The sequence below is a fragment of the Panulirus ornatus genome, chromosome 11 (genome assembly GCF_036320965.1).
Source record: "Panulirus ornatus isolate Po-2019 chromosome 11, ASM3632096v1, whole genome shotgun sequence".
Taxonomy (NCBI): domain Eukaryota; kingdom Metazoa; phylum Arthropoda; class Malacostraca; order Decapoda; family Palinuridae; genus Panulirus; species Panulirus ornatus.
Window position 1 is genome coordinate 16,142,000 of NC_092234.1, and position 72,089 is coordinate 16,214,088.

Below are 72,089 nucleotides of genomic sequence, written 5' to 3' on the forward strand. Positions count from 1 at the left end.
CCACATGGGAGGATCAGCTGTTTGGATGAACCATACGGTTGGATCAGCTGTTATGGATGCACCACACGGGAGGATCGGCTGTTTGGATGAACCATACGGTTGGATCAGGCTGTAATGGATGCACCACACGGGGGCATTGGCTTTTTGGATGAACCATACGGTTGGATCAGCTGTTATGGATGCACCACACGGGAGGATCAGCTGTTTGGATGAACCATACGGTAGGATCAGCTGTTGTGGATGCACCACACGGGAGGATCGGCTTTTTGGATGAACCATACGGTTGGATCAGCTGTAATGGATGCACCACACGGGAGGATCAGGTGTTGTGGATGCACCGCACGGGAGGATCAGCTGTTTGGATGAACCATACGGTTGGATCAGCTGTTTTGGATGCACCACACGGGAGGATCAGCTGTTGTTGATGCACCACGGGAGGATCAGCTGTTGTGGAAGCACCACACGGGAGGATCAGCTGTTTGGATGAACCATACGGGAGGATCAGCTGTTGTGGATGCACCACACGGGAGGATCGGCTTTTTGGATGCACCACACGGGAGGATCAGCTGTTTGGATGAACCATACGGTTGGATCAGCTGTAATGGATGCACCACACGGGAGGATCGGCTTTTTGGATGAACCATACGGTTGGATCAGCTGTAATGGATGCACCGGGCTAAGTGTCAGCTAGGTTGCAGTTGTGGATGCACCACACGGGAGGATCAGTTGTTGTGGATGCACTACACGGGAGGATCAGCTGTTGTTGATGCACCACACGGGAGGATCAGCTGTTGTGGATGCACCACACGGGAGGATCAGTTGTTGTGGATGCACCACACGGGAGGATCAGTTGTTGTGGATGCACCACACGGGAGGATCAGCTGTTGTGGATCAGTTGGTGGCTAAGTGTCAGCTGGGTTGCAGTTATGGATGCACCACACGGGAGGATCAGCTGTTGTTGATGCACCACACGGGAGGATCAGCTGTTGTGGATGCACCACACGGGAGGATCAGCTGTTGTGGATGCACCACACGGGAGGATCAGTTGTGGATGCATCACACGGGAGGATCAGCTGTTGTGGATCAGCTGGTGGCTAAGTGTCAGCTGGGTTGCAGTTATGGATGCACCACACGGGAGGATCAGCTGTTGTGGATGCACCACACGGGAGGATCAGCTGTTGTGGATGCACCACACGGGAGGATCAGCTGTTGTGGATCAGCTGGTGGCTAAGTGTCAGCTGGGTTGCAGGGTTACCAGGTAAAAGCTAGTTCAACAGGTTTGTCTTCACAACTTTTTTTTTTCTTCTCGCTCGTGCCGTTCGCACTCTTGTTTTTCTTTGGGGTAAATTCATATATTTCCTCCGTCAAATGTTCGTGGTTTGGTAAATCGTAGTATATTTCATCTATTTTATTTTGTAGTGGCTTTTTTTTTGTTATTTTTTTTAACGTCTTTTGTCCAGTTTTTCCGTGGTATTTTTCTTTTTATGTCTTTTGTCCACAAGTGGACCACTTATGATATTCATCCAGTTTTTTTTTGTCTCAATTTTTCATTGTCTAATATTCTAAGTTCCTCCGGTTTTCTTTATTGTCTATCTCCCAGTTTTCTATGATTTTTCTAGTTTTCCTTAATGATTCCGTGATCTACTTTTTTTTTTCTGCGTATTATTGATATCGTGGCGTGCATGGAATAGAGTGAATTGGAACGATGTGGTATACCGGGGTCAACGTGCTGTCATTGCATTGAACCAGGGCATGTGAAGCGTCTGGGGTAAACTATAGAAAGTTGTGTGGGGCCTGGATGTGGAAAGGGAGCTGTGGTTTCGGTGTATTGTACATGACAGCTAGAGAGTGAGTGTGAACGAATGTGGCCTTTGTTGTCTTTTCCTAGCGATACCTCGCGCACATGCGGGGGGAGGGGGTTGTTATTTCATGTGTGGCGAGGTGGCGACGAGAATGAATAAGGGCAGACAGTATGAATTATGTACATGTGTGTGTGTATATATATATATATATATATATATATATATATATATATATATATATATATATATATATATATATATATGTCTGTGTGTGTATATATATATGTATGCGTTAAGATGTATAGATATGTATATGTGCTGTGTGTGGACGTGTATGTATATACATGTGTATGTGGGAGGATCGGGCTATTCTTTCGCGTGTTTCCTTGCGCTACCTCGCTAACGCGGGAGACAGCGACAAAGTATATAGATAAATAAAAAATTATTGATCTCCGAGATATCGTATTCTCGTACGACTTGTATACATATATGGCAAAATGATTTATCGACATAATCACCTGAGCAGGGCGGTACGACCCTTGGATATAACGACCTGGCAGTTTGACCTGTCCCTTGAGGGTCAGGTCACGGGGTCAAGCCATTATATTCAGGGGTTGTAACAAAACTGAGCTTGAGGGGGTACTATTTACGGAAATCCCCCTGGTGTCCTCTTTACCGTAAGTGTTTTTGTAAAAACATTTGGTGAGGATTTCAAGGATTTTTTAAAAATTTTCCCCGCCGCCTGAGGGATTTTGTTCCTCAGAGATTTTTGGATAAAATTTGTAGTCGCCTTTGATATCTCCAAGCATTGGACACGGTGAGGAAAAAATGGATTTCTCTCTCTCTCTCTCTCTCTCTCTCTCTCTCTCTCTCTCTCTCTCTCTCTCTCTCTCTCTCTCTCTCTCTCTCTCTCAGTAACTGATCTAATACTTATAACCCTATTCCCACTTATGATGATGGTTCCACTTTATGTCCTTCGATATTATTTCCTTCCCTCCCTCCCCCATCCCTCCTTGTGCTCTTTCTCATACTGAACCTATTTCCAATCTCCATGTGCAGCATCTCGGACTGGGGCAAACAGTCACCTAGTGAGATTGAACAATGGTAGAACAACTGGTAGAACACAGTTTCTCATTACATCTCTACCAATCATTACGTTTCCCTCTGTTCACTTTTACCACGCCACAGTCCACCCCTGTAACAACATACACATGTTAGACATAACCTTCACTCTACCCTGGAAACCCCACATAACCAACATCATAAAGTCTGCGTTGCTGAAGCTGACTGTGTTGTGTTGGTGCCGTAATTCTTCTTGTCGTGACCAGGTGTGTCATATGTACTGGGGTCATTATATTGGGCCAGGTATGGAGTACTGCTCAGACGTCACACATCCGGGCTGGGTGGCTCATCCTCCACCTCTCTACTAACTAACACTGGAATCAAAGACCTTCCGTCTCACTACGCCTCCTGGCATCACCTCTCTCTTCGTCCCTTCCCTTTACGTACGCCGCAGTGTTGATGTTAACTCTCTCTCTCTCTCTCTCTCTCTCTCTCTCTCTCTCTCTCTCTCTCTCTCTCTCTCTCTCTCTCTCTCTCTCTCTCCTTACAGCTGTAATGTTGGACGTTGTTCTCGTGAGGTGAGGTGTCTGCATGTGTCCTCGCCACCCAGAGCTTGGGTCTGAGACACACGACTAGGCTGCTGTTTCCCGTAGTTTCTACGTGGAGACCGGCCATTCGAGGATTGTCTGTTATTATAGCTCCTTCTTCCCTCGAACAGTTGGTGTTTCTCTCTTCGTATAACCTCCTGCCTCTCAGAGTTAAGTTTACAAACACCTCCGGAACCCTGATTCATTTCTGGGTTTTCTCACCCGAGATGACTTCAGATTAAGGCATGTTGTTTCCCAAGGCGTGTGTCGGTCACTATACAGTAAGTAGAAAATGGTTCAGGTGACTTACGGGCCGCCATACTGTGGACTAGGGGGAGGGGGGTCGGCCCCCCTTGTGGGTGGGAGGAGTGGGGTAGGTGGGGGGGGGGGGGGGTGGCTGCAGATAAGGTCGAGATCTCGTTAAACTGGTTCGAGGGAACACTAAACTCGCCGTCTGGCACACCGACCCCCTTTCCTACTGTGTGTGTGTGTGTGTGGTGTGTGTGTGTGTGTGTGTGTGTGTGTGGTGTGTGTGTGTGTGTGTGTGTGTGTGTGTGTGTAGTTACACATTTAGGTGTTACGGGGAGAGAGAGTTCCATAAGCTGCTTGTAGCGTAAAGTCTCTTAAATTACTTTAACTATCGTCCCCTTCTTCACCATTAATATGGTCTGAGTTCATTGCATTTCCACGTACCATTCATGCACCAACCTTGCTGCCGGAGAACCGTCTTCGCCTCGTATTTCCCAACATATGACCACAGCGTTATGGCCTGACCTCTCGTTGATGTGTCTTACCTGATTTCAGAGAACTGGTGACCCTCAGTGTTGTACACCAGACGCAGAAACCTGAGAGATGGCTTCATCTGCCGGCAGGCACTGCACCAGGATTTGACGGTACCATTCGTCTTTCCTTTGATCACCTTCTCTGTCATATCTTGTGATTCCTTCACGTAAGGTGATGACTACCGTCATATCCTGTGACAAGTATTTCCCCCGTCATGCCTGTGTTTTCCCCCGGGTGGCTCTCGCACGGCAATGTCTTGTCATTTCCTTGGAGCAACACCATACGTCACGCCGGGGTCTCACTTCCTCGTCGTATCTTCGTGGCGTTTGTTGGCATGTGTTGGCTGTATCGCCAGACTGCTGCCCCTTGTCTAGGGCAGAGTTAACCTTGCCTCTCACCATTCAAGTATGATGGAGGTTATTTCCCCAATTCAGGAAACAGTAGCTGCTCCAAGACCTGTCCTTTAGGAACTCCACTACTACTAGTAACTCGTACCGAATTTGAACAGCGACACATGACATGCATAGTTTGGTCGATACAGTTTAGTCATCCATTGGAGTCTTGTTCATATATTACTTATAATCCTTTATGTTTTTGATCAACTTGCAGTAGGAGAGCTTCGAATGCTTCAAAGACAAGCGAAAAATTCAGTCCAACTCAACAAGTCATTTTCCCTTTGGTTCAATTATTTTTTATATAACTCCTTTTCTTAAAATCAGGCACAGTTGGTAATTTTTCCTCTCATAGTTCTGGTTTCTTTTCTGTTTAGCCTCAAACATCTTGAGTAGAGTACTAGCGAGACTGAATCGGTTCATGCATCTTAAATGTATGAAGATTCTTCTGTAATGGATTTAGATTTTATGTTTAGAGAAGTGTCTAGCCATCCATGGTCTCTGGCCACCTCAGGAGTGTCTGTCCTTCCATGGTCTCTGGCCACCTCAGGAGTGTCTGTCCTTCCATGGTCTCTGGCCACCTCAGGAGTGTCTGTCCTTCCATGGTCTTTGGCCACCTCAGGAGTGTCTGTCCTTACCATGGTCTCCGGCCACCTCAGGAGTGTCTGTCCTTCCATGGTCTTTGGCCACCTCAGGAGTGTCTGTCCTTACCATGGTCTCTGGCCACCTCAGGAGTGTCTGTCCTTCCATGGTCTCTGGCCACCTCAGGTGTGTCTGTCCTTACCATGGTCTCTGGCCACCTCAGGAGTGTCTGTTCCTTACATGGTCTCTGGCCACCTCAAATGTGTCTGTTCTTACCATGGTCTCTGGCCCACCTCAGCCAGGTAATGTCACGGTAAGTTTACCTTCGGTCGTCAGTATAGTTTAGAAATGGTCATTCACCTTCCATACATGTATCTTCCTTCCCTTCTTATTATTATTATCTTATTATCATTTGTATTTCCATTGATAATTAACTATTTGTTCTTTGGTAAATCTGTGCAAGTCTCCTATCAGCGTTTGCTATATCAAGTGTATTTTCTTTTCTAAATTGGAAGTGAACTCTCTCTCTCTCTCTCTCTCTCTCTCTCTCTCTCTCTCTCTCTCTCTCTCTCTCTCTCTCTCTCTCTCTCTCTCTCTCTCTCTCTCTCTCTCTCTCTCCTTCCTCTTCTACTGTTTTCAGTGGTGATGAAGGCCTAGTGCTGTGGGAGAGCCAGTTCCTGTGGCAGGTGGTACCAGGCGCTGCCCCACGCCAGCCCAACACACGTCTCCCACCAACCCACCCACCAGACGCTCTGTTCTACCCTCACCGCCTCCACACGACACACACACACACACACACACACACACACACACACACACACACACACACACACACACACACACCTTAAATACCGTGCTTCACAACTGCAGACTCGAGCGAAATTAACGAATTACCTTTACTTCACTCGATGTTTGAATTATACACGACATGAACTTGCTAACCCATTATGAGTCCAGAGATCTCCCAGGTACGAGAATGCAAGTTCATGCCCTGGGATTCGAACATTCAATGAAGGGGGAAGGTAATAAAGTTATAATCTTATATCTTCGAGTCCTGAACTTCTGAGTGGAGCCCCGGATGTATGCCTCTTTCTATTCCGTTATCTGATGTAACAGCATCCGTATGCTGCTCCCGTGCGATAAGACTTATCTCTTACCGTCATCACGTGGAAAAAAAAAACCAGTGATGGGTCATGCCACCCCGGAAGCCCGACATAGTTGCAGTGTTATAGTGTTGGTCAGACATTATCTGCTATGGCTTGTATGTATCTCGTTTTCATTCGTGTAAAAAAGAATGATAATATATACATGTGTCGGTGGGTGGGTTGGGCCATTCTTTCGTCTGTTTCCTTGTGCTACCTCGCTAACGCGGGAGACGGCGATTAAGTATGATAAGATAAGAATAATGAATACATATATATTCATTTATTTATTTATGATACTTAACCGCCGTCTCCCGCGTTAGCGAGGTAGCGTAAGGAAACAGATGAATGGCCCAACCTACCCACCTACACATGTATATATATATATATATATATATATATATATATATATATATATATATATATATATATATATTATATATATATGTATGTATATATATATATATATATATATATATATATATATATATATATATATATATATATATATATATATATGTATGTATATATATATATATATATATATATATATATATATATATATATATATATATATATATATATATATATATATTTTCTTTTCATACATATTCGCTACTTCCCGCGCTAGCGAGGCAGCATTAAGAATATATATATGTTGTTCGCTGATGATACAGCGCTGGTGGCTGATTCAAGTGAGAAACTGCAGAAACTGGTGACTGAGTTTGGTAAAGTGTGTGAAAGAAGAAAGTTGAGAGTAAATGTGAATAAGAGCAAGGTTATTAGGTACAGTAGGGTTGAGGGTCAAGTCAATTGGGAGGTAAGTTTGAATGGAGAAAAACTGGAGGAAGTAAAGTGTTTCAGATATCTGGGAGTGGATGTGGCAGCGGATGGAACCATGGAAGCGGAAGTGAATCATAGGGTGGGGGAGGGGGCGAAAATTCTGGGAGCCTTGAAGAATGTTCGGAAGTCGAGAACGTTATCTCGGAAAGCAAAAATGGGTATGTTTGAAGGAATAGTGGTTCCAACAATGTTGTATGGTTGCGAGGCGTGGGCTATGGATAGAGTTGTGCGCAGGAGGGTGGATGTGCTGGAAATGAGATGTTTGAGGACAATATGTGGTGTGAGGTGGTTTGATCGAGTAAGTAATGTAAAGGTAAGAGAGATGTGTGGAAATAAAAAGAGTGTGGTTGAGAGAGAAGAAGAGGGTGTTTTGAAATGGTTTGGTCACATGGAGAGAATGAGTGAGGAAAGATTGACCAAGAGTATATATGTGTCAGAGGTGGAGGGAACGAGAAGTGGGAGACCAAATTGGAGGTGGAAAGATAGAGTGAAAAAGATTTTGAGTGATCGGGGCCTGAACATGCAGGAGGGTGAAAGGCGTGCAAGGAATAGAGTGAATTGGAACGATGTGGTATACCGGGGTCGACGTGCTGTCAATGGATTGAACCAGGGCATGTGAAGCGTCTGGGGTAAACCATGGAAAGTTCTGTGGGGGATGGATGTGGAAAGGGAGCTGTGGTTTCGGTGCATTATTACATGACAGCTAGAGACTGAGTGTGAACGAATGGGGCCTTTGTTGTCTTTTCCTAGCGCTACCTCGCACACATGAGGGGGGAGGGGGTTGTTATTCCATGTGTGGCGGGGTGGCGATGGGAATGAATAAAGGCAGACAGTATGAATTATGTACATGTGTATATATGTATATGTCTGTGTGTGTATATATATGTATACATTGAGATGTATAGGTATGTATATTTGCATGTGTGGACATGTATGTATATACATGTGTATGTGGGTGGGTTGAGCCATTCTTTCGTCTGTTTCCTTGCGCTACCTCGCTAACGCGGGAGACAGCGACAAAGCAAAATATATATATATATATATATATATATATATATATATATATATATATATATATATATATATATATATATATATATATTCTGTGTTTACTCTTATCATGTAAATGATGGACGCCTTTGAGTAAGGGTCTCAGGAAGTCATACTCCTTTTCGTCCATTGACGCTGGTCACTTTCCCCACTCGGTGCATATCCACGTGCAGGTGGAGTCCGGTAACACTGACACATCTGTTGTGTACTGAAGTTGATGAAGAAAACGGGAAATACTTTGAGGCCAGACATATGTCATAGTGGCCCACTTGGGTCTTGGCTACGTGTAGTGGTGGCCCGCCCTGGTTGTGGCCACATGGAGTGGTGGCCCGGTCAATCTGTGGCCACGGGTATTGGTAGCCAGTCCGAGTGTGGCCACGTGTATTGATGGTCCGCCCATGCTCTGGCCATGTGTTGTAGTGGCCAGACTAAGCTGTAGTCACAGGTAGTGGTGGCCCGTCTGAGTGTGGCCACGTGTAGTAGTGGCGCGCTTGGGCAGTGGCCACGCGTACTGGTGGCCCGGTGAAGCTCTGGCCACGGGTAGTGGTGGCCGGCCCTGGCTGTGGCCACCGCGCAATGTACACAGACAAAACATTTGGACGACAGCTTGGGTGACGGGTACATGGCCAGGAGATGGTGGGCGGGGGTGGGTGAGTCTGGGTACAATACAGTGACGTGGGAGGGTGACAGGTGTGGCCCAGTGTGGGCTCCCTCTTTTCCCTCACTCTGAACCTCCCAATGGTCACTCCTCACCCCTGTTGTGATCACGTCTCACTCACTGTTGTCACTCCTCGCTCACTGTTGTCACTTCTTACCCATTGTTGTCACTCCTAACCCCTGTTGTCACTTCTGAACCATTGTTGTCAATCTTTACCCATTGTTGTTACCACACATTGTTGTCCTTCACCTTTTGTTGTCACTCCTCACCTCTGTTGTCACTTCTCACCCATTGTTGTCACTCCTCACCCCTGTTGTCACTTCTCACCCATTGTTGTCAGTCTTTGCCCATTGTTGTCCTTCACCTTTTGTTGTCACTCATCACCCCTGTTGTTACTTGTTGTCAGTCCTCACCTCTGTTGTCCTTCACCTTGTTGTACTCATCACCCCGTGTTGTTTTTTCACGTGGTTTGTCAATTGAACCCATTGGTAAGATTACCTATATATACTTCTTTCGATCGCAACGAAGCAAATTGTCAGCTGAACAGCATATGTGCAAAAACACTTACGATGGGGTCCTGACATGCAGGAGGGCTGGAGCGTCAAGTATCCAATGACACATTGGTATACCGGGGTCGACGTGCTGTCAATGGATTGAACCAGGGCATGTGGGAAACTCTGGGTAACCATGGAAGTTCTGTGGGATGGATGTGGAAAGGGAGCTGTGGTATCGGTCATTTACTATTACAGACTGGTAGACTGTGACGAATGGGGGCCTTTGTTGCTCTGTTTCCTACACCCCTCGCACACATGAGGCGGGAGGGTGGTTGTTATTCCCCTGTGTGGCGGGGTAGCGATGGGAATGAATAAGGCCAGACAGTATGAATATGTACATGTTCTCACCCATTGTTGTCACTCCTCACCCCTGTTGTCACTTCTCACCCATTGTTGTCAGTCCTCACCTCTGTTGTCCTTCACCTTTTGTTGTCACTCATCACCCCTGTTGTTACTTCTCACCCGTTGTTGTCAATCTTCACCCATTGTTGTCACTCTTCACCCCTCTTCTCACTCCCCACTCATTGTTGTCACTCACCCATTGTTGTCACTCCTTACCCATTGTTGTCACTCCTCACTCCCCCTGGGATTACTTCTTACTCCCTATGACCACTTCTTATTCCCTATGGTCACTCCTCACCCCCTGGAGTTACTCCTCACTCCCTGGAGTCACTCCTCACTCCCTAGGGGTCACTTCTTACTCCTCGTGGTCACTCCTCACTCCCTGGAATCACTCCTCATCCTTACTTCTTACTCCCTGTGGTCACTCCTCACCCCCTGGGGCCATTCTTCACCCACGGGAGTCTCTCCCCACCCCCCTGTGGTCTCTCCCCACCCCCCTGTGGTCACTCCTCACCCTCCTGTGGTCACTTCTCACCCCCTGTGGTCACTCCTCACCCCCCTGTGGTCACTCCTCACCCCCCTGTGGTCACTCCTCACCCCCTGTGGTCACTCCTCACCCCCCTGTGGTCACTCCTCACCCCCCTGTGGTCACTCCTCACCCCCCTGTGGTCACTCCTCACCCTCCTGTGGTCACTTCTCACCCCCCTGTGGTCACTCCTCACCCCCCTGTGGTCTCTCCCCACCCCCCTGTGGTCACTCCTCACCCCCTGTGGTCACTCCTCACCCCCCTGTGGTCACTCCTCACCCCCTGTTGTCACTTCTCACCCATTGTTGTCACTCCTCACCACTGTTGTCACTTCTCACCCATTGTTGTCACTCCTCACCCCCCCCGGGGCTCATTTGTCACTCCTCGATCCCCCTGATCACTCCCCTCCCTCCAGGTCACTCTTCGTGCCACTGATAAGCTCCCGGCTTTTCTGGGACCTCCTCCCCTCCATATTTTTTGTGGTAGGATGGTCTGGGGAGAGGCAGACGGGGTGGGACAGGGGAAGGGACGGTGTGGAATGGAAGAGACTGCGGTCTCTTCACATGTCCGCTGGAAGTTATTCTATTTAATTTTTTTTTTCCCTACTACGTTCCTCTTGCCTCTCCGCGCCCGCCTCCTGTTTACTCCCCACTTTTTCTTCCCTACCCATTTTCCTGTTCACTCCCTCCCTGATTATACTCCCCACCCGTCACTCACCCGTCCTTCCCCGCCTCCCCTTGTTCACCACTGGCATCCTGGTCACTCCCCTTATTGTTACTTCCCCCCCTAGGTCACTCCCCGCGCCCCTGGTCACTCCCGCCCCTTGGTCACTCCACGCCCCCTGGGAGCTACTCGCCCCATGGTCACTTCCTGCCCCCTGGTCACTGCCCGTGCCCTGGTCACTCCCCGACCACTGGTCACCCCCCGACCCTTGGTCACTCTCTCTTCCTGGTCACTCCGGCCCCATGGTCACTCCCTGCCCTCTGATTACTCCACGAGCCCTGTTCACTTACCGCCCCCTGGTCACTCCCGCTCCATGGTCACTCCCTGCCCCTGGTCACTCCCGCCCCTGGTCTGTCTCCGCCCCCTTGTCACTCTCCGCCCCCTGGTCACTCCCGCCCCATGGTCACTCCCGCCCCCTGGTCACTCCCTCCCCTGGTCTGTCTCCGCCCCCTTGTCACTCTCCGCCCCCTGGTCACTCCCGCCCCCTGGTCATTTCCCACCCCCTGGTCACTCCCCCGCCTCCGTGTCACTCCCTTCCCCCTAGTCACTTCCCGCGCCCCTGGTAACTCCCCGCCCCTGGTCACTCCCCCTGGTAACTCCCCGCCCCCTGTTCACATCCTGGCCCACTAGTCACTGCTTCCCCTCCCATGATCACTCTCCCTCTCTTTGGTAAATTCCTCACCCACTATCCCGCCCACTTGGTCACTCCCGCCTACATGGTCACTCCCCCTCCCACCTGGTCACTCTCCCGCCCACCAGGTCACTCCCTCATCCTCCTGGCCAATCCCCGTCCCCCTGGTCACTCCACCACTCACCTAATCACTGTTCCCCCACCTGGTCACTCCCCCGCCCACTTTGTCACTGCTTCACCCACCGGGTCACTCCTCCGGCCACCTGAACACTGCTTCATTCACCTGGTCACTCCCCTCCGGCCACCAGGTTCACTCCCCCGCCCTCCTGGTCACTCTCCCACCCACGTGGTCACTCCCCCCGCCCACGTGGTCACTCCACCTGCCCACCCCTCGTCTGTATGAGGTGGAGTGACCCACATTTGGCCAGGTGGTTGTAGGACATGGTGGACGGTGAGTGTGGGGGAGCAGGTCATTTCCCCGTTGGTAGCAGGCTATATAAGACGCTGCGACCTACTTCCGCGGTCATTCTCTTGTCGGTAGCCACCACACACACACACCCTCCCAGTACGTGTTACCTGCGTTACTCCCCTTGTTACAGTGATCTTCTCTCTGACGTTACAAGCAAGCCATCTTTTGTTATAGTGTTCGCCCGCCTCACCCAGCCTTGCCTCCCTGCGTTACAGTGTTCTGACGTTACCGTTATCTGTTACACAGTGATGTTAGGAGAAGCTCTCCTTGTTATGGTGTTGGCTGGCGTTACTTGTCGCCATGCTACGGTTTAGGTTGTCACAGATGCCTCCCCCCCACACACGGCCAGAAGGGGCACCAGCTTTGGAACTGTGTGACCGATACATTGTGTAACATCACCACTCAAATCCTGGGGCAATTATTAAGGCACCAGTCTGGTCGTTACACGGTAGGTTACTGACACAGCAACGTGCTTTGTCACCGTCACACGGATGTTACCACGGTCACAAGATGGGAAAAGTATTGTCACAGACAAACATCTCCTACTGGTAATGGCTGCTCTGAATTATTAGTGACGATTAAAAAAAAAAAATAATATGACGTCAAGACTTTAGGAAAATTATTCAAACTATGCAGGTTAAGTATTAATGAATGATTGGCCAAAGAGAGAGAGAGAGGAACTCAAATATGTCTAAATAGAAAATTATAAAGTTTGACGCACAAACATACGTGTCCCATGACTTTGACGACATCTGACCAGTATAAAGAGTAAGTTTATTATGGTCACTTTTTAGTAATGGAGATGCCCATAGCGCTCTTATTGCCCTTCAAGACCAGGGCAGAACAGCTCCATGTTGGGGTTAAGAAGGACTCCCATGGTGGTCAGAAGTACTCCCATGATGCAGGTCAGGACTCCCATTGTGGAGGTCAGATGGACTTTCCTAGTGGAGGTCAGAAGGACTTTCAAAGTGGAGGTCAGAAGGACTCCCATGACGGAAATGTTGCACATGAATGAAGTCTGGAGTTGAATGAAAGACGCGCAACGCGAGTTAACAATTGTCAGCTTTCCGGGTCCAGGAGGGCGGAAGGAAGTGCAGTGTGGGTGGGAGTATGTCCCGTGTGGTCCATGGGTTCAGTGGGAGTATGTCCCGTGTGGTCCATGGGTTCAGTGTGGGTGGGAGTATGTCCCGTGTGGTCCATGGGTTCAGTGGCACGTGTGCCGTGTGAGGGAATGTATCGTGTAGCGTTGGATGTACACTTGTAGTAATCTTTGTACCGTGCAATGTCGGATATACTGGGAAGGTAGAGAGTGTACAGTGAACTACTTGTACCATGTAGCGTTGAATATACTAGAAAGTTACATAGGAAGGAGGCCAGATTGTCCGTGAAGAGTTTATCTGCTGGAGGACATTATTAGAGTCCTAAGTTTCCAGTCTGTATAGGCAAGGACTGGATTGTAAAGTAGAGAGGAAACTCCACACCCAGCACCTCCTCCGGCACAAAGTATACTGACTTGGAAATTTTACAGGAAATGTGAATGGAATATACTACTAACCAATGAAGTGGGATATTCCATGACTTGTCTTAAGTCTGAAAGAAAAAAAAAATATGCTGGATTTCACCCTAAAAACTTTATGTATCAAAGGTCAATATTTGTTAAAATTAAAACATTTGTTTGACCGATTTAATGGTAATGATAGTCTTGGCCTTGTCAACGTATGGTTGTATTGTAGAGAATTTCAACGATAAGTAACTGTACTAGAAAACGAAAATGCCTGCGTTAGTATTACACTTCCTTCCCTGTAATTTCAGTGTTGTGGTCCCAGAAGAAACTATCGTGATTTATATTGTCGAACTTACCTAATTTTTCGAAAACTATTATATATATATATATATATATATATATATATATATATATATATATATATATATATATATATAGTTAATTTCATTTTTTTCACCAGAACTAAGCAGCTTACTCCAAATAATGTCTGACACAGACGTTGCAAGGAGTATTACATTCTTTCGTAGTTTATATTTCTAACCAAGAAACCTTACACTCACGTTGCTTTATGTAGCTAGGCAGTGTATCATTGATTACTGATTGCCTGGCGATTTTTTTCCCCGTACTCCAATTAGCAGCTTACGAGCATCCACAATCGATAGATTTTCTCTCTAAAATGCATGTCTTTGCATTTGTTTACACTGAAGCCTAATTTACCATGTGCCAAACTATTCCATCAACTAAATCACTGAATCTTAAATATTCTATGTTTGGCTAGGCTATTTTTTTTTCTAGTTTCGTGTCACAGGCAAATATGAAATTTATCTGGTGAGTCTTGTCTCTTTTAAATTAGTGACGATGTAATACACCAAGTATGGATGGGGTGCAATGACTTATCTTTGAGGCACCCCACTTTGTTACGAACAGATGTTTCCCTATTCATACCACTTCCTCTTCTCTCTGTAAGTGAAGACTGTAGCGTTGGATGCACTTGGAAAGTATTTAGAGTACCGTTTTGAGGTACTTGTAGTGTGGGGTGCTACATCTCCACCATTGTGTTACCCACACAGTTGGAGATCATCCCCGTGAGAGATGGAGACGTGACACAGCGTGGGAAGACTGGTGTGTTGCCAGAACACAGAGCAGAACTAGCTCTCGTACGATCGGAAATGAGTTGAGGGGGAGTGGGTGTCTCGGTCCCCGGAGGTGATGGAGGGGGGCAGAGTTGGGGGTGGCAGTAACGGAGGAACTAACACCTGGTGTACGTCATCGTTACAGAATGTTGTCGCGAGTGATCCTGGTGGTGGCGCTGGCGGCGGCGACGACCACGACCACGACGACAGCCGCCTCCGTCGGGGACGACACTGATGCCCAGCGTGACAGTAAATGTGAGTATGTCCTGTTGGCAATGTAGGTTGTTATAGGCTGGTGATAACTGTAGGCAAGAGACCACCCATTACAAAGCATAGGTTGTTGGTCAGGTATTGATAACAACATGTCATTTAACCGTGGTGATAATGAAAGGTGAATCATAACGGTGAAGTTCTGGATCAATGCCACCATTAACTTGAAGATTTCGATCAAACGCATATAACTAGACTTCCTTTACTGATTTGTAGTGAGATGCACAGCGAGTACATGATTTGCAGTAGGTTTTTCGTGATGATCATCAGCTAGGATAATAGGTAGAAGTCAGTGAAGCATTTGTAGTTATCAACAAAATACTGGTGACCCCAGTATTGGGAACTGATAGTGTTGGAACAGTCTGGTATTGTGGTTCATATTGTTAGCATAAAATACTAGCAATAGTAGTAGAGCATAAAATACTAACAGTAGTAGTAAGAAAATGATTTAAGCTACGTTAATTTGCGGTCAGGCAATACCTAAAGTGTTGGCAGGGGCCTGTATTGTTGCCAACATTATCATTAGCCAAGGATGGTGAGGCTGGAAATGTTGGCAGGAAGAAAGGTGACGGGTGTCGTCGTGTGGGTAGGAAATGCTATTGTAGAATGGGAGGTGCCATCTGGCCTGGTCTGCATGAGACTCGTCTTCATGCTCAAATGTGATGATCATTTTTGTTTCATCAAATGATAATTCATTATGACCAGCATCTCTGTGCACTACCGTACATGAGCTGAACCAGCTCATTGTGTAAAATCACTACCACCAGCAATATTATTGTTCAACGAATACCACCACTGACAGTCATACTGTACATTAACCATTACTGACTCATATTGTTCATAGATCACCACGACCGACTGTCATACTGGGCAAAGATCACTACCACCGACAATCATACTTTCTAAATATCATTAGCAATGACAATCATACTTTCTAAATATCATTAGCAATGACAATCATACTAGACAAAGATCATTACCACCAACAGTCATACTAGTCACTGATCACTGCCACCAACAATCATGTTTTGTGAAGATTAATTACTACCACTGACAAACATACTGGAGAAAAATAACTACCACTGACCATCACAATGGACAAAAATCACTACCACAGACCATTATACTGTACAAAGATCACAACTACCGACCATCATCCTGTACAAAGATCATTACCACCAACCATCATACTGTACAAAGATCATTACCACCAACCATCATACTGAACAAAGATCATCACCACCGACCATCATACTGTACAAAGATCACAACTACCGACCATCATCCTGTACAAAGATCATTACCACCAACCATCATACTGTACAAAGATCATTACCACCAACCATCATACTGAACAAAGATCATCACCACCGACCATCATACTGTACAAAGATCACAACTACCGACCATCATACTGTACAAAGATCATTACCACCAACCATCATACTGAACAAAGATCACCACCACCGACCATCATACTGTACAAAGATCACAACTACCGACCATCATACTGTACAAAGATCATTACCACCGACCATCATACTGTATACAAAGATCACAACTACCGACCATCATACTGTACAAAGATCATTACCACCGACCTTCATGCTGGGCAAAGATCACTGCCACAGACAAACACAGTGAGCAGAGAATGTGGGTCGTGACCGACCAACCAACCTGTTCGCCGACCTACTTTCTTCCCTGAAAGGTTTAGAAAGATCATAAGAAAACGATGATCCACGAGGACTAACATTCATCAAACCCATATCATGCCTTACCATTTATCACATTACTGATCTTCCCAAGGGGAATCTTCCAGTAGGTCGGGATTTATGTGCACAAATCTTTAGTTCTGTTGTAGGGGTCGGGGAAATATATCACCATATCAAGATGGCAGGGTTATCGGGTGTATTATCTATTTTGGCGTTGTTGTTCAGTTGCAAGGTTTGTTCAGGGTGCATTTTAGTAGAGACGCGCTCCTCTTTGTTCACATGTGTACTTTGAATTGCATAGTCACACCGGGTCAGACAGTTATGCGTGTGTTGGGAATAACTCCTTTGTGCCGACAGATTATGGGTTCGTAACTTGCGAAGGTGAGCAGTAAGGGAGGTTTTCTCAGCGGGTTTGTTATTAAGGTCAAGAGTGTACCAGATGCCATTATGGCGGCGGGTTAGGTGCACTGACCTACCGCTGGGAACCTTGAGGCGCTTCTGCCAGTGTAGGATGTCGGTCAGGAGGGCTGGGTGGCTGGGCAGTGCGCGTGATGGAGGTCATACCACCTGCCTCCCTCACCCTCCTCCCAAGCACAACCTAACCTGTTCTGTAGTTTCACTTCTTCCCGGATACTTTAGTTCTTCCATTTTTGGGTCTTTTTACACTTTCTCTTTTACATGTGTTTTTTTTTTTCTCTTCTTTGGTATTGGTTTATTCATTTTACTTACCTCATTGACTGTTCCTACAGTCGTTTCATTCTTATATGGTCATATTTCTCTTGTGCTTCCTCTAATTATATTATATTTTGTCAGTCTTTCTCCCTTTTATGTGTTCAAGAAGGTAAGATGATGCCATAGCTATGTTTACATGACATATAGTAGACTATTTTCCCGTTCATCTACTTACACTCGTAGAAGGTCTTTGCTCTCTCATCGTTTGTGATATGATTAAGATGGTAATGCACTGGGATAAGATGCTATACCATGAGGATCGCCAATTATATATATTTTTTTTTAGATTAGCGAGCCTTTTTTTTTTTTCAAAGACCAAGTTAAAGATTTTTTTTTCAGTCATAGTTTCTTGAGGCTTTGTTCCAAACGAAGGGACTTTTCGCATATGCTGTTATTGATAAAATGGAATCGAAATTGTAATATTCTTGTGGTAACTAGTTTTCGCGTCCTTTTACAATTATAGATATGAACATTTCACTCTTGTACTATGCAGATGATGAATGAGGGAAAAGAGTCAGTTTAATTAGCTCTTCACCAGAGAGATGGGGTATTGTGATTCATATTACACGTCTCGTTCAGTACGAAAAGCTCTAACCTTCTTACTACACTAGGCAGGACATTACTTAACGACTTGTAAGTGATTGGAGGGTAAAATGGTTCAGGGGAATTTGCATTGCCTGTATATTCATTTGACAAAGGACTGCTCACATGGATGAGCTAAATGTTAACTGTGTGGCTTGTATACATTGAAGGTAGTAAAAGTCTTTCACACTGGGATATTAAACTGGCATATCAGATTTCCAGATACGACATAGAATAGATAATTAACCGTTCTAATGATACACAGAGTTGAGATCCTTGGTGGGTCTTTATTCCTAGAGCATATATCCTCACCTGCCCTAGACCCTTCTCCACCAGCCTCATGACCTTTCTCCACCTTCCTCAGCACCTGTCCCCACCTGCCCCAGGACCCTTCTCCACCTGGCTTAGAACCTTACTTCACCTAGCTCAGGACCTGTCCCCACCTGCCCCAGGACCCGTTCCCACATGCCCCGGGACCCGTCTCCGCCTGCCTTAGGACCCGTCCCCACCGGCCTTAGGACCCGTCCCAACCTACCCCAGGACTCGTCCTCACCTGCCCCAAAACATTCCTAACTGCCCCGGACACTTCTTTATTTGCCTCGGGGCTCGTCCCCACCTGCCCCAGGACCAGTCCCCACAACCTTTCCCCGTCTGCCGCAGAATCCATCCCCATCTGCCACAGGATCCGTCCCCACATGCCCCAGGATCCATCCCCACCTGCCCCAGGGTTCGCCCCACCTGTTGATAGAACCGATCCTCCTTCAGGATCTGTCCCGTTTTACCACATGACCCATCCCCACCTGTCTTACGACCCATCTCCGCCTACCTCTGGACCAATCCCCTCTTGCCCCAGGACCCATCCTCACCTACCCGAGAATCCATCTTCACCAGCACCAGAACCCTTCCCCATCTGCCCAGAACGTATCCCCACACACAGCAACAACATCTAACCATTGCCATTTGTTTGCAGTGTTCCCGATAGTGCAGGTTGTGACCTTCGACAACGCGCCATGTGAAGCATCCTCCGGGGAACATGGCACCTGCTACAGTCAGAAGGAATGTGAAAGTCTGGGCGGCACAGCTTCTGGCACTTGTGCCAATCGCTTTGGTGTCTGTTGTGTCTGTGAGTATCTGGCTACTATGGACTTGTGTCTGTGAATACTTAGCTAATATGGTCCTTTACCTGTATCTGGCCACTATGGTCCATTGTCTGTGAGTACCTGGCCAACATGTCTTGTCTGTAAGTATATGGCAACTATGGTCCTGTGCTGTGAGTACCTGGCCAATATGGTCCTGTGTGTGAATATCTGGCCATTAAGGTCCCATGCCTTTCAGTTTCTGGCCACATTGGTCCTGTGTCTCGAGTACCAGGCTAATATGGTCCTGTTTCTGTGAGTACCTGGTCACTTTGGTCCTATGTCTGTGGGTATCTGACCATTATGGTCCTGTATCTGAGTAACTGACCACTATAGTCCCATGTCTCTGAGGATCTGGCAACTATGGTCCTGTTTCTCTGAATACCTGGTCTCTGTGGTCTTGTGTCTGTGAGTACCTGGCTTCTATGGTCCTTTGAGTATCTGGTGAGTATGGCCCTGTTTTTACACTGTAAATAAATAAATGTAATGGCTTGATGTATGTCATAAGAGTTAACAAAGAATATTTTACTATATTTTTAAAGAAGAATTCTTTTCAAGGAAATAATCTCATTTTGTAGGTTTTTATCTTTTTTCATGAAATAATTACATAAAGGTGTGACTTTTGTTCTTGATGTTATTGATTGAATTCCTATAACTTAATGAATGTCTGATTTTTATCATAATGCTTTTTTGAAATGACATATCTTAGGGGGCATTACCTGTTGATATATAAAGAAATGGCAAATTACCCAAAAATGTCTTTAAAAATGGAGTAGATATCTGTCATCTTGTGTAAATGGTTTTAATGTTTATTTTCTAAGTAAAAGCCCAGAGCTTTATTTGTTACTGTGTGTAGATTTCAGCTCTGTCCCTTAATGCACATCTCTGGTACACATACGCACATTCTTTTACTGCTTGGAACTCGCCCCATCACACTTAACCAATGTGCACTTCCCTCCTCTTTCATATACACACACACACATATATGTATATACAAGGTTAAGAGATGGAGCAACTCTCTCTCCCATAACACAGATATAGAAATCACACACCAGCACACTTATGGTACAGACTCACGTATACTCCCTGGCCCACATGCACCCCTTCACCATGCATGTCCTGATTGTGTTGCACCTTACAGTAACTGTGACTTGTGATGGGATGCTGTCTGTCAATAACTCGTACTTCGTCAGCCCCAGCTACCCGTCCTCCTACATCACCCCAGGCGTGTGTCATACCGAACTCAAGCCCCCTGCTGGCGTAAGTACACCCATATCCCCCTCTGCCACCCATTTCTTAAGTGTTCAGACAGTCTGTAACCCCCACAGAGTCACCTCTACCTGCTTCTTGGCAGCTCAGTTCTGATATCTGCTTTATTTCTGCTATTCTTTGTAACTTGAGCTAACCAGCTTCAGCTTATGCAAATGCTACTTCTCTTAAGCTTGTTTTAATCACATCCCTTTTCATGTTGCCATCCTCATTAAGTGAGGTTAAATGGCATTACACCCATCCAGTGTACTACTGGATAATTTGGCTGTGATAGAATGGGTTGTGTCCAGCCCCAGGTACCATGTACTTGATATATATGTATGTATGAGTGTTGGTAAGTGTATGACAGTCATTCCACCACCCAAACTGCTAGTGAGCCTGTGTGACAATAGCACTCCAACCAAACCTCATGCTAGCAAGTCTTGAAATGATGACCTGATTACCCAAGTTTACTTTAAGCATGACCATATAACAACTCAGACTGTAGCATTTGTCATTACCAATTATTTTGATTTGATTATTTTTAAAATGGATAGTGCAATTTTGTTTGGAAACTATGATAAATATGAGCATTAGGGCTGACAGTATTGGATGTATCCAAAATATAAGTCCCTTAAATATACTGTACAAAATAAGTGAATATATTATTGATTATTGATGGTAAACTTTGAGTCAAATGAAGGACTTTGATGGTGATATATGTTGGAGTGCTAGTGTACATGTAGGTGCTCTTGGGGAAGAGCAGTCCTAGCTGGTAGGGGTCACCTTAGGTGGCCACTTGTCCTAGTGGTTCCTTGGTACTCCCTCACCCATGTCACTCTTGGCTTATAAGTTGTTTGGCCAGTGATGGGGCCTTCCTTCCCTAACCTTTGCAGTGTATAGGACATGCGGCGACACCATACCTACAACTGGTGGTTACTTTGTCAGCCGGGGCTACCCTGTCCCAATGTGCTATGTTAGCCTCCAGCCTCCTGAAGGGGTGAGTCTTCCATAATTAGAACTATCACTGTCATGAACACTGAAGCACCACGAGTGTCTCCACCACCTTAACGACCACAACTATCACTGTCATTGTCCTCTGCCACAACTACAAAATTCACTTCTATTAATGGAGTTATTGCTGCTGGCATTACCAGTAATAGCACCACCAGCATGACAAGCAGAGACTACTAACACTTCATTTATTGCCAGTGATACCAGCAACAACCATATTACAGCCTAATACACTGCTGTACCATTCATACCACCTATTTCTTGTTGATTGTTGTATAGTTTCATCCAAGATTTGGTCTTGTGAGGATCTGTGTCCATAGGGGTACCATCGCCACTACCAGTAACAGCACTGTCAAGCTATGACACCCTCTAATAACACTCCTGCCATATTTAAGACTACCATTGCCTTGCTTGCCAACACCAACACTAACTGGTTCTGCCAAAACTTGTATTACCATACCTACCACTAGTAGTACCATTACTACCTCTTTTACCACCACCTAAAATAACATAACAACTACATTTGTCCCATCACCATTATGACTACTTCAACCCTTGCTTGAATCTCCAGCATTAGTAATACCACACTATCCACTTTCTTAAGCATTTCTATTAATAATACTGTTGCTAGCACCCACCCCCGGCCACCACTGCACACTGACACCATAACTAGTACAGTGCTTTATGGTCTAAACAACTAATTCAGTAGGCCTAAATTCAAATTCCAGACAGGGCTCATAACTAACCAAGCTGTTTGACCTTGGTAGCTGATGAAGGTAAGTTTGAATGGAGAAAAACTGGAGGAAGTGAGGTGTTTTAGATATCTGGGGAGTGGATTTGGCAGCAGAGGGAACCATGGAAGCAGACGTGAGTCACAGGGTGGGGGAGATGGCAAAGGTTCTGGGAGCATTGAAGAATGTGTGGAAGGTGAGAACGTTATCTCAGAAAGCAAAAATGGGTATGTTTGAAGGAATAGTGGTTCCAACAATGTTATATGGTTGTGAGGCATGGACTACAGATAGGGTTGTGCGGAGGAGGGTGGATGTGTTGGAAATGAGATGTTTGAGGACAATATTTGCGAGGTAGCGTTAAGAACGGGACTGAGCCTTTCAGGGAATATTCTCATTTGGCCCCGTTCTCTATTCCCTTTTCTGAAAAGTTAAAAAAATGAGAGGGGAGGGTTTCCAACCCCTGCTCCCTCCCCTTTTAGTCACATTTTCTGACACGCAGGGAATATGTGGGAAGTATTTCTACCCTATCTCCAGGGATAGGGGACGTGCTGTCAATGGATTGAACCAGGGCATGTGAAGCGTCTGGGGTAAACCATGGAAAGTTCTGTGGGGCTTGGATGTGGAAAGGGAGCTGTGGTTTCGGTGCATTATTACATGACAGCTAGAGACTGAGTGTGAACGAATGGGGCCTTTGTTGTCTTTTTCTAGCACTACCTCGCACACATGAGGGGGAGGGGGTTGTTATTTCATGTGTGGCGAGGTGGCAATGGAAATGAATAAAGGCAGACAGTACGAATTATGTACATGTGTTTATATGTATATGTCTGTGTGTGTATATACATATGTATACATTGAGATGTATAGGTATGTATATTTGCGTGTGTGGACGTGTATGTATATACATGTGTATGTGGGTGGGTTGGGCCATTCTTTCGTCTGTTTCCTTGCGCTACCTCGCTAACGCGGGAGACAGCGACAAAGGAAAATGATAATAAATATATATATATATATATATATATATATATATATATATATATATATATATATATATATATATATATATATATAGTGATGGGTGATTTGAATGCAAAGGTGAGTAATGTGGCAGTTGAGGGAATAATTGGTGTACATGGGGTGCTCAGTGTTGTAAATGGAAATGGTGAAGAGCTTGTAGATTTATGTGCTGAAAAAGAACTGGTGATTGGGAATACCTGGTTTAAAAAGAGATATATACATAAGTATATGTATGTAAGTAGGAGAGATAGCCAGAGAGTGTTATTGGATTACGTGTTAATTGGTAGGCACGCGAAAGAGAGACTTTTGGATGTTAATGTGCTGAGAGGTGCAACTGGAGGGATGTCTGATCATTATTTTGTGGAGGCGAATGTGAAGATTTGTAGAGGTTTTCAAAAAAGAGGAGAGAATGTTGGGGTGAAGAGAGTGGTGAGAGTAAGTGAGCTTGGGAAGGAGACTTGTGTGAGGAAGTACCAGGAGAGACTGAGTACAGAATGGAAAAAGGTGAACAAAGGAGGTGAGGGGAATGGGGGAGGAATGGAATGTATTTAGGGAAACAGTGATGGTTTGCGCAAATGATGCTTGTGACATGAGAAGCGTGGGAGGTGGACAGATTAGAAAGGGTGGTGAATGGTGGGATGAAGAAGTAAGATTATTAGTTAAAGAGAAGAGAGAGGCATTTGGACAATTTTTGCTGGGAAATAATGCAAATGACTGGGAAATGTATAAAAGAAAGAGGCAGGTCAAGAGAAAGGTGCAAGAGGTGAAAAAGAGGGCAAATGAGAGTTGGGATGAGAGAGTTTCATTAAATTTTAGGGAGGATAAAAAGATGTTTTAGAAGGAGGTAAATAAAGTGCGTAAGACAAGGGAACAAATGGGAACATCAGTGAGGGGGGCTAATGGGGAGGTGATAACAAGTAGTGGTGATGTAAGGAGGAGGTGGAGTGAGTATTTTGAAGGTTTGTCGAATGTGTTTGATGATAACAGTGGCAGATATAGGGTGTTTTGGTCGAGGTGGTGTGCAAAGTGATAGGGTTAGGGAGAATGATTTGGTAAACAGAGAAGAGGTAGTAAAAGCTTTGTGAAAGATGAAAGCCGGCAAGGCAGCGGGTTTGGATGTTATTGCAGTGGAATTTATTGAAAAAGGGGGTGACTGTATTGTTGATTGGTTGGTAAGGTTATTAAATGTATGTATGACTTATGGTGAGGTGCCTGAGGATTGGCGGAATGCGTGCATAGTGCCATTGTACAAAGGCAAAGGGGATAAAAGTGAGTGCTCAAATTACTGAAGTATAAGTTTGTTGAGTATTCCTGGTAAATTATATTGGAGGGTATTGATTGAGAGGGTGAAGACATGTACAGAACATCAGATTGGGGACTAACAGTGTGGTTTCAGAAGTGGTAGAGGATGTGTGGATCAGGTGTTTGCTATGAAGAATGTATGTGAGAAATACTTAGAAAAGCATATGGATTTGTATGTAGCATTTATGGATCTGGAGAAGGCATATGGTAGAGTTGATAGAGATGCTCTGGGAAGATATTAAGAGTATATGGTGTGGGAGGCAAGTTGTTAGAAGCGGTGAAAAGTTTTTATCGAGGATGTAAGGCATGTGTGTGAGTAGGAAGAGAGGAAAGTGATTGGTTCTCAGTGAATGTAAGTTTGCGGCAGGGGTGCGTGATGTCTCCGTGGTTGTTTGATTTAAATCAGTTTATGGATGGGGTTGTTAGGGAGGTGAATGCAAGAGTTTTGGAAAGAGGGGCAAGTATGCAGTCTGTTGTGGATGAGAGAGCTTGGGAAGTGAGTCAGTTGTTCGCTGATGATACAGCGTTGGTGGCTGATTCGGGTGAGAAAGTGCAGAGGCTGGTGACTGAGTTTGGTAAAGTGTGTGAAAGAAGAAAGTTAAGAGTAAATGTGAATAAGAGCAAGGTTATTAGGTACAGTAGGGTTGAGGGTCAAGTCAATTGGGGAGGTAAGTTTGAATGGAGAAAAACTGGAGGAAGTAAAGTGTTTTAGATATCTGGGAGTGGATCTGGCAGCTGATGGAACCATGGAAGCGGAAGTGAATCATAGGGTGGGGGAGGGGGCAAAAATCCTGGGAGCCTTGAAGAATATGTGGCAGTCGAGAACATTATCTCGGAAAGCAAAAATGGGTATGTTTGAAGGAATAGTGGTTCCAACAATGTTGTATGGTTGTGAGGCGTGGGCTATGGATAGAGTTGTGCACAGAAGGGTGGATGTGCTAGAAATGAGATGTTTAAGGACAGTATGTGGTGTGAGGTGGTTTGATCGAGTAAGTAATGTAAGGGTAAGAGATATGTGTGGAAATAAAAAGAGCGTGGTTGAGAGAGCAGAAGAGGGTGTTTTGAAATGGTTTGGTCACATGGAGAGAATGAGTGAGGAAAGATTGACCAAGAGGATATATGTGTTAGAGGTGGAGGGAACGAGAAGTGGGAGACCATATTGGAGGTGGAAAGATGGAGTGAAAAAGATTTTGAGTGATCGGGGCCTGAACCTGCTGGAGGGTGAAAGGCGGGCAAGGAATAGATTGAATTGGATCGATGTGGTATACCGGGGTCGACGTGTTGTTAATGGATTGAATCAGGGCATGTGAAGCGTCTGGGGTAAACCATGGAAAGTTTTGTTGGGCCTGGATGTGGAAAGGGAGCTGTGGTTTCGGGCATTATTACATGACAGCTATATATATATATATATATATATATATATATATATATATATATATATATATATATATATATATATATATATATATATATATATATATATATATCTTTTGTACTATTCGCATATATATATATATATATATATATATATATATATATATATATATATATATATATATATATATTTTTTTTTTTTTTTATACTTTGTCGCTGTCTCCCGCGTTTGCGAGGTAGCGCAAGGAAACAGACGAAAAGAAATGGCCCAACCCCCCCCATACACATGTACATACACACGTCCACACACGCAAATATACATACCTACACAGCTTTCCATGGTTTACCCCGGACGCTTCACATGCCTTGATTCAATCCACTGACAGCACGTCAACCCCTGTATACCACATCGCTCCAATTCACTCTATTCCTTGCCCTCCTTTCACCCTCCTGCATGTTCAGGCCCCGATCACACAAAATCCTTTTCACTCCATCTTTCCACCTCCAATTTGGTCTCCCTCTTCTCGTTCCCTCCACCTCCGACACATATATCCTCTTGGTCAATCTTTCCTCACTCATTCTCTCCATGTGCCCAAACCATTTCAAAGCACCCTCTTCTGCTCTCTCAACCACGCTCTTTTTATTTCCACACATCTCTCTTACCCTTACGTTACTTACTCGATCAAACCACCTCACACCACACATTGTCCTCAAACATCTCATTTCCAGCACATCCATCCTCCTGCGCACAACTCTATCCATAGCCCACGCCTCGCAACCATACAACATTGTTTGAACCACTATTCCTTCAAACATACCCATTTTTGCTTTCCGGGATAATGTTCTCGACTTCCACACATTTTTCAAGGCTCCCAAAATTTTCGCCCCCTCCCCCACCCTATGATCCACTTCCGCTTCCATGGTTCCATCCGCTGACAGATCCACTCCCAGATATCTAAAACACTTCACTTCCTCCAGTTTTTCTCCATTCAAACTCACCTCCCAATTGACTTGACCCTCAACCCTACTGCACCTAATAACCTTGCTCTTATTCACATTTACTCTTAACTTTCTTCTTCCACACACTTCAGTGAAGGGCGTAAATGGGGAGGTGATAACAAGTAGTGGTGATGTGAGAAGGAGATGGAATGAGTATTTTGAAGGTTTGTTGAATGTGTCTGATGACAGAGTGGCAGATATAGGGTGTTTGGGTCGAGGTGGTGTGCAAAGTGAGAGGGTTAGGGAAAATGATTTGGTAAACAGAGAAGAGGTAGTAAAAGCTTTGCGGAAGATGAAAGCCGGCAAGGCAGCAGGTTTGGATGGTATTGCAGTGGAATTTATTAAAAAAGGGGGTGACTGAATTGTTGACTGGTTGGTAAGGTTATTTAATGTATGTATGACTCATGGTGAGGTGCCTGAGGATTGGCGGAATGCGTGCATAGTGCCATTGTACAAAGGCAAAGGGGATAAGAGTGAGTGCTCAAATTACAGAGGTATAAGTTTGTTGAGTATTCCTGGTAAATTATATGGGAGGGTATTGATTGAGAGGGTGAAGGCATGTACAGAGCATCAGATTGGGGAAGAGCAGTGTGGTTTCAGAAGTGGTAGAGGATGTGTGGATCAGGTGTTTGCTTTGAAGAATGTATGTGAGAAATACTTAGAAAAGCAAATGGATTTGTATGTAGCATTTATGGATCTGGAGAAGGCATATGATAGAGTTGATAGAGATGCTCTGTGGAAGGTATTAAGAATATATGGTGTGGGAGGCAAGTTGTTAGAAGCAGTGAAAAGTTTTTATCGAGGATGTAAGGCATGTGTACGTGTAGGAAGAGAGGAAAGTGATTGGTTCTCAGTGAATGTAGGTTTGCGGCAGGGGTGTGTGATGTCTCCATGGTTGTTTAATTTGTTTATGGATGGGGTTGTTAGGGAGGTAAATGCAAGAGTCTTGGAAAGAGGGGCAAGTATGAAGTCTGTTGGGGATGAGAGAGCTTGGGAAGTGAGTCAGTTGTTGTTCGCTGATGATACAGCCCTGGTGGCGGATTCATGTGAGATATATATATATATATATATATATATATATATATATATATATATATATATATATATATATATATATATATATATATATATATATATTATCCCTGGGGGTAGGGGAAAAAGACTTCCCACATATGAAGAAGTAAGATTATTAGTGAAAGAGAAGAGAGAGGCATTTGGACATGTTTTGCAGGGAAATAGTGCAAATGACTGCGAGATGTATAAAAGAAAGAGGCAGGTCAAGAGAAAGCTGCAAGAGGTGAAAAAGAGGGCAAATGAGAGCTGGGGTGAGAGAGTATCATAAAATTTTAGGGAGAATAAAAAGATGTTTTGGAAGGAGGTAAATAAAGTGCGTAAGACAAGAGAACAAATGGGAACATCGGTGAAGGGTGCTAATGGAGAGGTGATAACAAGTAGTGGTGATGTGAGATGGAGTGAGTATTTTGAAGGTTTGTTGAATGTGGTAGATGATAGAGTGGCAGATATAGGGTGTTTTGTTCGAGGGGGTGTGCAAAGTGATAGGGTTAGGGAGAATGATTTGGTAAACAGAGAAGAGGTAGTAAAAACTTTGCAGAAGATGAAAGCTGGCAAGGCATTGGGTTTGGATGGTATTGCAGTGGAATTTATTAAAAAATTGGGGTGACTGTGCTGTTGACTGGTTGATAAGGATATTTAATGTATGTATGACTCTTGATGAGGTGCTTGAGGATTGACGGAATGCTTGCATAGTGCCATTGTACAAAGGCAAAGGGGATAAAGGTGAGTGCTCAAATTACAGAGGTATAAGTTTGTTGAGTATTCCTGGGAAATTATATGGGAGGGTATTGATTGAGAGGGTGAAGGCATGTACAGAGCATCAGATTGGGGAAGAGCAGTGTGGTTTCAGAAGTGGTAGAGGATGTGTGGATCAGGTGTTTGCTTTGAAAAATGTATGTGAGAAATACTTAGAAAAGTAAATGTATTTGTATGTAGCATTTATGGATCTGGAGAAGGCATATAATAGAGTGGATTGAGATGCTCTGTGGAAGGTATTAAGAATATATGGTGTGGGAGGCAAGTTGTTAGAAGCGGTGAAAAGTTTTTATCGAGGATGTAAGGCATGTGTATGAGTAGGAAGAGAGGAAAGTGATTGGTTCTCAGTGAATGTCAGTTTGCGGCAGGGGTGCATGATGTCTCCATGGTTGTTTAATTTGTTTATGGATGGTGTTTTTAGGTAGGTGAATGCAAGAGTTTTGGAGAGAGGGGCAAGTATGCAGTCTGTTGTGGATGAGAGAGCTTGGGAGAAGTGAGTCAGTTGTTGTTTGCTGATGATACGGCGCTGGTGGCTGATTCGGATGAGAAACTGTAGAAGCTGGTGACTGAATTTGGTAAAGTGTGTGAAAGAAGAATGCTGAGAGTAAATGTGAATAAGAGCAAGGTTATTAGGTACAGTAGGGTTGAGGGTCAAGTCAATTGGGAGGTAAGTTTGAATGGAGAAAAACTGGAGGAAGTGAGGTGTTTTAGATATCTGGGAGTGGATTTGGCAGCAGATGGAACCATGGAAGTGGAAGTGAGTCACAGGGTGGCGGAGGGGGCGAAAGTTCTGGGAGCACTGAAAAATGTTTGGAAGGCGAGAACATTAATCTCGGAAAGCAAAAATGAGTATGTTTGAAGGAATAGTGGTTCCAACAATGTTATATGGTTGCGAGGCATGGGCTATAGATAGAGTTGTGTGGAGGAGGGTGAATGTGTTGGAAATGAGATGTTTGAGTACAATATGTGGTGTGAGGTGGTTTGATCGAGTAAGTAATGAAAGGGTAAGAGAGATGTGTGGTAATAAAAAGAGTGTGGTTGAGAGAGCAGAAGAGGGTGTTTTGAAATGGTTTGGTCACATGGAGAGAATGAGTGAGGAAAGATTGACAAAGATGATATATGTGTCAGAGGTGGAGGGAACGAGGAGAAGTGGGAGACCAAATTGGAGGTGGAAAGATAGAGTGAAAAAGATTTTGAATGATCGGGGCCTGAACAATTCAGGAGGGTGAAAGGCATGCAAGAAATAGTGTGAATTGGAACGATTAGATATACCGGGGGATTAGGTATACTGGGGTCGACGTGCTGTCAGTGGATTGAACCAGGGCATGTGAAGCATTTGGGGTAAACCATGGAAAGTTCTGTGGGGCCTGGATGTGGAAAGGGAGCTGTGGTTTCGGTGCATTATTACATGACAGCTAGAGACTGAATGGGAATGAATGGGGCTTTTGTTGTCTTTTCCTAGCACCACCTCACGCACATGAGGGGGGAGGGGGTTGTTATTTCATGTGTGGCGGGGTGGTGATGGGAATAAATAAAGGCAGACAGTATGAATAAATAAATAAGTAAATATGTATATAACTTGGAAGGTGCTGGTGGCTCAGTGAACAGTAAGAGTGAGACCTTGGGTCTCAAGAGAGAGGGATCCCAGATTGTGTAGTGAATGATATTTATTAAATGAAAATATTTGGAATATATTCCAAGGAAAAATTTAGAACATGGGATATTTTTCCTCCTTCATTCTTTTAATGTACATTTTTATTTGAACATTTTTTAATTAGTTTTTATTGTTTAATATATTGAATGTACTTGTTCTTTCTACAAGTCAACAAAATTCTCAACTTTAGGGCCCCACTCTGAAGTATATTCTCTGGACGTATTTGATAGTGAGATAGATATATATGCATAACCAAGGTCTTAGTTTGGTTAGTTGGTGACCTGGTTGGTAGTGGTCCAGTTCTGAAGGCTAAGGGTGTTCTGGAGGGCATTATAGTTGTGAGATGTGTTACCATATTATTCATTTTCATGTAGCGACCCTTATTTTATTCCTATATATTGTAGAAGCTATGTTTTTGTTTTCATGTAATAAGAAGCCATGTTTTCATTCTCATGTAGTCTAGCTTTTGTTTTTATTTTCAAAAAGTATTTACCAGTTTTATTCTCATATGGTATAGAAATTTTGTTTTTCACTCTATTACAACTACGTAGAAATGTTTTCATTACCATACCATCCGGCAGACTTGTCAGGTCCTGCTGGAGTTTGAGGACTTCAGCTTAGTGGGTCCACTGGAAGGAGACTGCACCAATGACACGTTCGTAGTACTTGGTGCTAATGCAGGAAGTTCGATCCCCACACTCTGCGGTACTAACACTGGCCAGCACAGTAAGTCCTGCCATCGCTGCACCTATAAAGGTCACTTACCGACCTACAGAAGGGTTTGGCAGTTTGATGATGGTAGCTTAACCACTGTTAGAGCAAGTCATGTGGTTAGTAACAAAAATAGTGATTTATAGTTAGTTACAAAGGACTCTACCTAGTTAGCTTATAAGATGCAGTTAAGTTTAAACTTGAAACATCATCACCTGCCAAAAATGAACCTCACCAAATTGTGCCAACTTACGATTCCGGTATTTTCATCATGAGTTGAGGATAAAGTTCTCCCAAAATGCTACTTTAGCATCTCATATTTGATGTTCATTCTTAATCCTGTACTGTATGTGATATGCATTTTCATTTTCATGCCACTATGGCAACTGTACAAAATATTTCCTAGCTCTTTCAGTGTTATGAGTTTGTTATTGCTCTGTTTTTTCATTAACTATTTGAAAGTTTCCATGAGTACGTATCAGACCATAATACCAGAATCTGCATTTATCTCTAACTTTCATTTGTTAACTTGGTAAATGATAACTTACAGCAGGTATGAATCCAGTATTTGGTCTGAAGTGGAGACAGATTATCAACTTGCACAGATAATGATGAAGAGCTCAAAATGAATGGTATGCAAGAACATATTCTATCTCAAAGGACTTAGCACTTTTTGATTTAAGTTAGATGTTCATTTAGATAAGTAATAATACTCAAATTCTAATGAAATTTAACATATCAGTTGTACGGAAGTAAGTTAATTACAAGACCTGTGACCATTTTTGACAAAAAAATTATGATATTTGATGACAAACAACAGCTGCTAAAAGTGATTGAAGTTATTTTGTTCAGTGAAGCAAATTTTATTAGGCTTTTGCTGATAGAGAAAATTTCATTATTATAGATCTGTTACTGTTTATGTTTCACTTGTCACCTACATAAATCACTGAAACAGTTAAATATACATACATATACATTTTGGTTTCTTTTGAGGGACTAAAATTTTATGGTAAGAATCACTGCAAAAATATGCAAGTCACCATTAATATTAAGTTAAATGTATATTGTGCACTCCATAGGGGGTAATAATTCCATGTTGTCCCCCTTGATATGCCGCTGCCTCAATGAATGTCAGAAAAAATGCAAATACCGTATAGATATATGCCAAGACATCGATATCAAAGTTTAATTCATGCCTTCTCTGCAGTGTACATCGACATAGATGATTCTGAAGGGCCCTTTAAGTTGGTGCACACCCTCTCCAGTTTTTCATTCCCCCGTCACTGGAAGATCAAGGTGTCATTCATTGATAAGAATAATCCGTGCAAGGCCCCAAATCGTTGCCTACAGTTCTTCAAGGAGACCTCTGGACCTTTATCTTCGTTCAACTCTCTTGGTTCACCGCCTATGATGCTCAACAATCAGGTAGGGATGTGTACCATCAGAGAGTAACTGCATAATCATATTTAACTACTTTCCTTCCCTGGATCTCCCTCAGTGGAGCTCCTGCAGTGCTCATGAGCTGCCCATGTCCACCAGGTGGAACCATAGGTCAAGAAGCGTGGTGATATTTTGTGTGTGCTTGTGTTAGGTGAATGCTGAACAAACTGAGGAGTAAGTGCTGTGTCTTTATGATTGAAGTAGGATCCTGAGCATTAAGCGTGTTGCAAAATGTTGAATCAGTATTTGAAATGTTGGAGAGGTAGATGGTGTCCAGAAATCATACTAGAAAGTGCTTAATCCATGAGAGTGTGGCTTCAGATGGGTGTATGTCTGGTGGAAGGGTGTTTAAGACTGGGTTGGAAGGGATGGATGGTTGGTTGTTTTAGCTTTAGGCCTATGGACTGCCAGGGTAATTAAGGCCATTAACATCAAGCTATATCCACCAAATGAAAAAGCTATGACACATTCTTCAGATATTAGGGATAATCCTAGGATCATTTACACTCTTACCATGGATATATATTATTATATTTTTTATTATACTTAGTCGCTGTCTCCCACATTAGCGAGGTAGCGCAAGGAAACAGATGAAATAATGGCCCAACCCACCCAAATACAAATGTATATACATAAACACCCACACATGCACATATACATACCTGTACATTTCAATGTATACATACATATACATACACAGACATATACATATATACACATGTACATATTCATACTTGCTGCCTTTATCCATTCCCATTGCCACCCCCCACACATGAAGAACAGCAGCACCCCCCCCACGTATGCGTGCGCGCGAAATAGCAAGAGGAAAAGACAACAAAGGCCACATTCGTTCACACTCAGTCTCTAGCTGTAATGTATAATGCACCGAAACCACAGCTGTGGTTTACCCCAGGCGCTTCAAATGCCCTGGTTCAGTCCATTGACAGCACGTTCACCCAGGTATACCACATTGTTCCGATTCACTCTATTCCTTGAATGCCTTTCACCCTCCAGTATGTTCAGGCCCCAATTGCTTAAAATCTTTTTCACCCCATCCTTCCACCTCCAATTTGGTCTCCCACTTCTCGTTCCCTCCACCTCTGACACATATATATCCTCTTTGTCAATCTTTCCTCACTCATTCTGTCCATGTGACCAAACCATTTCAATACACCCTCTTCTCCTCTCTCAATCACACTCTTTTTATTACCACACATCTCTCTTACCCTTTCACTACTTACTCGATCAAACCACCTCACACCACATATTGTCCTCAAACATTTCATTTCCAACACATCCACCCTCCGCACAACCTATCATGCAGCCCATGCCTCACAACCATATAACATTGTTGCAGCCACAATTCTTCAAACATACCCATTTTTGCTCTCCGAGATAATGTTCTCGTCTTCCACACATTCTTCAATGATCCCAGAACCTTCGCCCCCTCCCCCACCCTGTGACTCACTTCCGTTTTGATTTTGATTGAGAGGGTAAAGGCATGTACAGAGGGTCAGATTGAGGAAGAGCAGTGTGGTTTTAGAAGTGGTAGGGAATGTGTGGATCAGGTGTTTGTTTTGAAGAATGTATGTGAGAAATACTTAGAAGAACAGATAGATTTATATGTAGCATTTATGGATCTGGAGAAGGCATATGATAGAGTTGATAGAGATGCTTTGTGAAAGGTATTAAGAGTATATGGTGTGGGAGGCAAGTTGTTGGAAGCAGTGAAAAGTTTTTATCGAGGATGTAAGGCATGTGTACGAGTAGAAAGAGAGGAAAGTGATTGGTTCTCAAAGAATGTCGGTTTGCGGTAGGGTGCGTGATGTCTCCACGGTTGTTTAATTTGTTTATGGATGGGGTTGTTAGGGAGATCAATGCAAGAGTTTTGGAGAGAGGGGCAAGTATGCAGTCTATTGTAGATGATAGGACTTGGAAAGTGAGTCATTTGTTGTTCGCTGATGATACAGCACTGGTAGCTGATTCGGGTGAGAAACTGCCGAAGTTGGTGACTGAGTTTAGAAAAGTGTGTGAAAGGAGAAAGTTCAGAGTAAATGTGAATAAGAGGAAGGTTATTAGGTTCAGTAGGGTTGAGGGGCAAGTTGATTAGGAGGTAAGTTTGAATGGAGAAAAACTGGAGGAAGTGAAGTGTTTTAGATATCTGGGAGTGGACTTAGCAGCGGATGGAACCATGGAAGGAGAAGGGAGTCACATGGTGGGGGAGGGGGCGAAGCTTCTGGGAGCATTGAAGAATGTGTGGAAGGCAAGAACGTTACCTCGGAGAGCAAAAATGGGTATGTGTGAAGGAATAATGGTTCCATCAATGTTATATGGTTGCAAGGCATGGGCTATAGATAAGGTTGTGCGGAAGGTGGATGTGTTGGAAATGAAACATTTGAGGACAATATGTGGTGTGAGGTGGTTTGATCGAGTTAGTAATGAAAGGGTAAGGGGGATCTGTGGTAATAAAAAATGTGTGGTTGAGGGAGCAGAAGAGGGTGTGTTGAAATGGTTTGGACACATAGAGAGAATGAGTGAGGAAAGATTGACTTAGAGGATATGTATGTCAGAAAGTGAGGGAACAGGGAGAGCCGGATTCCAAATTGTAGTTGGTACAATGAAGTGAAAAAGATTTTGAGAGATCAGGGCCTGATCATTTGAGAGAGTGAAAGGCATGCATAGAATAGAGTGAACTGGAACAATGTGGTATACTGGAGTCAACGTGCCATCAATGGACTGAACCATGATGTAACTACCACAGTGAAGACACAGAACACCTCTCAGATGCCTTGTACTCCCCCCACTTAAGACACAAACACAATATGACTACACTTTAAGACCTTTGGCCCACCTGGCGGATGTTGTTGGATTTCTGGGTGCTGTGGGAGTTTCTTAGATAGAAGGGGCCCCTGGGGCAGAGTAAGTGGTAAGTGTATGTATGTATGCGTGTGTGCCAAACCATAGGCCATAAACAGACATCTTCAGTATTCACACACATTTATTCACTACTGATAGATGATGGCCTGGTCATTTCCTTACCACTAATGCAAGCCAGTGACATTACTCCCAGCCTTTGACCACCAGTGTTCCTCTGTCCATAGTGCCGAATCCCAATCACCAGAAAGTACTTCTCCATCAGGTGCTCCAACTGTATTCAGTGGTATCACCTCCACTGCACATCATTGTCATCCATTAGAGACTACTCAGAACAATGGCAGTGCAGCAACCGCTCGGACTGTAATTCCCAGAACCCTGTCACAAACCCCTTCACCTTCAGTGCAAACACCTAACAAACAACATCATAAGATGCATGCTATCACTCTTTGCAAACATACCTTCTCTCCACAAAGTCCCAGTGACAAACTAAGTGTCCTGTAACTTATTTCCAATGGCTTCTGAAACAAACACAGAAATATTCAACCAACTCAGAGAACACAGCATCCACATAGCCCTTATCCAAGAAACCAGACTACGCTTAGATCTGCATTCTAGTCTTTCTGCAGCTACGACATCTGTAAAAAACAACAGACAACAAGGTGAATGAGAGGGACTCATGAAACTTGCCACCAAACCATATCTAATCCAACATCACCGAGACCAAAAAACGGCTCACCGACAACAGCAACACTCCAGAAATACATTCCATAGAAATGAAAACTTTTCATTACTAACTACAACATAACCACTACATGTCTCCCCCTCCACATGCCCTCTAGATATACTCAATTGTTGAATCTCATCAGCATGCCCAACACTCTACCTCTATGGAGATTTCAATGCCCACCATTCCTCTTGACTCAACATACTATCAACCATACTAGCCAACCATACTATCAACCCACCACCTCAGCAGCTGACCTCACCAAACAGCAGGTGAAGTCTAGAGTGGACAAGGCAGTGAATGAAACTATGGAAGTGGAAGTGAGTCATAGGGTGGGTGAGGGAGCGAAGGTTCTAGTAGAATTTAAGAATATGTGGAAAGAGAGTTTATCTGGGAGGGCAAAAATGGGTATGCTTGAAGATGTAGTAGTTCTAACAATTTTACGTGGCAGGGCTCGGACTACTGATGATTTTGTGCAGAGGACGGTGGAGTTGTTGGAAATTAAATGTTTTACAGTATGTGGTGTGGAGTGCTTTAATTGAGTGAGTAATGAAGGGGTAAGAGAGAGGTGTGGTAATAAAGAGTGTGGTTGATAGAGCTAAAGAGGGTGTGCTGATATATGGTTTGGACATATAGAGAGAATGAGGAAAAGTTAACAAAGAGGATATATGTGTCAGGAATTGAGGGAACAAGAAGGGGGAGACCAAATTGGAGATGGAAGGATGGAGTGAAAAAGATTTTGACTGATTTCTGGGGTGAAAGGTGTACATGGGATAGAGTGAATTAGAACAGTGTTGTGCACAGGTGTCAGCTTGCTGTCAAAAGACTGAACCAAGGCATGTGAAGCATTTGGGGTAAACCATGGAAAGGTCTATAGGGTCTAGTTGTGGATCGGAAGCTGTAGTTTTGATGCATTGCACATGACAGCTTGAAAATGGATGTAGGCTAATGCATCCTTTCTTTGTCTGTTCCTAGTCTTAGATTGAATTCTGAATGGACTTTGCTGGCTTGTATTGATTTACATTGAAAAGCTATATAAGTGTGTTGTTTGCAAGGGTAATATCCTGTTATGTTGATATAGCATATATGGCTGCACTTGTGGAAATTCACATAAATACATACAAGTAATTTAGCTTGAGGTACTGTGACTTGTGAGCAGATTGAAGCGCATGGACTGTTGATTGGAGTTTATTCACATTGACTTATGAGCTGTCCTTTAAAGTTTTCATTGATTCTTTTGAATTTTGTTGTTGTTGAGAATGGAATCAGTGTCTTTGAAATCATATCTCTTCATAATGATGTAAATTTCGAACTTGTTTGCCTGTAGATGATAATCTTGAGAGAGCATATTTGACTGGTAGCATGTCAAAATGCAAGAATGATCTTCCTTTTGTTGTAATTGCATTGCTTGATATTCTTGGAATGCAGTCATTCTTAAATATCATTTGAGATAGTTATAATGACTTCAAGGACTAGCTTTGACTGATACAGCACCTCAAGTTTTGTCTTCTTATTCTTGTTGAATTAGAGATACACTTGGCAGCTTAAGCTAGATTGCTTGTAGATTCTGTGCATTACTTTCCAACCTTAACTTCCCAGCTTCCGTCTTTGCTTTTTCATCCACATTTCAAGTGAAAGGTAATTTGAATTAAAAGGCTAGTCTATGTATTCCTAATTATAAGCCCCATGTAACACCTTAATTGACCTGATATCATATACACTATTCATCATATTCTTTCATACCTGTTAGCCATTTGTCTTTGCTGTCTTCAGTGCACCTGTACCACATGTATTGGTCATATCCATGACCTGTAAATGTATGTGTGCATGTATTTGCAAAATTTATTCTTGACAGTTTATGTACTCAACATCCTTTTACCATTATAATTTTTTCCTGGAGCCCCATACTTTCCTTTCATTCCTTTTGTTTTGTCTCTCGCCTATCCATTCACATAACTCTAAGATCCAATTTCTTCAACTATTATACCAGGAATCTTCATATGAACTCATGTGAGTACTAGTTTCATGAGTTTATTTTGAAGGACATGCTAATATGCTGACATTTGTATGGCTGCTCATCATCTCGAGGTCATTATAGGTGCCTATTACAGAGATTACCACTCTCAAAGTAATTCTGAGGTATAAATACTGATTTAAATAAATGTAGGTGTGTAAAAACTTATGTAATTTGTAACCATAAGTACAGGTAAGTATAATGTAATGAGTCTCACACCTATTGTATCTCCCCAACCCCTTTCCCCCACTACAGAATTACACATTATCTTATGGCTATCTCACAGCCATACGAGTTCTGTTTATCTCACTTGTTTCTACATATAATTATTGAACTTGCATCCTGACCCCCCCCCTTTTCTTCTTGTGCCACCTTTTGCTGGTGGCTTCATGCATTAACACTGTACCACAGTGACAATTTATGTTAGCTTACTCTTTTGCTCATGCCCTTTACTTTTACATGTATTTCTTTCATTTTATAATGATAAATACAAAATTTGGGATCATACATTTTTTCCTGGCAATTAAGGGTTAATCGCTCTTTTATGTTCTTTTCAAAAAGTACTGTATCCCCAAACACCTCTTCTCTACATTGCTTGATGAATATATCAATATTATATTTATTCTAAATCTGTTACACTAAAATTATATAATTGATAACCTCTTCTTTTCTATAAACATCATTACCATTGAACATGCGTGATCTCAAACCCTGCTTCACACTTTTCGAATGTTCCATTACATTTCAATAATTTCCTCCTGTTCCACTCCAATGAGTTGAGCAAATCATATCTAGTTATAAGCAGAAGCAGGAATGCTACTAAACTGGAAGATGACATGTATCCTTTTTGGGAATCTGTTTGCTGAGTGGAGGTCTCCATTAAATCTGAGCTGACTTTACACTTCTGTTTGAATTTTTTTTATAAAATTATATACATGTGATATGTGATACTTTACTTAGCCAAAATTGATTTGTTTCAGGCCTATTCCATCTGCTTTGCATACGTACCTGGCTTCTGTGACATTGGTTTTAGCTTTGACAAGTTTGATTTGGGAAACACCAACCAAATTTGTGGCGGTGACAGTGTGGCTTATCAAGGCGAGAATCTCTGCGGTGATTTTAGTCCCCTCACTGCACAGGGTGAGTCTCTTGTGTTAGGTTTTATTTCAGTTATGGTCAGAATTGGTCTAAACTACATTCCCTTTGTCCATACACAGTGAGGTTTGGTTCCCTTTGATAAGATTATCATATGACATGTCATAGTGTATGTATGAACTATTTAATGATTATCTGCTGTTCACCTTTTATCAGATAATCCCCTGTGATAGTCCCCTGTGAATGATGTCATAAATCATTCTGGTCAGATTCTTGTCACTTTCTCATATATAATCCTGCTGTGATTGGATAGACACCCAGTATGAATGGTTATTCATTCACTAGTGATTGGTTATAATCTTTATGTGATCAGCCATATGTGAAGAGTTAGTTTCCCAAAGAACAGGGTCCTGGGTACACTAAGGAGTGGAAGGAGAGGTCATTCTCTGTTAAGGCATAGATGGGTATGTTTAAAGGCACAGTAGTCCTATTAGTGTTGTATGGATGCAAGTAATGGTCTATGAATACAAAAGAAAGGAAAGAGGTAGACCTGTTGAAAATAAACGATGGTGTGAGGAATTACATTGTAAGAGAGAGAGAGAGAGAGAGAGAGAGAGAGAGAGAGAGAGAGAGAGAGAGAGAGGGAGAGAGAGAGAGAGAGAGGGGGGGGGGGATTGGTAGTAAATGCAAGCTGAGTGAGAGAGCTGACCAGGGTGTACTGTAATGATCTGACATATGGAGTGGGCGAGTCAAAAAATACTGACATAGAAAATCAGTGTGTCAGAGATGAAGGGAACAAGGAGTCTGTATTTTAGTTGCACAAGGTTGAATGATTCACAAAGACTTATAAGCCTTTGAAACAGTTCTTTTTCATCTGCTGGTCTTTTATTCCTTTCTTTGTACAGTTATATGTATTTTAATCCATAATCTATCCATACATCCTGACTTTCAACAGAATGGAAGTTGAAATCACCCATCCATATGATTAACTGATCTGGTTTCTTGAATCCATTCAATATTTCCACAACTTTTTTTTTATATTTCTTTAAAGTCATTTACCTGGTTAATTGTATTTATGACTGGGATTCCCACTACAATTGGTTCAAATTTATAGTGGCTCATCCTCATTTTCTGCTATCCTTTTTTATCAGGTACATATATTGTTTGAGTTTGGTTCTAGCTACCCTGAATGTTTCAAACTGATTCATATTTGTTTCATCTCTCTTTTTCTCTTTGAGCCGCATTTCTGTCATGTTGATTTGGTTTGTGGTTGATGGCCTTCATGAATTTATTATAGTGATTTACCTCAGTTCCAGAGTCCTCATTTATTAGACTGTATATCTATTTTTAGTATTACTATACTTAATCGCTGTTTCCCATGTCAGCGAGGTAGCACCATGAAACAGACGAAGAATGGCCCATCCACTCATATACACATCTTTTTTTCTTTCATACTATTCGCCATTTCCCGCATTAGCGAGGTAGCGTTAAGAACAGAGAACTGGACCTTAGAGGGAATATCCTCACCTGACCCCCTTCTCTGTTCCTTCTTTTGGGGGAAAAAAATATATACACATGTATGTACATAAACAATCATACAAGCACATATACATATCAACATATACATACATATCCATACACATGCACATATACATATATATACACATGTACATATTCATACTTGCTCACCTTCATCCACTCCCTACACTACCCTGCCCCACAGGGAACAGCATCGCTACCCCCCCGCCTCAGTGAGGTAGCACCAGGAAAACAGACAAAAAGGCCACATTCGTTCACACTCAGTCTTTAGCTGTCATGTGTAATGCACTGAATATATATATATATATATATATATATATATATATATATATATATATATATATATATATATATATATATATATATATTTTTTTTTTTTTGCCGGTCTCCCGCGTTTGCGAGGTAGCGCAAGGAAACAGAAGAAAGAAATGGCCCAACCCACCCCCATACACATGTATATACATACGTCCACACACGCAAATATACATACCTACACAGCTTTCCATGGTTTATCCCAGACGCTTCACATGCCCTGATTCAATCCACTGACAGCACGTCAACCCCGGTATACCACATCGATCCAGTTCACTCTATTCCTTGCCCTCCTTTCACCCTCCTGCATGTTCAGGCCCCGATCACACAAAATCTTTTTCACTCCATCTTTCCACCTCCAATTTGGTCTCCCACTTCTCCTTGTTCCCTCCACCTCCGACACATATATACTCTTGGTCAATCTTTCCTCATTCATTCTCTCCATGTGCCCAAACCATTTCAAAACACCCTCTTCTGCTCTCTCAACCAAGCTCTTTTTATTTCCACACATCTCTCTTACCCTTACTTTACTTACTCGATCAAACCACCTCACACCACACATTGTCCCCAAACATCTCATTTCCAGCACATCCATCCTCCTGCGCACAACTCTATCCATAGCCCACGCCTCGCAACCATACAACATTGTTGGAACCACTATTCCTTCAAACATACCTATTTTTGCTTTCCAAGATAATGTTCTCGACTTCCACACATTCTTCAAGGCTCCCAGGATTTTCGCCCCCTCCCCCACCCTATGATCCACTTCCACTTCCATGGCTCCATCCGCTGCCAGATCCACTCCCAGATATCTAAAACACTTTACTTCCTCCAGTTTTTCTCCATTCAAACTTACCTCCCAATTGACTTGACCCTCAACCCTACTGTACCTAATAACCTTGCTCTTATTCACATTTACTCTTAACTTTCTTCTTTCACACACTTTACCAAACTCAGTCACCAGCTTCTGCAGTTTCTCACATGAATCAGCCACCAGCGCTGTATCATCAGCGAACAACAACTGACTCACTTCCCAAGCTCTCTCATCCCCAACAGACTTCATACTTGCCCCTCTTTCCAAAACTCTTGCATTTACCTCCCTAACAACCCCATCCATAAACAAATTAAACAACCATGGAGACATCACACACCCCTGCCGCAAACCTACATTCACTGAGAACCAATCACTTTCCTCTCTTCCTACACGTACACATGCCTTACATCCTCGATAAAAACTTTTCACTGCTTCTAACAACTTGCCTCCCACACCATATATTCTTAATACCTTCCACAGAGCACCTCTATCAACTCTATCATATGCCTTCTCCAGATCCATAAATGCTACATACAAATCCATTTGCTTTTCTAAGTGTTTCTCACATACATTCTTCAAAGCAAACACCTGATCCACACATCCTCTACCACTTCTGAAACCACACTGCTCTTCCCCAATCTGATGCTCTGTACATGCCTTCACCCTCTCAATCAATACCCTCCCATATAATTTACCAGGAATACTCAACAAACTTATACCTCTGTAATTAGAGCACTCACTCTTATCCCCTTTGCCTTTGTACAATGGCACTATGCACGCATTCCGCCAATCCTCAGGCACCTCACCATGAGTCATACATACATTAAATAACCTTACCAACCAGTCAATAATACAGTCACCCCCTTTTTTAATAAATTCCACTGCAATACCATCCAAACCTGCTGCCTTGCCGGCTTTCATCTTCCGCAAAGCTTTTACTACCTCTTCTCTGTTTACCAAATCATTTTCCCTAACCCTCTCACTTTGCACACCACCTCGACCAAAACACCCTATATCTGCCACTCTATCATCAAACACATTCAACAAACCTTCAAAATACTCACTCCATCTCCTTCTCACATCACCACTACTTGTTATCACCTCCCCATTTGCGCCCTTCACTGAAGTTCCCATTTGCTCCCTTGTCTTACGCACTTTATTTACCTCCTTCCAGAACATCTTTTTATTTTCCCAAAAATTTAATGATACTCTCTCACCCCAACTCTCATTTGCCCTCTTTTTCACCTCTTGCACCTTTCTCTTGACCTCCTGTCTCTTTCTTTTATACATCTCCCACTCAATTGCATTTTTTCCCTGCAAAAATCGTCCAAATGCCTCTCTCTTCTCTTTCACTAATAATCTTACTTCTTCATCCCGCCACTCACTACCCTTTCTAATCAACCCATCTCCCACTCTGCTCATGCCACAAGCATCTTTTGCGCAATCCATCACTGATTCCCCAAATACATCCCATTCCTCCCCCACTCCCCTTACTTCCATTGTTCTCACCTTTTTCCATTCTGTACTCAGTCTCTCCTGGTACTTCCTCACACAAGTCTCCTTCCCAAGCTCACTTACTCTCACCACCCTCTTCACCCCAACATTCACTCTTCTTTTCTGAAAACCCATACAAATCTTCACCTTAGCCTCCACAAGATAATGATCAGACATCGCTCCAGTTGCACCTCTCAGCACATTAACATCCAAAAGTTTCTCTTTCACGCGCCTGTCAATCAACACGTAATCCAATAACACTCTCTGGCCATCTTTCCTACTTACATACGTATACTTATGTATATCTCGCTTTTTAAACCAGGTATTCCCAATCACCAGCCCTTTTTCAGCACATAAATCTACAAGCTCTCCACCATTTCCATTTACAACACTGAACATCCCATGTATATCAGTTATTCCCTCAACTGCCACATTACTCACCTTTGCATTCAAATCACCCATCACTATAACCCGGTCTCGTGCATCAAAACCACTAACACACTCATTCAGCTGCTCCCAAAACACTTGCCTCTCATGATCTTTCTTCTCATGCCCAGGTGCATATGCACCAATAATCACCCATCTCTCTCCATCAACTTTCAGTTTTACCCATATTAATCGAGAATTTACTTTCTTACATTCTATCACATACTCCCACAACTCCTGTTTCAGGAGTACTGCTACTCCTTCACTTGCTCTTGTCCTCTCACTATATATATATATATATATATATATATAAGGGAGCGGGGGGCTGGAAATCCTCCCCTCTCATTTTATTTTTTTTTTAAATTTTCTAAAAGAAGGAACAGAGAAGGGGGCCATGTGAGGATATTCCCCCAAAGGCCCAGTCCTCTGTTCTTAACGCTACCTCGCTAATGCGGGAAATGGCGAATAGTATGAAAAAAAATATACATATATATATATATATATATATATATATATATATATATATATATATATATAAAAAAAAAAACGAGAGGGGAGGTATTTCCAGCCCCCGCTCCCTTCCCTTTTAGTCGCCTTCTATGACACGCAGGGAATACATGGGAAGTATTCTTTCTCCCCTATCCCCAGGGAATTATATATATATATATATATATATATATATATATATATATATATATATATATATATATTTTTTTTTTTTTATACTTTGTCGCTGTCTCCCGCGTTTGCGAGGTAGCGCAAGGAAACAGACGAAAGAAATGGCCCAACCCCCCCCCATACACATGTATATACATACGTCCACACACGGAAATATACATACCTACACAGCTTTCCATGGTTTACCCCAGACACTTCACATGCCTTGATTCAATCCACTGACAGCACGTCAACCCCGGTATACCACATCGCTCCAATTCACTCTATTCCTTGCCCTCCTTTCACCCTCCTGCATGTTCAGGCCCCGATCACACAAAATCTTTTTCACTCCATCTTTCCACCTCCAATTTGGTCTCCCTCTTCTCCTTGCTCCCTCCACCTCCGACACATATATCCTCTTGGTCAATCTTTCCTCACTCATCCTCTCCATGTGCCCAAACCACTTCAAAACACCCTCTTCTGCTCTCTCAACCACGCTCTTTTTATTTCCACACATCTCTCTTACCCTTACATTACTCACTCGATCAAACCACCTCACACCACACATTGTCCTCAAACATCTCATTTCCAGCACATCCATCCTCCTGCGCACAACTCTATCCATAGCCCACGCCTCGCAACCATACAACATTGTTGGAACCACTATTCCTTCAAACATACCCATTTTTGCTTTCCGAGATAATGTTCTCGACTTCCACACATTCTTCAAGGCTCCCAGAATTTTCGCCCCCTCCCCCACCTATGATCCTCTTCCGCTTCCATGGTTCCATCCGCTGCCAGATCCACTCCCAGATATCTAAAACACTTCACTTCCTCCAGTTTTTCTCCATTCAAACTCACCTCCCAATTGAATTGACCCTCAACCCTACTGTACCTAATAACCTTGCTCTTATTCACATTTACTCTTAACTTTCTTCTTTCACACACTTTACCAAACTCAGTCACCAGCTTCTGCAGTTTCTCACATGAATCAGCCACCAGCGCTGTATCATCAGCGAACAACAACTGACTCACTTCCCAAGCTCTCTCATCCCCAACAGACTTCATACTTGCCCCTCTTTCCAAAACTCTTGCATTCACCTCCCTAACAACCCCATCCATAAACAAATTAAACAACCATGGAGACATCACACACCCCTGCCGCAAACCTACATTCACTGAGAACCAATCACTTTCCTCTCTTCCTACACGTACACATGCCTTACATCCTCGATAAAAACTTTTCACTGCTTCTAACAACTTGCCTCCCACACCATATATTCTTAATACCTTCCACAGAGCATCTCTATCAACTCTATCATATGCCTTCTCCAGATCCATAAATGCTACATACAAATCCATTTGCTTTTCTAAGTATTTCTCACATACATTCTTCAAAGCAAACACCTGATCCACACATCCTCTACCACTTCTGAAACCACCCTGCTCTTCCCCAATCTATATATTTATTTATTTTCCTTTGTCGCTGTCTCCCGCGTTAGCGAGGTAGCGCAAGGAAAGGGATGAAAGAATGGCCCAGCCCACCCACATACACATACACGTCCACACATGCAAATATAGATACCTATACATCTCAGTGTTTACAAATATATATATATACACACACAGACATATACATATATACACATGTACATAATTCATAATGTCTGCCTTTATTCATTCCCATCGCCACCCCGCCACACATGAAAAAACAACCCCTTCCCCCTGCATGTGCACGAGGAAGCGCTAGGAAAAGACAACAAAGGCCACATTTGTTCACACTCAGTCTCTAGCTGTCATGTAATAATGCACCGAAACCACAGCTCCCTTTCCACATCCAGGCACCACAGAACTTTCCATGGTTTACTCCAGATGCTTCACATGCCCTGGTTCAATCCATTGACAGCATGTCGACCCCGGTATACCACATCGTTCCAATTCACTATTCCTTGCATGCCTTTCACCCTCCTGCATGTTCAGGCCTCTCTTTTTCACTCCATCTTTCCACCTCCAATTTGGTCTCCCACTTCTCCTCGTTCCCTCCACCTCTGACACATATATCCTCTTGGTCAATCTTTCCTCACTCATTCTCTCCATGTGACCAAACCATTTCAAAACACCCTCTTCTGCTCTCTCAACCACACTCTCTTTACTACCACACATCTCTCTTACCCTATTATTACTTACTCGATCAAACCACCTCACACTACAAATTGTCCTCAAACATCTCATTTCCAGCACATCCACCCTCCTCCACACAACTCTATCTATAGGCCACACCTCGCAACCATATAACATTGTTGGAACCACTATTCCTTCAAACATACCCATTTTTGTTTTCCGAGATAATGTTCTCGACTGCCACACATTCTTCAACGCTCCCAGAACTTTCACCCCCTCCCCCACCCCATGATTCACTTCCGCTTCCATGGTTCCATCCACTGCCAAATCCCCTCTCAGATATCTAAAACATTTCACTTCCTCCAGTTTTTCTCCTTTCAAACTTACCTCCCAGTTGACTTGTCCCTTAACCCTACTGTACCTAAAAACCTTGCTCTTATTCACATTTACTCTCAACTTTCTTCTTTCACACACTTTACCAAACTCAGTCATCAGCTTCTGCAGTTTCTCACATGAATCAGCCACCAGCTGCTGTATCATCAGCGAACAACAACTGACTCACTTCCCAAGCTCTCTCATCCACAACAGACTGCACACTTGCCCCTCTTTCCAAAACTCTTGCATTCACCTCCCTAACAACCCCATCCATAAACAAATTAAACAGCCATGGAGACATCACACACCCCTGCCGCAAACCTACATTCACTGAGAACCAATCGTTTTCCTCTCTTCCTACACGTACTCATGCCTTACATCCTCGATAAAAACTTTTCACAGCTTCTAACAACTTGCCTTCCTCACCATATATTCTTAATACCTTCCACAGAGCATCTCTATCAACTCTATCATATGCCTTCTCCAGATCCATAAATGCTACATACAAATCCATTTGCTTTTCTAAGTATTTCTCACATACATTCTTCAAAGCAAACACCTGATCCACACATCCTTTACCACTTCTGAAACCACACTGCTCTTCCCCAATCTGATGCTCTGTACATGCCTTCACCCTCTCAATCAATACCCTCCCATATAATTTACCAGGAATACTCAACAAACTTATACCTCTGTAATTTGAGCACTCACTCTTATCCCCTTTGCCTTTGTACAATGGCACTATGCACGCATTCCGCCAATCCTCAGGCACCTCACCATGAGTCATACATACATTAAATAACCTTACCAACCAGTCAATAATACAGTCACCCCCTTTTTTAATAAATTCCACTGCAATACCATCCAAACCTGCTGCCTTGCCGGCTTTCATCTTCCGCAAAGCTTTTACTACCTCATCTCTGTTTACCAAATCATTCTCCCTAACCCTCTCACTTTGCACACCACCTCGACCAAAACACCCTATATCTGCCACTCTATCATCAAACACATTCAACAAACCTTCAAAATACTCACTCCATCTCCTTCTCACATCACCACTACTTGTTATCACTTCCCCATTTGCACCCTTCACTGAAGTTCCCATTTTCTCCCTTGTCTTACACACTTTATTTACCTCCTTCCAGAACATCTTTTTATTCTCCCTGAAATTTAATGATACTCTCTCACCCCAACTCTCATTTGCCCTCTTTTTCACCTCTTGCACCTTTCTCTTGACCTCCTGTCTCTTTCTTTTATACATCTCCCACTCAATTGCATTTTTTCCCTGCAAAAATCGTCCAAATGCCTCTCTCTTCTCTTTCACTAATAATCTTACTTCTTCATCCCACCACTCACTACCCTTTCTAATCAACCCACCTCCCACTCTTCTCATGCCACAAGCATCTTTTGCGCAATCCATCACTGATTCCCTAAATACATCCCATTCCTCCCCCACTCCCCTTACTTCCATTGTTCTCACCTTTTTCCATTCTGTACTCAGTCTCTACTGGTACTTCCTCACACAAGTCTCCTTCCCAAGCTCACTTACTCTCACCACCCTCTTCACCCCAACATTCACTCTTCTTTTCTGAAAACCCATACAAATCTTCACCGTAGCCTCCACAAGATAATGATCAGACATCCCTCCAGTTGCACCTCTCTTTTGTAGCGCTACCTCGCACACATGAGGGGGAGGGGGTTGTTATTTCATGTGTGGCGAGGTGGCGATGGGAATGAATAAGGGCAGACAATATGAATTATGTACATGTGCATATATGTATATGTCTGTGTGCGTATATATATGTATACCTTGAGATGTATAGGTATGTATATTTGTGTGTGTGGACGTGTATGTATATACATGTGTATGTGGGTGGGCTGGGCCATTCTTTCGTCTGTTTCCTTGCGCTACCTCGCTAATGCGAGAGACAGTGACAAAGTAAAATAAAATAAATAAATATATATAATTGCAGAACCCGACAAAGCAAAATGATAAAAAATATATATTTTTTTTTTCATACTATTCGCTATTTCCCGCGATAGCGAGGTAGCGTTAAGAACAGAGGACTGGGCCTTTGAGGGAATATCCTCACCTGGCCCTCTTCTCTGTTCCTTCTTTTTGGAAAAAAAAAAAAAAAAAAAAAAAAAGAGAGGGGAGGATTATATATATATATATATATATATATATATATATATATATATATATATATATATATATATATATATATATAATTATCCTTGGGATAGGGGAGAAAGAATACTGCATGTCATAGAAGGTGACTGAAAGGGATGGGAGTGTGGGGCTGGAAATCTTCCCTGCTAGTTGACTTTCCAAGAGAAGGAACATAGAAGGGGGCCTAGTTAGGATTTTTCCCTCTAAGACTCAGCCATCTGTTCTTGATGCTACTTGCTAATGTGGGAAATGGTGAATATGTATGAAATATATGTGTGTGTGTGCCATGCCTGAGATTTGAATCTGGGCTACCAAGAATCGTAAGCAGTTGGTGCAAACACTTGACCACCAGTGGGCTAAAATCTATTTTCACAGAATTGCTGTTTTCAGCTCTAGGGCTCTTCCCACTTGCTGTGGGTCTGTAGAGTGAGACAGGCCACCCTCACCTTGGCTGCAAGGATGTTGCAAATCAACTCACTGGCATCTTTGTAATATCAGATGTAATGTTCACCTGCAAATCAATATAACTAATTTACGACTGTGCGCCTAAGAGTTGAACTTGGGCTACCAAGAATGGTAAGCAGATGACGCAATCATTTGATCACCAATGGGCTAAAACTATCTCTATAGAACTGCTAACTACAGCTCCAGGGCCCTGCTCACTCAATGAGGGCCTGTAAGGTGAGACAAGCTACCCACACCCTGGTCTCGAGGATGCCACAGATTGCGCAGTGGTAAAATGGTTTACGTTGATTTACATGAGAACATTACATGTTTTGATATATAGTTATAACTATGTAGGCATGAATGCATGCTTTACATTCATTAAAAAGCACTGATCCAGGACGGTTGTATTTCAGATACAGATGCCAAAGGGGTTTTTGTTATGGTATAATTCAGTTGAAGATTTTTGTTTGTAAAGGAGGTTTGAATAGACATTTTAGTCATACATAATTAATATATTTATAAGCAAAATGAAAGAGAGAGGATTGCTCTATGAATAAGTCTGTGTCTCACTTTAGCTCACTGGACTTAGGTTGAGAATGTGTATGAGTGAACTGATAGACTCTAGAATCTTCATCCATCCATGCAAATATGAGTGAAGGTATTAGATAAATATGTGAATATGTAATCTCTAATTGATCGTTACTGGTCCCTGAATGATCTGTAATCTATTAATCAGTTTATCCTCTTCCTACATTTAGGTTTAGTTCCCAATTGAAAGGTTTTAGTCCCCTGTTTAACCAGTGTTAGTTCCCTTTTGATTGACTTTTGTCCCCATGGAATCAGTTTTATGCTAAACTTCATTAGGAGTAATTAATGCAACTTTTAGATTCATGTTCAAACACTTTTCTTACCTTCATCTGCTCCTTATGTCACCTCACTAAAGCAGGAAAGGTGAACATGTATGAAAAACCTATATAAGAATTTCAAATTGTGCTTCACCTTAGCAAAGTTGCTTTAATCAATTGAACAGTCTGGTTGTCCCAAATTGTGCATTTCTTCTCTACTTTAAAACATATCTTCTTCTTCCTACAGCAAATGCAACGGGTCCTATATCTTTACTGGTTTCATCTGATGACAGCAATGAGCAGGAACAGGTGGGTTTTCGCTGGCACTTACATGATGATGCAATGCTAGTGACTCCTTCCATACCCAACCCCACCTACCACATGCATTCTTCACTTTACACTTGTGTGTGTCAAGATGGCAACAGGCATTCTTTCAGGAGATGCAGCATTCATGGCTGTACTCTGCAGAGACTTTTGTGCAGTGAACACATTATTGCCACTAGTCCTACAGCATAACCATGGACATTGAACAAGTGATGCCATAACACAGAATGGATGCCAGGCTAAAAGACTATACAAACATGCATTGTACATATTGGAATTCAGTTGTGAAATGTGTTATGAAGTGTGGCATAAGTGATGGCAAGGCCAATGGTGTTGGTGTTGGGTCAGTACATGATATTGGGCTTTACATGACCAATGGCTCCTGTAATACAGGAGCTACAGCAATTTATCAAGTGTAATATAGTGTAAAATATGTGGGCAAGAGACATGTATAGCACTGTACAGAAACTTTTAATTTAAGATTTTAACATATCGAGTCAAGCGTGAATCAAGAAGTGTGTGTATGTGATTGTGGATCTATTTATTTATGTATAAGTATTAAGTATTTATAAGTTAATTAGATTTTAAGGTTAAATTCAAACAACCATGCTCAGGGCAATTAATGGCAAGAGAGAAACACCAGTGATGATGTTAAATCACTGTATCGAGAAAAAACATCCATCAGCAAATAAAGATGATACTTTACATTATATGTCTTTACATTGGCCTGTCAATTTTTTAAAAGTATGTTTCCCGTATGAAAGGAAGCATTAAAGTCCTTAAGCATCATCTTTAATCCTAATATCCCTCTTGTGCATGTTTTTGTATTTCACAGTGCTAATAATGTTGGCCTATTGAGTTGTTTAACCCATCAACAATCAGTCTGCTAAGGAATGATTCTAAATATTCTTCCCGATGGTTCTTTTGTTCATTTTCACAATTTGCCCTCTAACTTTCAAGAAAGTCTATATACATATCATTAGGATTCTAAAGAGACTTATCCTTTCTTCTGGAATTGTTAATTTGAGCTTATTTAATTTAATTTACTTGTAACTCTACTCCCATACTCCCAACTTCAGCAACAAAGCATCATTTTTGAAAAAAAATTGTGGGATTCTTTTTTGAAATTTGTTTTAAGTTGGGGCCAAGCAGTTACAGCATTTTCTAACTTTTAGCAAATCATATATTGTAAAAATCTTCATGGAAATTTGTGCACATTACTTGAAGGGAATTTTAACACTGGTTAAGATAAGCTTGTTACACCTACAACTCCATAACCCTCTCCTTGTATTACCACCTTCTAAACATTAACAGAAAAAACTAGGATTTCTCCTTGAAGGCTTAGGTTGGAGTGTGTGATGCAGGATGAAAACAGCATAGACATAAGTGCTGTTTTTGATGAGAGGAACCTGGATTAAACGTTTAGGCTTTGAAATGAAGTTGAAGGGGAATGGTTTGAAAATGTGTGGAGACAGGCTGGGGCAAGAGAAATGGTAGGTGATATGGTAATGAGGATATAAATTCAGGGGCATGGGACACCCACCCTAGATAAAAATTGGAAAGACCTTGTAAAGATGCGTGCTAAACGAGGATTGGTAACTGGGAATGTTTGGACTGAAATAAAGTGCATATACATGAGTAGATGCACGCTGAACGAGGATTGGTAACTGGGAATGTTTGGATTGAAATAAAGTGCATATACATAAGTGAGTGGGGTTGAGGTTAATGGCATTACTGGATTACATCCAGACTGTAACTGACTAGCATATAAAGGAGACGTTTGATGTGAAATTCCTGAAAAGTGTAGCAGGAGATTTCTTATTACTTTTTGATACTGTGAATGTCTGAAGTGGTTTTAAGATACAAGTCAGTGACATATTTGTCAAAAAAGTAATGAAAGTGAGTGAGTGATAAAAAATATTCTTATGAAAACCTATGCTGACTTCAGAAGATGTAGTGTATTGCAAAAGGAGATTGAAAAAAAAAAAAAAGTGAGACCCTTAACTAAGCAGATAGTGCAGAAGGCCATGCTGATCTGGGAATTGTCAGTTACCACAGAAACACTTGCAAACCAACAGAATGTACAAAAACTTTACCGAATTGAGACTGGGGAGGGATATGCTGCTCTATGTAAAGGAATTCATTTAATGTAACAGATGTGTTCCTGTAAAATGTTGCTCTTAAATGAAACTAAATGGAGCCACCTGTACCACAGGCTTACTGTTATGAAATGAGGATACAATTCCAGGGAATATTTCTGGACACATTTCATTCTGTTCTGTGTTATTTAAGTATGTTAAAGATCATTATCAATTGGAAAATAAAAAGTTTCACTTATATCAGTTGGACTTCAAACTAATGTACATTAACACATCCAGTTTCATGACAGTTTTTTATGTGTTTACATATCACTAATATATCGTAAATGCTGGTGCTTCTCTCCTCATTTCAGCATTTATGAAATTCACAATGTCTTGGGAATAAAGTCAGGGGTTGGTGAATAGACAAGAGCAACGGAAGGAGTAGCATTCCTCCTAAAGCAAGAGTTGTGAGAATATGTGATAAAGTGTAAGAAAGAAAAACTGAAAGCAGATGGAGAGATCGGTGATTATTGGTGCCTATGCATCTGGTCATGAGAAGAAAGATGATGAGAGGCAAGTGTTTTGGGAGCAGCTGAGTGAGTGTGTTAGCAGTTTTGATGCACGAGACTGGGTCATAGTGATGGTCAATTTGAATGCAAAGGTGAGTAATGTGGCAGTTGAGGGTATAATTGGTGTACATGGGGTGTTCAGAGTTGTAAATGGAAATGGTCAAGAGCTTGTGGATTGGTGTGCTGAAAAAGGACTGGTGATTGGGAATAATTGGTTTAAAAAGAGATCTATACATAAGTATACGTATGTAAGTAGGAGAGATGGCTATAGGGCATTATTGGGTTACATGTTAATTGATAGGGGTGTGAAAGAGAGACTTTTCGATGTTAATGTGCTAAGAAGGGCAGCTGGAGGGAGGATGTCTAATCACTATCTTGTGAAGGCGAAGATTTGTAGAGGTTTTCAAAAGGAAGAGAGAATGTTGGGGAGAAGAGAGTTGTAAGAGTGAGCTTGGAAAGGAGACTTGTGTGAGAATGTACCAGTTGAGATTGAGTACAGAATGGCAAAAGGTGAGAGCAAATGATGTAAGGGGAGTGGGGGAGGAATTGGATGTATTTAGGGAACCAGTGATGGCTTGCATAAAAGATGCATGTGGCATGAGAAAGGTGGGAGGTGGGCAGATTAGAAAGGGTGAGTGAGTGGTGGGATGAAGAAGTAAGATTGTTAGTGAAAGAGAAGAGAGAGGCGTTACGACGATTTTTGCAGGGAAGTATTGCAAATAACTAGATGTACAAAAAGGAAGCGGCAGGAGGTTAAGAGAAAGGTGCAAGAGGTGAAAAAGATGGCAAATGAGAGTTGAGGTGAGAGAGTATCATTAAAACTTAGGGAGAATAAAAAGATGTTTTGGAACGAGGTAAATAAAGTGTGTAAGACAAGAGAACAAATGGGAACATCGGTGAAGGGGACATATGGGGAGGCATTAACAAGTAGTGATGGAGTGAGTATTTTGAAGGTTTGTTGAATGTGTTTGATGATAGAGTGGCAGTTATGGGGTATTTTGGTCGGGGTGGTGTGCAAAGTAAGAGGGTCAAGGAGAATGGTTTGGTAAACAGAGAAGAGGTAATGAAAGCTTTGCGATGAAAGCCAGCAAGGTAGCAGGTTTGGATGGTATTGTAGTGGAATTTATTAAAAAAAAGGGGTGACTGTGTTGGTGATTGGGTGGTAGGGATATTCAATGTTTGTATGCATCATAGTGAAGTGCCTAAGGATTGGTGGAATGCATGCATAGTGCCATTGTACAAAGGCAAAGGGGATAAAGGTGAGTGTTCAAATTACAGAGGCACAAGTTTGTTGAGTATTCCTGGGAAATTATATGGGAGGGTATTGATTGAGAGGATGAAGGCATGTACAGAGCATCAGATGGGGGAAGAACAGTTTGGTTTCAGAAGTGGTAGAGGATGTATGGATCAGGTGTTTGTTTTGAAGAATGTATGTGAGAAATACTTAGAAAACGGATGGATTTCTATGTAGCATTTATGGATCTGGAGAAGGCATATGATAGGGTTGACAGAGATGCTTTGTGGAAGATTTTATGAGTATATGGTGTGGGATGTAAGTTGCTAGAAGCGGTGAAAAGTTTTTATCGAGGATGTAAGGCATGTGTATGAGTAGGAAGTGAGGAAAGTGACTGGTTCCCAGAGAATGTTGGTTTGTGGCAGGAGTGAATGATGTCTCCATGGTTGTTTAATTTGTTTATGGATGGGGTGGTTAGGGAGATGAATGCAAGAGTATTGGAGAGAGGGGCAAGTATGCAGTCTGTTGTGGATGAGAGGGCTTGGGAAGTGAGTCAGTTGTTGTTTGCTGATGATACACCACTGGTGGCTGATTCAGCTGAGAAACTGCAAAAGTTGGTGACTGAGTTTGGTAAAGTGTGTGAAAGAAGAAAGTTGAGAGTAAATGTGAATTGGGAGGTAAGTTTGAATGGAGAAAAACTGATGGAAGTGAAGTGTTTTAGATATCAGGGAGTGGATTTAGCAGAGGAGGGAACCATGGAAGTGGAAGTGAGTCACAGGGTGGGAGTGGGGACAAAGGTTCTGGGAATGTTATTGAATGTGTGTAAGGTAAGAACGTTATCTCAGAGAGCAAAAATGGGTATGTCCGAAGGAATAGTGGTTCTAACAATGTTATATGGTTGTGCAGAGGAGGGTGGATGTGTTGGAAATGAAATGTTTGAGGACAATGTATGCTGTGAGGTGGTTTGATCGAGTAAGTAATGAAAGGGTAAGAGAGATGTATGGTAATAAAGAGTTTGGTTGAGAGAGCACAAGAAGGTGTGTTGAAATGGTTTGGTCACATGGAGAGAATGAGTGAGGAAAGAGTAACAAAAAGGATATATGTGTCAGAGGTGGAGGGAACAAGGAAAAGTGGGAGACCAAATTGGAGGAGGAAGGATGGAGTGAAAAAGATTTTGAGCTATTGGGTTTGAACGCATGGTTGGGTGAAAGGCGTGCAAGGAATAGAGTGAACTGGAACGATGTGGTATACCGGGGTGGACGTGCTGCCAATGGATTGAACCAGTGTCTATGGTAAACCATGGAAAGTTTTGTGGGGCCTGGATGTGGAAAGGGAACTGTGGTTTTGGTGCATTACACATGACAGCTACAGACTGAGTGTGAATGAATGTGGCCTTTGTTGTCTTTTCCTAACGCGTGGGAGGGAGGGGGGGTGCTATTTCATGAGGGAAGGGGTGGGAACTGGGGAGAAAGAATACTTCCTACACATTCCCTGTGTCTCATAGAAGGCGACTAAAGGGGACGCAAGCAAGAGGCTAGAAGCCCTACCCTCCTTGTATTTTAACTTTCTAAAAGAGAAAGCAGAAGGAGTCATGCGGGGAGTGTTCATCCTCCTCGAAGGCTCAGATTGGGTATCTAAGTTATACTTAGTCGTTGTCTCCCACGTTAACGAGGTAGCATAAGGAAAGAGACAAAAGAATGGCCCAAACTACCCACATACACATGTATATAAAAAAACGCCCACACATGCACATATATATACCTATACATTTCAACAAACACATACACAGACATATATATACACATACTTGCTGCCTTCATCAATTCCCGTCGTCACCCCACCACATAAAATGGCACCCCCCTCCTCCTCCCATGCATGCATGAGGTAGCGCTAGTGAAAGACAACAAAGGCCACATTTGTTCACACTCAATCTCTAGCTGTCATGTGTAATGCACCAAAACCACAGCTCCCTTTCCACATCCAGGCCCCACAAAACTTTCCATGGTCTACCCTAGACGCTTCATATGCCCAGGTTCAATCCACTGACAGCAAGTCGACTCCGGTATACCACATCGTTCCAGTTCACTCTATTCCTTGCACACCTTTCACCCTCCTGTATGTTCAGGCCTCAATCGCTCAAAATCTTTTTCACTCATCCTTCCACCTCCAATTTGGTCTCCCACTTCTCCTCGTTCCCTCCACCTCTGACACATATATCCTCTTTGTCAATCTTTCCTCACTCATTCCCTCCATGTAATCAAACCATCTTAATACATCCTCTTCTGCTCTCTCAACCACACTCTTTTTATTACCACACATCTCTCTTACCCTTTCATTACTTACTCAATTAAACCATGTTGCACCACATATTGTCTTCAAACACTTTATTTCCAACACATCCACCCTCCTCCGAACAAACCTATTTATAGCCCATGCCTCGCAACCATACAACATTGTTGGAACCACTACCCCTTCAAATATACCCATTTTTGCTCCAAGATAATGTTCTTGTCTTTCATACATTCTTCAACACTCCCAGAACCTTTGCCCCTACCCCACCCTGTGACTCACTTCTTCTTCCATGGTTCCATCTGCTGTCACAGGCATCTTTTGTGCAAGCGGTCACTGCTTCCCTAAATACGTTCCATTCCTCCCCCACTCCCCTAACCTCATTTGTTCTCACCTTTTTCCATTTTGCACTCAATCTCTCCTGGTACTTCCTCACACACGTCTCCTTTCCGTGCTCACTTACTCTCACCACTCTTTTCACCCCAACATTCTCTCTTCTTTTCTGAAAACCTCTACAAATCTTCACCTTCCCCTCCATAAGATAATGATCAGACATCTCTCCAGTTGCCCCTCTCAGCACACTAACATCCAAAAGTCTCTCTTTCATGTGCCTATCAAGTAACATGTAATCCAATGATGCTCTCTGGCTATCTCTCCTACTTACATATGCATACTTATGTATATCTCTCAGTTTAAACCAGGTATTCCCAATCACCAGTCCTTTTTCAGCACACAAATCTACAAGCTCTTCACCATTTCCATTTACCATACTGAACACCCCATGTACACCAATTACACCCTCAACTGCCACATTACTCACCTTTGCATTCAAATCATCCATCACTATAACCCAGTCTTGTGCATCAAAGTTAGTAACACTCACTCAGCTGCTCCCAAAACACTTGCCTCTCATGTTCTTTTTTCTCATGACCAGGTGCATAGGCACCAATAATCACCCATCTGTCTCCATCCACTTTCAGTTTTAGCCATATCAACCTAGAGTTTACTTTCTTACACTCTATCACATACTCCCACAACTCCTGCTTCAGGAGTAGTGCTCCTCCTTCCTCTGCTCTTGTCCTCTCACCAACCCCTGACTTTACTCCAGAGACATTCCCAAACCACTCTTCCCCTTTACCCTTGAGCTTCGTTTCACTCAGAGCCAAAACATCCAGGTTCCTTTCTTCAAATGTACTACCTCTCTCTCCTTTTTTCTCATCTTGGTTGCATCCATGCACATTTAGACACCCTAATCTGAGCCCTCGAGGAGGATGAGCACTCCCTGCATGACTCCTTCTTCTGTTTCCCCTTTAGTAAATTAAAATACAAGGAGGGGAGGGTTTCTAGCCCCCGCTCCTGTCCCCTTTAGTCGTGCCAGGAAACATGAAGAATACACACATATATGTATATATATATATATATATATATATATATATTTTTTTTTTTTTTTTTTTTTTTTTTTTTCATACTATTCGCCATTTCCCGTGATAGCGAGGTAGCGTTAAGAACAGAGGACTGGGCCTTTGAGGGAATATCCTCACCTGGCCCTCTTCTCTGTTCCTTCTTTTGGAAAATTAAAAAAAAAAAACGAGAGGGGAGGATTTCCAGCCCCCCGCTCCCTTCCCTTTTAGTCGCCTTCTACGACACGCAGGGAATACGTGGGAAGTATTCTTTCTCCCCTATCCCCAGGGAATATATATATATATATATATATATATATATATATATATATATATATATATATATATATATATATTTTTTTTTTTTTTTTTTTATACTTTGTCGCTGTCTCCCGTGTTTGCGAGGTAGCGCAAGGAAACAGACGAAAGAAATGGCCCAACCCCCCCATACACATGTACATACACATGTCCACACACGCAAATATACATACCTACACAGCTTTCCATGGTTTACCCCGGACGCTTCACATGCCTTGATTCAATCCACTGACAGCACGTCAACCCCTGTATACCACATCGCTCCAATTCACTCTATTCCATGCCCTCCTTTCACCCTCCTGCATGTTCAGGCCCCGATCACACAAAATCCTTTTCACTCCATCTTTCCACCTCCAATTTGGTCTCCCTCTTCTCCTCGTTCCCTCCACCTCCGACACATATATCCTCTTGGTCAATCTTTCCTCACTCATTCTCTCCATGTGCCCAAACCATTTCAAAACACCCTCTTCTGCTCTCTCAACCACGCTCTTTTTATTTCCACACATCTCTCTTACCCTTACGTTACTTACTCGATCAAACCACCTCACACCACACATTGTCCTCAGACATCTCATTTCCAGCACATCCATCCTCCTGCGCACAACTCTATCCATAGCCCACGCCTCGCAACCATACAACATTGTTGGAACCACTATATATATATATATATATATATATAAACCACCATGCATGCACATATCCATACATGTACATATCAGCATATACATACACATACACAGACATATACATATATACACTTGTACATATTCATACTTGCTTGCCTTCATCCATTCCTTTTGCTACCTTGCCACACAGGAAATAGAGTTGCTACCCTCTGCTTCAGTGAGGTAGCACCAGGAAAACAGACAGTGTCTAGCTGTCATGTGTAATCCACCAAAACCACACCTCCCTATCCACATCCAGCATTTACAGACCTTTCCATGGTTTACCCCAGACATTTCACATGTCCTGGTTCAGTCCACTGACAGCATGTCGACCCTAGTATACCACATCGTTCCAATTAACTCTATTTCTTGCATGCCTCTCACCCTCCAGCATGGTAAAGCACTGATCGCTCATCCATCCTTCCCCCTCCAATTTGGTCTCCCACTTCTTGTTCCTTTCACCTATGACACATATATCCTCTTTGTCAAACTTTCCTCTCATTCTCTCCATATGTCCAAATCATTTCATCACACCTTCTTCTGCTCCCTCAAACATACTCTTCTTATTACCAAACATCTCTCTTACCCTTTCATTACTTACTCGATCAAATCATCTCACACCACATATTGTCCCCAGAGATATGGAAGAAGAAATAATACTTCCCATGTATTCCCAGCAGGTTGAAGAAGGAGACTAAAAGGGATTGGGGGGGGGCTGGAAATCCAAGCCTCCAGTTTTTACTGTTCCAAATAAGGAACAGAGAAGGGGGCCTAGTGAGAATTATCTGTTTAATGCTCAATCCTTTGTTCTTGATGCTATCTCGCTAACAATGGATGATGTGCTCCAGAAGTATTGTTCATGACTATCACTCAATCAGATGGTACCCTTATCTTTGGGTTTTCAAGTTTTGCAGTTTGTTGAAGTTCCAGTTTTGCAAAGATATGTTGAAACATGAATCTGCATATCTATGTTTGCTGTGTAAAGAGAATGCTGTATTACTCCATGTCAGCAATTCAGGATTAATCATTAATGTAAAAACTAGTTGAGGATATAAAAAACAAAAACCTTCACTCTTTTAATTGGACATACTTTAATATATACACAACGGTGGCACACTCTCCATAGTGGCCCACAGCAACAAAGAAGTCTCTCCGTCATATTTTCTTTTTACTCTCAAGAGACCGTAGGGGGAAACTGGACAAGGCAACATGGTCCATGGATCCTCCATGAAAGACTCATACATTATATACCCTTTAGTACTCACTAAGATACATAAATATTTTACATCCATTTGTACAAAAGTATATTACATGAAAGTTGTACCAACAAGTAAACATGGTTAACAAAAAGAAATTATTACACCCTAGATCTTTGTTGCCAAGTTAATATATTTTCTACGTCATATATCAAAATCAGGAGCTTCCTAATGTTTTATTTTTCCAACTAAACCAGTACCACTTGGAAAATCCCAGGCTCTGGATGACATTGTGCTAACCATCACACTAATGTGCTCCTAAATGGACAGAAATGGTATGATACTGATTTATTAAAAAAAAAAAAAAAAAAAAAAGAAGGGGGGAGGGCGCTATCCCACTATAATGTTGTGCCTCCAGAACTCATGTTTGGATAATGGGGTACTGAAAACCCAATCTGGTTGTTTTAATGCATAGACAACATTAACAAACAGTATCTTCATCTTAAGAACCCATTAACATATCTGGAATAAATATAACTTTTTTGAGAATCCAAACACTTCAGCAAAACATTCCTTCATAGAATCACTAATGATCTCATATAATCAATCATTTCATCCATACCAAGAAAAATTTATTTCTAAGGAATTCTTAATACTGTTAAGTCCAAAGAGGCAAATATTGCAAATGTCACTTATGTAAGGTCTGTATGTATTTCTAAGTTTTCATTTTCCAATACCAACATCCTTTCATATATATATCACCAAAATAACAGCAAATTGTGCTACAAAACATTAGGTTCTCTACAAGTGTTTGTCAGATGATATTAAAAAACTTCTACATCAACTACAATACACTTGCAAAGTATAAAGACATAAGGACTCACTGCAGAGTAGTTTAAAACATCTCAAGTCAGCATCAATGTACCTGTCACAAATGGTTTCTCTCAATGGAGTTCTTTACATTCATTCTTCCAACAGCATACTCCCTTTGCCATTACTTTTTTCATGTTTCTTATTCCTGTTACTGACAAAACATCACTTACATCAATAATTGTTAATTATAGGTTTAATGATAATAAAGTTGAACATTTCAAATTTGGTAACCTTGGTGCCTAGCTGCTTCGGGATATCAGAATTTTTCCAAATTTTGGATATCGGATTGGCAACATGATTTTACAGAGAAAACTGCTGACCGAAGAGCTAAGGAGATATAAATTGGGAAAGTTGAAAACCTTTTTCAATATAGGAAATAAATTCCACAATATTTCTTTATACATTATCGATAACAATGCTAAATGATGGTCTCTTCTATCACCAGACAGGCACACGAAATTTTCGGCTCTTCTCATGACCTGTGCAATCTCCATTAGAGGTGTACACTTATTAACTTCTCAGGTCATGTGCATAATAACCCCATGGAAACTATATAGATTTTTAGATGTCAAAAGTGATGAGAAGGAACACTTCCCATCCTATTACAAGAGGTCACAGTGATGCACATGATCTTGTATATGCAAAAAACCACTAGGAAAATGAAACACAATAAGTTCCCAGGTGCACTTTCGTGTAATGATCACATCGTCAAGGGAGATACAAGAATGAGGTAGAAGACAATGAACGGTCAGTTGATATAAAAGGAAGAGACGTAGCTAAGATGCCATTGGTAAACAAGTGTTACCAGATGGTGTGTTCAGGTTTGGCATCATGTCTGTCTTAAAATGTTTATTATGTGGTTCAGAAAGGGAACTGTTTACAAATTTTGCTTATGACAAAGCTATCCAGTTTGCATAAGTCTTCACTAACATCAATGTTACAATTCTTTATGTATTTAATAACAGAATATTCAGTGATTTTTCTCATGGTAAATGAATTCTCTCTAATAAAGAAATGAAGTTATTGAAAGGCAATGATTCTCTCATCAAAAGATTTTCATCACTGTCCCCTTCATTGCCATATATGTATGGACTTATCAAAATAGATATGCCAAACTTTCCAGCAAAACCCATGGTGAGTTCAAATATAAGCTATCAAAATGGTTAGTTTCTTTATCAAGCCCACTAATGGGTAAGATATATAAAAATCTGATGAACAGAAATAGCTACTCATAAGAAAAAGAACTATGGCACCCATACAACAACCCCATTTTCTGGGAAATAGATTTTGTGATGTTGATTATGAGAGATTTCTAAGATAAAGTAGAGGATATGGTTATGTCCAAAATGTTTAGGTTAATACAGGGATGAATTGTCATATTCTGAAACTGACAGGGTGATATGAATGATTCTTAGATAGACATACAAAGAAAAATTGAATCTAAAACATAAAAGATTTACTACGTTACTGCTTCCCATCCTGTGATGCTACAACTAGGTTATTGTTTCCGTATCTTGTGATGCTACAGAGGTCCAAATTGTGAGAGGAAGTCCATTTATCAATAGAAAGAAATTGAGTATCAGGAGGGGAGAAAAAGAGAAATGAAGAATGTAAAGCAGAATCATTAGCTTAAGAGTGAGGAAGGTTACAGGAAGAGAGATCTTTTATTGAGAGAAGAGAGAGTAGGTCATACGGCAGAATACTAAGGAAAGCTGCTACTGATAGAAAAGGAGGTGGAAATGACTCCATCAACAAGTACTGCAATGGAAAAGACAGAAAGAAAACTATGCATTATGGAAGAAAAAGAATAAAAAAAATTGGAGGAAGGGAGATTACAAAGCAAAGCTTTATGCCACATCCTGTCAAATGCTTTAGCAATGTCTAGGGATGTGACAAATTTCACCAATATCTCTGAGATAGAAGGAGCAGAGATGGATGAAACAGCATAATTAGTAGTGGTGAGCAAGAAGAAGTGAAGGGGATTCTAAGTATCACGGAAAGTAAGTTAAGAAAAGTTTCAAAGGCCTTTTAGATAGAAGTGAAAGCAATAGGATGATAGTTAAAGGGGTTTGAATGGTCTCCTTTCTTAGGGGATAGATAACACTAATGCATGTTTCCAATAGAAAGGAAAGTCTGGGTTTTTTGAAAGAGGCAAAATAGGTGAGCAAGGGAAATGAGGTAACTCAGAGGTACACTTTAGGACTTGAGGAGGTATGCCATTTAGACCTTACACCTTATCTATCTGGAGCTGGGAGAGTACTTGGAAGACCGTATGCAAGAAGAATATAGATGTTATAGAATCAATGGGAGAGTTGGTGCAGAGGATTACAAGTAGAATCGTTCAAAGTTGAATTAGAAGAATATTAGGTCCTAACATGAGCAGCTTTAACAGACGAAGAGTTGTTGATACATACTGAAGATTGATCAAGTCGGAGGGGAGAACTCCCCTAATTCCTTAAACCACTTCAAAACCCTCTGGACACCTTGCTGGCAGACACCTATTTACTTGGCATTAAATATTTCAAATCAAGCTCTGCTTAGAATAAAACTATCACTAACTATTACTAAAGCTATTCTAGTGCTGATGGTTACTACTTCACCTTCATCATGGTTGAATAATGATGAAGAGCCCTTTACCTTGCTTGGAAGGGTTGGCCACTGCCAAAAAGATTAAACTGAATATTGTTGGTATACTAGCAGAAGCAAAAAGGTGTTATAGAAATAACGTTAATGTTTACCTCTAGCACCCCCAATGATGACTCAATGATCAAGAAAGATTTTGTTTAACAAAGATCCCCATAACACACCAGAAACTGGATTATGTATTCCATGGCTTCAAAACTAGGGAGCAACTTAAGAAAACAGCAAAGACCCTAAGAGGAAAAGACATCTCTTACAGTGGACTAATATCAAGAAGGCTTAATGTAGCTATTATACTTAATGGCTCTAAAAATACTTTTCAGTCTGCTTCCTCTCTTGAAGCCCCCATAATCAGTATGCAGGGCAAAATTAATGGACTCAACTGAGATAAAATCCTGAAAGGTACAAAAAGAACAAACAAAGTTGTCCTAGAACAGCAAAGCATTTCTATATAAATATTCATTTTTCATGAATAAAGTTTGACCCCACAAGGGGTTGTTAACTTTTTATTTTGCCCTTAGGGTAGCCCTGGTCTTTCATTGTTTCATGGTGCAGTAATGTTCAAGGTATGGAACCACCAGAATAAATGGGCTAATTGATTCCAACCTGCCTACTGTGACTTGAGTGGTGCCCTTTGTCAAGAAGTTGCTTCTAACACTCCTTGTTCTGTGAGAAACAAAAAAATAATATCCCCACAATCAACCTTTGAGAGACCCTTGCTTAACAAAAATGTTTGTCAAGGTAAATTAGAAAGAACCATCAGGGTGCACCACCATTCAAGTCCCTACCTCAGTATATTCACCTATAAGGGGCTCATTCACTGAAAGCCTCTAAAATAGAAAGGAAATCCTAGAACCATGAAAAAAGAGGAAGTAGATGAGGAGGTAAATAAAAAAATGTTGCCATCTTCACAAAAAAGGAACATTCTCTACTTATGCAATAGACCAAAAACTTATATCTACATAAAAATTATGCAGTAATACATAAACACACCACTCTCGGACCAAATCAGAAATGGATAATCATCTGTGGGGGAAAGAAATGATGTACACTATCTGCACATGCCCAGCATCCTGAGTTATAAGGTGGCAAGACAGGACCAGGTGGGATTGCTGATTGATCAGTGAGCAAACTCAAGGTTAGTCAGCATCTTGCAAGCACCAAACACATGGTTAGTGAGAATAGAGAAGTTTTTACCTCACCATGAGGCAGGAAGTTAGAGGTCTCTAGCCCTGGGGTTCCTAGAGGTTCTCTTAAAAAGCTCATCGGACACTCCAACCCTGATGAGAATCTTTTTCTGTAAAAATACTTACCAAAACATATCAACATGCACAGTTGATCAATAAGTCTAAATAAGGATTTATGCTATCATGAGTGAAATGATTGAAATACCTTGTGGTATGCATAAAATCATATCACAATGACATTTACTGCATCACACATTTTCTCTAATTATATGGTTCTACCACTCTGCCCTCCAGAGCCAATCCTATTGGAGTGGGATGTCTCTCCCATGCAAAAATGAGTCTGATGCAGACAAGAGTCTACTTCCTATACTGCTTACTAACACTGCCTTTGTGCTGAAATAAGCACACCTACAGTCAGGATACTTCAACTATAACATTAAAATGAATTATTTTGTTCTAAACAATAGCAACACTATCTTACAAGTCAACCCTCAACAATTTCATACAGACTAATTACACAGACAGAGTACAGCTGATAAATGAAATTTTCAAGCTAAGCAAAAAAAAACATTAAAGCATCTAAGGTAGCCTACACAACAGTATAAGCATCTAGTTCATGGTATGAATTTATGTCAAGACAAAAGTAGAACACAATATATCCTGATTTAGTCTCTGAATAACAGTCTCATGAATTAATCTGTTAGATATAGGTACAGACACAGATAATTACATATACATTATATATATATATATATATATATATATATATATATATATATATATATATATATATATATATATATATATATATATATATATAAAACAGATGGATAGATTAAGTTAGATACAGATAGAGAAACATAAAGCACATGAATGTATCATATGGCATGTTAAACAACTCAGTTGAATTTTTACCCCATTCTTACAATATATATACAGTTACTAGTTAACTATCAACATGCTTTCCCACAGCAGTAAGACTAGGACACACAACTGTGATGCATTTCAATAACCAAATGATTAATATTATACAGTACATTGTACCCAGTACATTTATGCAATTCATGTCAACTGTGATCCCAGTATAGAATTTTTGACTAAAGCATTTTCTCTGGAGGTACTGCACAATAGCAAAAAGAGGAGTTAAATTTGTATTCTCCATAAAGTTTTACAAAGACTTGATGATCATACTTTCACTTCTTTTCCATGAATTTACCTTAATTATGGCCAAATTAACATCTTCAATTACCCAAAGCCAAAAAGAGTATATATATCTATAGTTATCCAAAAACATGATAAACAGAATAATATCATGCTCATTGCTCATATTAAAAAAAAAATCACAACCTCAAAGGACACAATTAATTTTTCCAGAAGCGAGCAACGATACTAAGGAGATTTTGTTCTAGGGTCCTGAAAAAGATGTACGAGTAATATATTGTGCACAATATTTACATTCATATATGGATATGTATAGTTAGCTTGTTATACAAACCTAATGCTTCTGTAGGTTTAAGGATGCATCCCAAGTGGGAGAAAGATACACTCTTATTTGAGATGTGAAAGTCCTCAGGGAGGATGTGGCCTTTTGCTAGCAGTTTAGCTACTGACAGCTAGAGACAGAGTGAAAGAATAGGGCCTTTTTGTCTGTATTCCTGGTGCTGCCTTACAGGATCAGGGGATAGCAATGCTGTATTCCAGTGGGGCGGGGTAGTGACAAGAATGGATGAAGGCAAACAAGTATGAATATGTACATGTACACGTATGTAATGTCTGTGTATGTATATGTGCGTATGTGGGCACTTATGTACATATATGTGTATACGAGTGGAAGGGACATTCTTCACCCGTTTCCTGGCACTACCTCGCTGATGCGGGAAATGGCGATTATGTATAATCATAATAATAAAATAATCATATATATGTATATATATATATATATATATATATATATATAAAGATCATGAGAGACTAGTGTTTTGGGAGCAGCTGAGCGTCCTTTAGTAGTTTTGATGCACGAGACCAGGTTATAGTGATGGGTGATTTGAATGCAAAGGTGAGTAATGTGGCAGTTGAGGGAATAATTGGCATACATGTGGTGTTCAGTGTTGTAAATGGAAATGAAGAGCTTGTAGATCTATGTGCTGAAAAAGGACTGGTGACTGGGAATACCTGGTTTAAAAAGACAGATATACATATGTATGTAGTAGGAGAGATGGCCAGAGAGTGTTATAGGATTACATGTTAATTGATAGGCACGCAAAAGAGAGACTTTTGGATGTTAATGTGCTGAGAGGTGCAATTGGAGGGATGTCTGGTCATTATCTTGACGAGGTGAAGGTGAAGATTTGTGGAGGCTTTCAGAAAAGAAGAGAGAATGTTGGGGTGAAGAGAGTGGTGAGAGTAAGTGAGCTTGGGAAAGACTCTTGTGTGAGGAAGTACCAGGAGAGACTGAGTACACAATGGAAAAAGGTAAGAACAAAGGACGTAAAGGGAGCGGGGGAGGAATGGGATGTATTTAGGGAAGCAGTAATGGCTTGTGCAAAAGATGCTTGTGGCATGAGAAGCGTGGGAGGTGGGCAGATCAGAAAGGGTAGTGAGTGGTGGGATGAAGAAGTAAGATTATTAGTGAAAGAGATGAGAGAGGCATTTGGACGATTTTTGCAGGGAAATAATGCAAATGACTGGGAGATGTATAAAAGAAAGAGGCAAGAGGTCAAGAGAAAAGTGCAAGAGGTGAAAAAGAGGGCTAATGAGAGTTGGGACAAGAGAATATCATGAAATCTTAAGGAGAATAAAAAGATGTTTTGGAAGGAGGTATATAATGTATGTAAGACAAGGGAACAAATGGGAAAATCAGTGAAGGGGGCTAATGGGGAGGTGATAACAAGTAGTGGTAATGTGAGAAGGAGATGGAGTGAGTATTTTGAAGGTTTGTTGAATGTGTTTCATGATAGAATGGCAGATATAGGGTGTTTTTGGTCGAGGTGGTGTGCAAAGTGAGAGGGTTAGGGAGAATGATTTGGTAAACAGAGAAGAGGTAGTAAAAGCTTTGCAGAAGATGAAAGCTGGCAAGGCAGCAGGTTTGGATGGTATTGCAATGGAATTTATTAAAAAAGTGGGTGATTGTATTGTTGACTGGCTGGTAAGGTTATTTAATGTATGTATGATTCATGGTGAGGTGCCTGAGGATTGGCAGAATGCTTGCATAGTGCCATTGTACAAAGGCAAAGGAGATAAGAGTGAGTGCTCAAATTACTTGAGGTATAAGTTTGTTGAGTATCCCTGGGAAATGATATGGGAGGGTATTGATTGAGAGGGTGAAAGCATTTACAGAGCATCAGATTGGGGAAGAGCAGTGTGGTTTCAGAAGTGGTAGAGGATGTGTGGATCAGGTGTTTGCTTTGAAGAATATATGTGAGAAATACTTAGAAAAGCATATGGATTTGTATGTAGCATCTATGGATCTGGAGAAGGCATATGATAAGAGTTGATAGAGATGCTCTGTGAAAAGTATTAAGAATATATGGTGTGGGAGGCAAGTTGATAGAAGCAGTGAAAAGTTTTTATTGAGGATGTAAGGCATATGTATGTGTAGGAAGAGAGGAAAGTGATTGGTTCCCAGTGAATGTTGGTCTGCGGAAGGGGTGCGCGATGTCTCCATGGTTAATTTGTTTATGGATGGGGTAACAATTGTTAGAGAGGTGAATGCAAGAGTTTTGGAAAGAGGGGCAAGTATGAAGTCTGTTGTGGATGAGAGAGCTTGGGAAGTGAGTCAGTTGTTGTTCGCTGATGATACAGCGCTGGTGGCTGATTCATGTGAGAAACTGCAGAAGCTGGTGACTGAGTTTGGTAGAGTGTGTGAAAGAAGAAAGCTGAGAGTAAATGTAAATAAGAGCAAGGTTATTGGGTACAGTAGGGTTGAGGGTCAAGTCCATTGGGAGGTAAGTTTGGATGGAGAAAAACTGGAGGAAGTGAAGTGTTTTAGATATCTGGGAGTGGATTTGGCAGCAGATGGAACCATGGAAGTGGAAGTGAATCATAGGGTGGGGGAGGGGGCGAAAGTTCTGGGAGCCTTGAAGAATGTGTGGAAGACAAGAACATTATCTCAGAAAGCAAAAATGGGTATGTTTGAAGAAATAGCGGTTCCAACAATGTTGTATGGTTGCGAGGCGTGGGCTATGGATAGAGTTGTGCGGAGGAGGGTGGATGTGTTGGAAATGAGATGTTTGAGGTTAATATGTGGTGTGAGGTGGTTTGATCGAGTAAGTAATAATAGGGTAAGAGAGAGGTGTGGTAATAAAAAGAGTGTGGTAGAGAGAGCAGAAGAGGGTGTTTTGAAATGGTTTGGTCACATGGAGAGAATGAGTGAGGAAAGACTGACAAAGAGGATATATGTGTCAGAGGTGGAGGGGACGAGAAGTGGGAGACCAAATTGGAGGTGGAAAGATGGAGTGAAAAAGATTTTGAGTGATCAGGGCCTGAACATGCAGGAGGGTGAAAGGCATGCAAGGAATAGAGTGAATTGGAACGATGTGGTATACCGGGGTCGGCGTGCTGTCAATGGATTGAACCAGGGCATGTGAAGCGTCTGGGGTAAACCATGGAAAGTTCTGTGGGGCCTGGATGTGGAAAGGGAGCTGTGGTTTCGATGCATTATTACATGACGGCTAGAGACTGAGTGTAAACGAATGGGGCCTTTGTTGTCTTTTCTAGTGCTACCTCACACACATGAGGGGGGGAGGGGGTTGTTATTTCATGTGTGGTGAGGTGGCAATGGGAATGAATAAAGGCAGACAGTATGAATTATGTACATTTGTATATATGTATATGTCTGTGTGTGTATATATATGTATACGTTGAGATGTATAGGTATGTATATTTGCGTGTGTGGACATGTATGTATATACATGTGTATGTGGGTGGGTTGGGCCATTCTTTCATCTGTTTCCTTGCACTACCTCACTAACGCGGGAGACAGCGACAAAGCAAAATAAATAAATAAATAAAAATATATATATTTTTCAAACTATTCGCCATTTCCCGCATTAGCGAGGTAGCGTTAAGAACATACATATATATATATATATATATATATATATATATATATATATATATATATATATATATATATATATATATATATATAAGTTTGAATGGAGAAAAACTGGAGGAAGTAAAGTGTTTTAGATATCTAGAAGTGGATCTGGCAGCGGATGGAACCATGGAAGCGGAAGTGAATCATAGGGTGGGGGAGGGGGTGAAAATTCTGGGAGCCTTGAAGAATGTTTGGAAGTCGAGAACATTATCTTGGAAAGCAAAAAATGGCTATGTTTGAAGGAATAGTGCTTCCAACAGTGTTGTATGGCTGCGAGGCGTGGGCTATGGATAGAGTTGTGCGGAGGAGGGTGGATGTGCTGGAAATGAGATGTTTGAGGGCAATATGTGGTGTGAGGCGGTTTGATTGAGTAAGTAATGTAAGGGTGAGAGAGATTTGTGGAAATAAAAGGAGTGTGGTTGAGAGAGCAGAAGAGGGTGTTTTGAAATGGTTTGGTCACATGGAGAGAATGAGTGAGGAAAGATTGACCAAGAGGATATATGTGTCAGAGGTAGAGGGAACGAGAAGTGGGAGACCAAATTGGAGGTGGAAAGATGGAGTGAAAAAGATTTTGAGTGATCGGGGCCTGAACATGCAAGAGGGTGAAAGGCGGGCAAGGAATAGAGTAAATTGGATCGATGTGGTATATCGGGGTCAACGTGCTGTCAGTGGATTGAATCAGGGCATGTGAAGTGTCTGGGGTAAACCATGGAAAGTTGTGTGGGGCTTGGATGTGGAAAGGGAGCTGTGGTTTCGGGCATTAATGCATGACAGCTAGAGACTGAGTGTGAACGAATGGGGCCTTTGTTGTCTTTTTCTAGCGCTACCTTGCACACATGAGGGGGGAGGGGGATGGTATTCCATGTGTGGCAAGGTGGCGCTAGGAATGAATAAAGGCAGACAGTGTGAATTGTGTGCATGGGTATATATGTATGTGTCTGTGTGTGTATATATATGTGTACATTGAGATGTATAGGTATGTATATTTGCGTGTGTGGACGTGTATGTATATACATGTGTATGGGGGTGGGTTGGGCCATTTCTTTCGTCTGTTTCCTTGTGCTACCTCGCAAACGTGGGAGACAGCGACAAAGCTAAATAAAAAAAAAAAAATATATATAAATAAATGATGTGGTAAACAGAGAAGAGGTAGTGAAAGCTTTGCGGAAGATGAAAGCCGGCAAGGCAGCAGGTTTGGATGGTATTGCAGTGGAATTTATTAAAAAAGGGGGTGACTGTATTGTTGACTGGTTGGTAAGGTTATTTAATGTATGTATGACTCATGGTGAGGTGCCTGAGGATTGGCGGAATGCGTGCATAGTGCCATTGTACAAAGGCAAAGGGGATAAGAGTGAGTGCTCAAATTACAGAGGTATAAGTTTGTTGAGTATTCCTGGTAAATTATATGGGAGGGTATTGATTGAGAGGGTGAAGGCATGTACAGAGCATCAGATTGGGGAAGAGCAGTGTGGTTTCAGAAGTGGTAGAGGATGTGTGGATCAGGTGTTTGCTTTGAAGAATGTATGTGAGAAATACTTAGAAAAGCAAATGGATTTATGGATCTGGAGAAGGCATATGATAGAGTTGATAGAGATGCTCTGTGGAAGGTATTAAGAATATATGGTGTGGGAGGAAAGTTGTTAGAAGCAGTGAAAAGTTTTTATCGAGGATGTAAGGCATGTGTACGTGTAGGAAGAGAGGAAAGTGATTGGTTCTCAGTGAATGTAGGTTTGCGGCAGGGGTGTGTGATGTCTCCATGGTTGTTTAATT

The 72,089-nt window shown here is 42.0% G+C and overlaps 1 protein-coding gene across 2 annotated transcripts; it reads left to right on the forward strand.

Annotated features, from left to right (window-relative positions):
• Positions 1-12,193: 12,193 nt before the first annotated feature.
• On the forward strand, positions 12,194-51,476 carry LOC139751316 (uncharacterized). Of its 2 annotated transcripts, XM_071666658.1 has the most exons (8): positions 12,194-12,242; positions 14,929-15,038; positions 19,050-19,202; positions 20,357-20,475; positions 30,963-31,107; positions 32,300-32,517; positions 39,128-39,287; positions 50,693-51,476. In XM_071666658.1, the coding sequence occupies exons 2-8, from the start codon at positions 14,930-14,932 to the stop codon at positions 50,959-50,961; spliced, it is 1,173 nt and encodes a 390-aa protein (XP_071522759.1). In that variant the 5' UTR covers positions 12,194-12,242; position 14,929; the 3' UTR covers positions 50,962-51,476. The 2 variants fall into 2 exon arrangements, with proteins under 2 accessions (XP_071522759.1, XP_071522760.1); XM_071666659.1 differs by lacking the exon at positions 12,194-12,242.
• Positions 51,477-72,089: the final 20,613 nt, after the last annotated feature.

What these genes read in the sequence shown, in the direction of transcription:
- LOC139751316 (XM_071666658.1), top strand. Translation starts at nt 14,930, where the DNA reads ATGTTGTCGCGAGTGATCCTGGTGGTGGCGCTGGCGGCGGCGACGACC. An exon ending in CTTTGGTGTCTGTTGTGTCT is followed by an intron (nt 19,203 to 20,356) that starts GTGAGTATCTGG and finishes TGCACCTTACAG; the next exon opens with TAACTGTGACTTGTGATGGG. An exon ending in CTATGATGCTCAACAATCAG is followed by an intron (nt 32,518 to 39,127) that starts GTAGGGATGTGT and finishes GATTTGTTTCAG; the next exon opens with GCCTATTCCATCTGCTTTGC.